The sequence below is a fragment of the Gymnoscopelus braueri genome (genome assembly GCF_963280865.1).
Source record: "Gymnoscopelus braueri genome assembly, chromosome: 23".
NCBI lineage: Eukaryota > Metazoa > Chordata > Actinopteri > Myctophiformes > Myctophidae > Gymnoscopelus > Gymnoscopelus braueri.
The window spans coordinates 38,184,339-38,256,427 of NC_137625.1; positions in this window are offsets into that span (position 1 = coordinate 38,184,339).

Sequence of the window (72,089 nt, forward strand, 5' to 3'; positions counted from 1 at the left end):
CACCTCACAGACACACAAACAGGGGTGGAAGAAATACGAATCTGTTTTAACTTTAAGTAAAAGTCTAAGTAAAATTATCGGCAGCAAAATGTTCTTAAAGCATCAGAAGATCTGATATTTTCGAATAGCTGAGGTATATAACATGGGTTTCTGTATTAATAATAAAAATATGCAAGGTAACTCAGACAATATTAGACACAAAGGACAATATTCGCCTCTGAGATGTTGTGAGTATAAGTATGAAGTATCGAGTAATTGAAATACTTAGGTAAAGTAAAAGGATGTCAAAGTTGTACTCAAGTACAATACTTGAGTAAATGTACTTACAGTAATCACTTTCCGCCAGTGAAAACAATACCGGCCACGCCGCTGTGTTCCGGAAATGAAGGTGCAAACAACACCATCCAAGCTGTCGCAGCTGGTAATTGATGAAATGGTGAAGGTGTTATGTGTTATCTCTAACTGAAATATTTAGACTGCACCACATTACTACAATGTGGAATAGAGACAACAACTTGTGGGCTCCCTAGATTATAGACAACACAGGCCGCTTGATCTGTAGATTCAGATTTAGATTTTTAGAAAATAAAAGAGGGGGCATTTTTTAAAACCATGCACTTAAGCTTTAACTTATCAAAAAATACCTCAATGTGACACCGACCCGTGACAGCATGCGGTAACATTGAATCACCCATAGAATGGCTGATAGCGGCCTACCAGAGCCTCCTGGTAGGCCAGTAGGGCAGTAGGGACCTACTGGGCCCATCGTTATTATGATGATAAGGATGATAACAGCCCCCATTCAATGGGATGATTTCTAGGTAGTTCTAGGTATCGGGTGCGGCGCGGCTACTGTGGTTAAAGGAAGGTGTGGGATGAGCTTTTCTAGCACGATGTCCTGTCCTGTCCGATGTCCTGATATACAATATTTCACAAAAGCCAGCAGACAACAGATCGGAGAAAGTCACCAGATCAGGGAAAGTCCCTGAGCCATTCCCCTTTTTTCCTGACAAATTGTCCTCCCTGGCTGTCGCTCCTCCTGACCTTCCAGGAACACCCCCGGCATATGTCACCTGAATTCATATATCATGCTGTCTGGTGGAAACCTTGTATGGCAAAAAAAAAAAATCTGAAAGGAAATTTTTGATTTAGTGTTAGTCATAGTCTTTTGAATAACATTCCATTTAGTTTTAGTCATGTTTTAGTCATCTGAAATGTTTTAGTTTTTGTCTAGTTTTAGGTCGTAATGACACTTGGTTGAATGCTGAAAATAGCCGATCTTCATGTGAGCTTGTAGATCGGTTATTTTCAGAGTGCAACCCGAGCGCAAACAAACATAAAATGACTTGTCTTTCAGTTCTACTGGATCTCTATCTCCACTATAGGCCCTCCCTAACATTTAACGTTTTTATTTGTTGACGAAATTGTCAAAAAATGTCGTCATAGTTGTAGTCGACAAAAACAACACTGCTTTAGATCGGCTACTTTCACTACGTTTGTGCAACACTCTTGTATGATGAAGTAGGAAAAATGGAGATATGAGGTTTCTGCCAGACGACGACACTTCTCATCCCTCCACAAGGGGACAAGGTGCAGGACAGCGTCGGCCTGAGAAGACGTGTCACCCCAGACATACGACCCTGTCATACGGAAGTGGTCATGTTCAATCATGCTATACTGCCACGAGGTTCTCGTTGACGGGGGCCCTTGATTTACTGAGGGCCTCTCCCAGGATGAAGGTGACCAGAGTCGGCGAGCAAGTCCTCCTCTTTGATGTCAAATGAACCTGATCAATAAGGTGACGCAATGGCTCTCGCTTTTGACTTCAAATGCAATACTCAATGCTCAATCAGCTACTGTACATAGATGCATATTGACCTGTACGGGGGGGGGATTGGAGTAATGGATCTTGCCAGTTAGTGGCAAATGCCATCTCTTTCTGCATCAGGAAAGGTCTGGCAAGCCATTGATTGTATGTATGTAAAAAATCACACCCTGTGTGAAGTGGGCGGTGTCTTCCTAGCTAACCACAATATTGAATGGAGTCAACCAATGATGTACAAAAAATATAAATTGTCACAATTCCATCTTTAACATCTTTAACCTTTTCTGATATATGCTTTGATCTTAAAGAGCCACTTCTAGGAAGACTTTCTATTTTCTTCTCAATATCGGTTTTCCCTTTTCTCATTTCAGCCATAGTGATCTTTGACTTCTACTTTACTGTTCTCAACGAAATGGACAGTATCTAAGTAATATACTAGTGTTACATCACAGTGGTTTTAGATTAGTTTCGTCATATGTATCACTAGCCAATCACAGCATGTGTCTTGCTAGCTAATCACAATACTGAATGGAGTCGATCAATCATGTACAAAAGATAAATACATTTATTGAAACACTCTTTATGATGGACAAAACCATAACTTAAAAAAAAAACAATTTATCGTTTTTTTTAAGTTATGGTTGCTTATATAGGGCTATGCACATGTGTCATGTGACACTGGCCAATCACAGTCCTGAATATATTGTGATTGGCCAATCACAGCGCAGGATAATTGTACAAATTACCAAACCTCACTTTTAGGGGCGGTTTCACTGCCCAAGATATTTGTACATTTTTCCAAATCTCACTTATAGGGGCGGTTTCACCGCCCAAAAAGATGAACTATTTATAAAATACAATATTTATGGTGTTTTTAATTAAAACATTTTTTTATAGTTATAGATATATATATAACGATATTCCTTTTCAGGAAATGAAATAACCTGTGTTTCAATGGATCCATTAGTCACAAGCTCTTGTTTGCTTTTCTTTGGTTTAACATACAGTATAGTCTTATTTTGGGCACGTCATTATAGATGAATTGTTTTAATTCGTTTTTAAACAAAATAAAAGCTTATACGGTAGATTGGTTAATTTAGCCAAAAAACAAGTATAGTGTAATACTGGAAATTATGATTGTTTCCCTTTAACAGTTTATGTGTACAAATCCTGATGAAAGTGTCTGGTTTGGGTATACAGGGCGCCGTGCCACATTATTAGCAAGTTGTGTGATGAACCAAATGTCTTTCCAAACTGAGGTTACATAACCAGGCATTTACAGTATTGCTGCTGTCGGACAGAAATGTCTTCATACTTTGTTTTTTCTTTTCATGTTTTTTTTGTCCTGCTTCGTCAATTGTCATACAAGAGCATCACGCAAAACTAGCGAAAAAAGATTGTAAGCAAGCACTACAAGGTACAAGCACTACACGGCACGCTCACAACCAAATGTCTGACTCTCCAAACTGAGATTACATAACAGGCACAGTACAGTAGTATCGTATCTCTGGTGGAGCTTGTTTTTGGAGATGGGCTTTTGTGTTTGGACAGTTGCCGAGTTTAATTGGACAACTTTTGCGAAACACATACTGAGAGAGCTTTGTTGCCGCCGTGCCAAAGTCGGGCCTCAACACGTATTGAGAAAGAACAAAAAAAAAGAGAGAGGAAAATAAAATAAAATAAAACAAGACTGAGGTCTATCAACAGACACTTCATCAAACTTGTTTTGGAGTCGCTTCCCTTTGCCAGTGAAACAGACATATTTCCTGGCCACTGCCTTTGCACGCCTCCCCGCTTTGGCACATTTATATGCCACTAACTAAAGCCCTTTGCACTGGTCCCTGCGAGGGACATCAAAGGCGAGTATTTCAGCACCGCAGAGCCACACAGTGGCTCTAATCTGCCGCTTTACAACTCTAATACATCACAGTGAGGACGCCATTCCTCCATTGTGCCACCAACTGCCAACTGTCGGCGCAAAGCGCAAGCGTTTCTCTGAGACTAAACGATTGTGTCTTATATTCGTCTCTGCCCTATATCCTTATACCCTGGTCTGTATCAGCAATGAATAAAAGATTATCGTCCACCAATTCAAACTTCCCCATGCCACGGTTCGGCTCATGTGTGGCTTGTCGTGATTCGAACCCTTGCTCCAGCCCATTATGGCCTATATGTGATCTAACGTCACAACAGAACAGTCGTAGCGTTATCACTCTAACCCTTGCACTCTTCACTTAGTGCTTGCTTGTAGGCTAAAGATTATTGTATGGATGCAGATCATTATAAAGCAGGGGTTCCCATGCCAAGGATTCACAAATAGCCATAGCCTCTGGCTGCGGCCCTCTTATTGTGAATGAATGAATGAATGAATGAATGAATGAATGAATGAATGAATGAATGAATGAATGTTTTTATTACAATTACTTGACCCATCCCACATGGAATTATCAGACACATCAATTTAAAAAAAATTTAAAAAAATAAACAAACATTCCAGTGTATACCCAACCAGCAACTCACATAGTACATACATTCATATATATACCTGCACATAGAATATATAAAGTCAATATAAAAGAAAATTCATCTATTCTAAGTCACCCTTCTACTCCTATCCCATGCTTTACAAAGATATTCTGATGTGTGGGAAAATGGCTCTAATTAAAAAAGAGAAGGAAAAGAAGGAGAAAATACCGGCCCCCACTTTCAAAGCCTGTGTTGTGAAATATCAAAAATAAAGTCAGTCCTGAACTTAGACTTAGTCCAGCGGTTTGAATCAAAGGCTGATGTGTGAAGCCACATGTTCACTCCGAATTAGCCGTGAACAGCATGGCATTCTTTCACAGAGGCTTGCGATGACTCACTTCCACATTACTGGCCAGTGCAAGCGTTCTGCTGAGTGGGTCCCGCGTGCGTGCGTGCGTGCGTGCACACACACACACACACACACACACACACACACACACACACACACACACACACACACACACACACACACACACACACACACACACACACACACACACACACACACACACACACACACACACACACACACACACACACACACACACAGAGAGAGCCAGCTGTGTCCCACCTGCCAGGGGCTGGCTCATGGCTCAGACCCACCACCACATCTATAGGGCTTAAAACACAACCATTCCCTGCTACTAGAGGATGGGGGGGTCAAACCCCTCAATGACTCACAAGGCTGCAGTAAATTACTTGTGTGTTTTGGGAGAGCTATAGAGCGGTGCAGGGGGGGGGATTATGTGTCATGGCATCATTTCAGCCATGATGTGTCTCCTCGTCCACTGGCTGAAGAATAAGGGGCCCATTGTGTTGTGTTATTTTTTGTGTGCTGGATTCATAGAGCCTGATAGAGTTTGATTCCGGGGTGACCCCATAGCCAAGTGGGTGGTCACCCCACTTGGCTTTTGGGGTAACGTGTGTGTGTGTGTGTGTGCGTGTGCGTGTGCGTGCGTGCGTGCGTGTAGTGGTGGAAAAAGTACTCAAATGTTTTAGAAATACTCAGTTACAAGTAAAAGTCCAGAATAAAAAATTTAAAAATAAGTTAAAAGTACAAAAGTACTAAAATATTTGAAAATAGCAGATCTACAAGCGATTTTCAAATAGCCTATGTATAAAATAGGGCTAAATTGGTTAATGTATGTTTTATAATATCACAATTTATATCTGAAAAGTAACTAGTTACTAAAGTTTTTTTAATAATTGTAGTGGAGTAAAAGTACAATAAATTATAATAAATTTCTAGTGGAGTAGAAGTAAAAGTATTGGAAATTGAAAATACTCAAGTAAAGTACAAATTCCTCAAAAATGTACTTAAGTACATGTACTTAGTTGCTTTCCACCACTATGTGTGTGTGTGTGTATGCAGTATAAACAATCCCATTGAACTTTAAACTGAATTTAAATCATGTTAAGGCTAATTGAAAACACACATTCCTGGCCTGGCACGTAACATGACGGTCCAGGCACCCTATAGGCTGCAATGCCAGCCTGACAGCGTGTCGCGGGTTCGACACCCGTTCCTGACTACCTTTGCTGTGTGTCACCCGCCCCCCCCCCCCCATCTCTCTCCCCATTTCCTGTCAGCCTACTTTCCCTATCCCTCTAAATAATAAAGGCATAAAAAAAGTAAAAGTATTGGTATCAAAATGTAATCATTTATATCTGCAAAAGTATATACTAACTAAAGTTTTCAAATAATTAAAGTACTATAATAAAAGTACAATATTTGCCTCTGAGATGTAGTAGAGTAGAAGTAAAAGTATAGACAATTGGAAATACTCCAGTAGTAAGTAAAAGTTCCTCAAAATTTTACTTAAGTACAGTACTTGAGTAAATGTACTTAGTTACTTTACACCACTGTACAAGTACCAAAAGCAGGGACGTGTTAACGTCTTAATATTGACTCAAGCAACTTGCACACAAAAGCTAGAGTAGACATTAAAATGATCCCAGAAGGGTTTTTTAATTGAACTACCCCTTTACCATTACTATGCTTGTTGATACCGTACGTACAATTACTACGGAAATTACTCGGAGCAGCGGAGAAATGTTAATAGCGAACTGTCTCTCAGAAGTACACCTCTGCATCATAAATACAGGCACGCGCCTAAAATGAGGGAAATAGTTCAAAACGTCCTAGAAGAATGGATAAAGCTAGTGGTGATTGTGTGTCTTGTGGCCTTGGCTTTTAACCCATTACGACCGGGAATGGTCTGTGTGTCATTTTAAGATTTATTTGGGCTATTCAAAAATAGCAGATATACAAGCTCATAGCGCGGCACCGAGTGCCGCGGTATGAGCTTGTAGATCTGTTATTTTTGAAAAATCTTGAAAATGTGTGCAAATCTTTGAATATATATATATTTTTAGTCGTTTTTATAACTCAAATCTTTGCTTCTGGGGGATTCTACAAATGTCTTCTAAATTCTAACAGTTGTTTTTTTAAACTGTTGCTTTAATCAGGGGTTCTCAAACTTTTTCATGTCAAGGACCCCCAAAATGATATGTATTTGGCCGCGGACCCCCATCTCAAAATATGTTGTTCCAAGGACCCCCAGAAGCAATTTTTTTAGTTTAAAATGTTTGCTTTAAACAATATATATATTCAAAGATTTGCACACAATGTTCACAATTAAAAAAAAATAGCAGATCTACATGAGCTTGTAGATCTGCTATTTTTGAATAGCTAAAGAAATCTAAAAATGACACACAGATGCCTGCGTTCCCGGTCTTAATGGCTTAATCCAGAGCCTGAGTCTCATTTCATCTTCAGAATAGAACTCTCTCTCCCCACCCAGTGTCAGACAATACCGTGGCAAAAAGAAAATCCCTTCGGCACTGAAGTGTGTGGGTTTAACAAAGTGAAGTTCTATTGTCCAAGAAAAAGAACAATAGATACTGCTCACTACAGAGGCAGTCAGGGGGAGAGAGAGAGAGAGAGAGAGAGAGAGAGAGAGAGAGAGAGCTGCCTGTCAGTAACTGACAGGCATGGAATGGAAGAAGTAAAAGTAGCAAAGTGAAAAAGGCCTGTATTAAAAAATGTTACTTGAGAAAAAGTGTATTGGCATGAAAATATACTGTATACAGTACCAATGTAAGGTACTCAATTCCTTCCAAATGTGTCCCACTTACACAAAAATAGCAGATCCACAAGCCCACAACATAGTGAGATTGTAGATTGGCTATTTTCAAATAGACGCAGCATTAAACTAGAAAAAGTGCTCCACGGAGCACAGGTCTCCGCCAGGTTAGGTAGGTTATTGTGGCCTCCTGGTGGCGCTATAATAGGCCAATGTGAAAAGGGTGCCATTTCTTCTTAGGCCTTTCACGGCAATCGGACCTTGCATTCATGATTTGAGGCATTTTGTTCCAGAAATGTGTGTTGCTAAATTAGACCTGCTGGTGGCGCTATAACAGGCCAATGTGAAAAGGGTGCCATTTCTTCCTCTGCCTAGTGGGAATGTGTGTCACTGCAATTATTTTCTTTTTGTCACTCATTTCTTATATTGTCCTCTTATGTCTTTGTTGTTAGACTGTTGCTTTATTATATTATTGGAACATAAGGAACATATCTAATAAACAGAATTCAAGGAAATCGCATGCTGTGTTCATGATTTGAGGCATTTTGTTTAAAACAAACCAATCCTGCAAACTTTGGAAGGCAATCTTAACCAATTAGGATGGAATATGGAAAATCAGACAGATCCGTGTTGATCACATGACTATAGAGATACTGTGTACCGATTTGCGTGATGTTTGGATCAAATCTGAAGGAGTACTGTCAAAAAATATGTTTTGCACAAATCGGCCTCCTGGTGGCGCTATAACAGGCCCATGTGAAACATTTGGGGCAGAGGTTCTGAATTGGCAGTGTGTGTGCAAAGCTTCGCTGCGATCATGCCAACGGTGCGGGAGATTAGCTGTTCACAGACGGACTCACGGACACACGGACGGACACACACACACACACACAGACGGACAGGGGGTAAAACATACTCTCTCGCCATGCCTTCGGCCTGGCGGAGACAATAAGTCTTACATGGTGAATGTATGTTTTGTCATAAATCTGTAAGTAACTAATTCTCAAATAATTGGAGTAAAAAGTACAATATTTGCCTCTGAAATGCAAGCGTAAATAGGTTCAGTGCGTGCCCCCCTATCCAGTTATTACATTGGCCCGGGAGTACCTCAGAATTATACTTAAGTACAGTACTTGAGTAATTGTGCTTAGTTCCTTTCCTCCACTGCTGCTGTAGGTGTAGCAGGAACAGAACTTGGAGAGAGAGAGAACCATATCGTTGCTCTTCATATTTAAAGAACCTGTTTTTCACAGATTAACGGCTTATACTTCGTCGTCCAAGAGTGTCACACAAATAGAAAACGTGTAGATCTGCTGTTTTCACTGTTACTAAAATGATTTTAAAATATTATTATTTTTTCCAAAAAGGAACGTTTTTGGTCATACAAGGTTTCCGCCCAGACAGCAACGATATCCCGCCCCCACGGGGCCAATCTGTCCCTTTCACCTCAGATTAGCGGTCGTTGAGCCTGATTTATGCTTTGTTGTGCAATCGTGTCGCACGGCCGAGAACAGCAGACCTACAAGCTCACAATGCGTCGCGGAGGCGACGCATTGTGAGCTTGTAGGTGTGCTGTTCTCGGCCGCGAGACACCGTCCGCGCGACGAAGTATGAAATTGGCTTTAGAAATGCATCAAGCTTTCCACCAAGGGCAAGGAGACGGATTTTAGCAACGCATACGAAACCCAGTGTTCGCCTCGCAGTGCGAGGCGTTGTGAGCTTGTAGGTTGGCTATTTTCAACATTTTTGCCTCATTCTTATATATTTAGAAAATTTGGCCAATGTTTGACCAGTTTTTATGGTATAGTTTGTTGATTACTTTTTATGCAGTAATGGTCTTTTTTATTTTATTTCTTCCTTTTCATTTGAGGTCTTTAAAAAGGTCTTGAATTGGGGGGCACAGTGGCGCAGTCGGTAGCGCTATGTTGCCTCACAGCTAGAAGGTCCTGGGTTCGATTCCCGCCGGGAATGTGGGCCCTGGGGCCGTGTCCTCTCCTCTGCGTCATCAGTGCCCATACCCTAGGTGAGGTTGGCGAAAGGGCCCTTCTGTGTGGAGTTTGCATGTTGTCCACGTGTCCCCTAGGGTATGTACCCTCACAAAAACATGCAGTAATCCTGGTCTCTATACTACCTCCCCCTGGTCAGCCGGGGCGCCTGATGGAGGGGAAAGGAACTGGTTGGAATGACGTGTTCCTTCCACACGCTACGTCCAACCAGGGAAACTACCCCCATCAGGTGATGAGAAGCGGCCGGCTCACTCCTCATGCATTGAAGGAAGCATGAGCTCAGTTCTGGGCTCTCCCTTGGCTGGCAGAGGGAGAGTAGCGCCCAGGATTACATAGGCAATTGGCACTGGGTGATGGGTTACAAAAGTCCTTAAATTGTCACTTCACTGTCATCTGGGGACCACCCCAAAATTGGTCCCGACCCACAGGTTGAGAACCACCGATTTACACTTTCAACTATTGTGCGACACTGTAGTATATAACAAAGTAGGGTTCATTTCCTGAAAAAAAATACATACAAATTAAACGTTGAAACATGGAGATACAAGGTTTCTGCCCGACAACACAACGACATATGAGTCATTCTGCATGCCAATAAGAGCTGTGTGGTGATTCAATGTTTGTCTCATAATCCTCCTAGCCAGGAACTCTTGATTTAGGGGAAAACGGTGTTAAATAATGACCTGCCGTTCCATGGAGCTTCATGAAAATCTCCCGCTGTGAATGTTTGTTTTGGTTATTAAACTCAGCGAGCTTTCGGTAATTTGTGAAACTGAAGCAAATCCGAGCGACAAACAACACATTTCTGACTGAGAGCACAATCAGTGGTGGAAAGTAACTAGGTACATTTACTCAAGTAGGCTAACAGTATTTGAGTAAAGTTTTGAGGTGCTTTTACTTTACTTGAGTGTTTCCATTTTTAAATACTTTTGTACTCTACTCCACTACATCTCAGAGGCAAATGTTGTACTTTTGACGCCACTACTATTATTGGAAAACTTTAGTTACAAGTGACTTTGCATATTTAGATTATCATTACAAAATGTACATTAACCGCCCTATTTCATACTTCAGCTATTTGAAAATATTCATATTTTATCAAACTCAACTCAATATGTATAAAAACCTTCACTGTGCGCGGCAGACTTTGGCTGTTTGCGAGAAAACAATTTTCATGTTTAATGACCTCAGTAAAGCGAAGTGAATGGAGCATCCAGCTCATTTTCTAGGTCCTGTGGTCTTTGGAAAAAGATGGGTGAATATGAGATTAAACTTCATTGATCCCTGTGGGGGAATTCTGTTTATTAGATATGTTCCTTATGTTCCAATAATATAATAAAGCAACAGTCTAACAACAAAGACAGCAAGAGGACAATATAAGAAATGAGTGACAAAAAGAAAATAATTGCAGTGACACATATTATACGTAGCCTGCGAGTTAGTTCTGGCAGCATACACTCGAGAGGTTACATGCATTGCTCATTCTATATGGCTGTTTACAGCGTCATGCAAGATCCTTACGTCATACACAGACGTGGCGATCAGCTGTCCAATTGGGCGGGTATTTAAGTTCTCTTGAATCGGGCATTCCATCCGGTTGTGTCTTCTAGCTTGTTGTCATGCAGCGTTGCTGTTCCTGGCTGGTTGTTTGCTGGAGCTACTGCTACTTGCTATCATGCTTCCCAGAAGCTGCTATTGTTTGCTGGTGTTACTGCTTCATGCTACTTGAATCATGCTTCTGTTCATAAGCTGCTGTCTATTATAGGCTACTGTGAAGGCCAGGTGGTATGGCGTCGCGTTTGTTTATCTACTAAGGCTGCTGTGTTCTTCTCTATGCTGCTGAAAAAAGCTAATATGCTGTTGATGCTAATGTCATTGTTGAGGTTTCAGTGGTGGTCTGGTGCCGCTGGTTGTTATATGATACTTGTTCTATTACTAAAAGCAAAGCATCTTAAATTGTAGTGAAACTGCTCCTTGCTAATGTTTTCAAAGTTAAGCTGAAAAACAGCGGTGTTTTAGCTCAGCCAGCAGAGCTTTCTGTTGTGTCCCTCCGGGCTATGGGGCCTCATCTCATTATTAGCAACATTGGCTGGTTTTCTGTCAAATCGCTTATTGGTGGTTTGGCTTATTTCTGGGGAAAAGTTATTTTGGGATCGCTTTCTTATGTGGTTCTGTCATGGTCCCCAGATTAATGTGTAGTTAAAAATATACATATTCCAAATATTCCACTTTTATCACAAGATTTCGAAATAGCAGATCATCTACAAGCTCACTTTAGGCTATTTCAATGGCAATGCATACATTAGCATAATACAGGTTAAATACAAGTATTTTCGTGGTCTGGGTTGGCTGATTTCTCTCTCAAACCGGCATCACTGCACGTATCAGTGATCAGCTGTTCAGAGCAGAGAGGGAGAGAGAGGTCCAATAGTTAGTGTCACTTATGCAGTGCATTGCTCAAATCTTATGTTTCATATAATGTACTGGTTAAAAACGATTAATGCACAGTCTGGCCGTCATCTTGAGTGGGATAAGAAAGTACACTTGTGGATGAAGAAGAGCTAGTGTGTGTTCTTGCGCTTCCAAACATGTTGTGGTTCACTCACTGATCAACGTCGAGTGCGTTCCCTCCGGGCTATGGGACTGCAAGCATAGACGCAACACAGTGCTGGGTTGCCATGTCCGCTTATTATAAGCACAAGTTATAACTAATAGTCATTTTTCTTGATCTCGTTTTAGTGTTGCAGACAGTAGTCTGCGGATTTACTTGAGTAAAGCAGCATAGCACCAGGTATCTCAGTGTAGGAATTAATAATGTTTCAAGTTAATCTACAGTTGGTTAAAATATATATATATATAGGCTATTTATATTAGTGATGCATTCTTTCAGCAGTTTTTCAAATCTAGGAGACTGCATTCAAATATGCTGTAAAGAGAACTTATGGTTCATGGTGCATAATTTTATACTATAGTAGACTATAGTGTGCAGTATGGCCATTATATTGTGGTAATATATGTTATGTTGCAGCTAGTATGTGCTAATTGGTGGCTATAGCTATTTCCATCTGATGTAGCCTACATTTTCTGGTAATAATTTGCCTCTAAGATATAGTGGAGGCTGGTATATATAATAATGAAGTAAATTGTGCAAATCAAGTAAGTTATGGGCTATTATACTGTGTTGGCTGCAGTGCTTGGTTAGATGTAAGCTTTTGGTTACATTCTAAAGTACCCCCTGTGCTATTGTATTGCAAAGCTAATTAAGCTATTCTTGCTGTCAAGGTGATATACATTTTGCTGCTTACACCTTGGATAAGAGACTGGTAGGTTACAGGGATTTTCTTAAGTAAATCTTGAAACACTTGAAGGAAAACAACTGCTTTTCTTTATTTTAGCAATAGCAGACCATCTAAATGGTCTTTGTTATATTAAAGATGGTTTAACACTGCTAATTGCGAAATGCAGTCAGTCCAGCAGAGGGCATTCATGCTCTCAGGGCATAAAGGAGGGGAGCAATTTATGAGGGCACTCATGTCTTATCTTGGGATCAACATATGTTCAGATCACCGGATGTAATGCATTCTTATAAAAGCGGTTGACAATTGATGTCATGTTGTGTGACAAGCTACAGGAGTAAAGTTATTGCTACCAGATAAATGGTGGGGCTCTTCAGTAGAGTCATGGTTGATGGGCATTTCAAAGGTTCTTGGAATCCAAACTTAGTTCCGTTATTATTGTTATGAAGTTATTGGATAATGAATGTTATGGTCATTAATTAAAATCTGCTCAGGAGGCAAATATTTAATGTTATGTTCTTTAAATGGTGGCTTATCATTCTTGGTATTATGTTGGCGTGGTTCTTCTTGCAGTCTTGTAAGCAAGGTTGCAATTTTACAAGCATGTAATGTAAAGGGAGTACTGGATTCAGATTAAATATTGTTGGTACTACTAACTACTATAAGTCGATAACCATTGCTTTCATCTACGTGGAGTCTAATCTAAGTGTATATCAAGAGTTAGTCATGCATCCATGATTTCTGATGTTTCATTTCTATGGAGGGACATTTTATGAATATATCTTAAATCTCTCATTGGAAGCTGCTTCAGTATTCTTTGTTAATTAGAAGTCAATCTATGGTTAGATGGGGCAGTCATAGATCTTAGCTGTTAAAACACAGATCTTAGTCTGTTCTCACACAAGCAGCATTATGTTTTATCTGTGGCTCATTTGTTCAAACAGGTCATGTCCCATCTTCAATTTAAGCTTTAATTCAACAGAACAAATCTTAACCATCTGCATATTTTCAGTTGGTGCACAGATCAACCGTTCTGAATAAAATGGTCCTTAGTGCCATGTTCGTCATGTGCGCTAAAATGGGGAGTTCTTTGTTGGCTCAGGATGTAATGAATACAAGTGTTGTAATAGCTAAATGTAAATGGTAGTTCTGTTATTACCATGCATATCTGGTGGTCGCTGGGTAGCGTGACTTCAAAGTCATGTTAAGTTTTAAATGTTTCTTTAGTTGGCACTAAAGAGTTCAGCTGGTTGCTCAAACTCAAACTCAAACTCAAAAAAAAAAAAAAAAAAAAAAAAAGGCATCATGGTTGATGCGGTTGGTTTGCATCATGGCTGATGCGGTTGGGTATAGCATCACGGTGATGCAGTTGGCTTGCATAAGAGTTGATGCGGTTGGGGGCATCAACTCTTAACACTTAGGCATGTTAAGTTTATGTAGTATATTCCTCTATGTGGCTATTAGAGGAATGGTTAAGTGCTGCCTGTGCATGGCAGCTAAGGCCTTTTAGTTCACATAAAGTTAGTATGTCCTCGCTGATCCCAGACGCTGGTCTGTGGTGGATGGGATATCAGCTTGGTCAATTGGTATGGGTTTGAGAATTCACCCCACACATAGTTTTCCTATCATATAGAATAAGGCTTACGGCAAGCGTAGCCATGGCTTCACATTCAAGTTCACATAGATAAGGCTTACAGCAAGCGTAGCCATGGCTTCACATTCAAGTTCACATAATGTTAGAATATCCTAGCATGATCCAGAATTGCTAGCTGCATATTCGTCACTGTCTCCTGAAGGAGTCTAGTGGGATATCTGCTAGGATGAATCGGTGAGCGTTCACCGTAGGGCGTTCTTGGTTCCGCGTGTTGGGGGTTATGTTAGAATATCCTAGCATGATCCAGAATTGCTAGCTGCATATTCGTCACTGTCTCCTGAAGGAGTTTAGTGAGATATCTGTTTGGATGAATCGGTGAGCGTTCACCGTAGGTCACGCGTGTTGGGGGATGTTATGTTATGTTATGGTATATCTATCTCCCTGCTCTTAATGGTTAATGATGGCCGTATGATTGTGCTGAGCAGGGAGAAAAAATATAGCAGAGCCTGAACGCCAAGATAAAATATTTCTTCCACACTTGTATTCTCATTCTATTATATTGCTTAAATATATTCGGTCTATAATATTGGTTCAATCTATTCGTGAGTTATCTGACAGAAATTATACGTAGCCTGCGAGTTAGTTCTGGCAGCATACACTCGAGAGGTTACATGCATTGCTCATTCTATATGGCTGTTTACAGCGTCATGCAAGATCCTTACGTCATACACAGACGTGGCAATCAGCTGTCCAATTGGGCGGGTATTTAAGTTCTCTTGAATCGGGCATTCCATCCGGTTGTGTCTTCTAGCTTGTTGTCATGCAGCGTTTGCTCCCACCACCACCCCAGCACCACCAGTGGGCTCTGCTATTGGTCTGTTCCCCATGGGGGGTTGTTATGTTATGTTATGGTATATCTATCTCCCTGCTCTTAATGATTAATGATGGCCGTATGATTGTGCTGAGCAGGGAGAAAAAATATAGCAGAGCCTGAACGCCAAGATAAAATATTTCTTCCACACTTGTATTCTCATTCTATTATATTGCTTAAATATATTCGGTCTATAATATTGGTTCAATCTATTCGTGAGTTATCTGACAGAACTAAAGGTTACGAAAGGAAGAATATTACTCATCAAGCAAGCTGACAAATGCTGACCATGAGACGTCCCACTCACTTTAATCATAACGTTTTTTTGAATTAAAAGAAAAACTATGTTGCTACATCAGTGGTTCTCAAACCTTTTCATGTCAAGGACCCCCAAAATTATATGTATTTGGCCGCAGACCCCCATCTCAAAATATTTTGTTCCAGGGACCCCCCAGAAGCAAAGATCTGAGTTACAAATGTTCAAAAATATATATATTCAAAGATTTGCAAATAATTTCATGATTTTTCAAAAAATAGCAGATCTCATAAGAAGCTCATAGCGCGGCACTCAGTGCCGTGCCATGAGCTTGTATATCTGCTATTTTTGAATAGCCAAGAAATCTAAAATGACACAGATTCAAATTGAATTGGCTCTGTACTTTGACCGATTCTTTTTCCCTCTACACCAAATCTCTTTGGGAAAATAGCCAATCTACAAGTTCACAACGCGTCACATGTATTGTATAAGCTACATTGTAGCTATTTTTAGCTAATGTTCCCCCCAGAATATGGACGCTGGGGGTTCCCAATTTGCATCATTCTCGACTTGCACCGTCTAGTGTTAAAACAAAAAAAAATTATGAATATTTTATGGGGGTCACATTAGTGTGAATGTTGACCCACCAGCAGATTATAATATATCTAGAGAAGGGACGGCCCCGCCCCCCACCCATCCATTCAATGAAGTTCAGCTCACCCAGCCCATGAAGAACCCGGAAGCGTTTTACATAGATTGTGTATTACATCCACCCATTCACACACCGATGGCGGAGGAAACCATGCAAGGCACCAACCTGCTCATCGGGAGCAATTAGGGGTTCAGCGTCTTATTAGGGGTTCAGCGTCTTAGGAGTACCCTCTTCTTCCGCATTTGAGCCAAGGAAGCTTTAATTAAGGAAAGGACACCAACGCAATTTTCTCTATCCAATTCCGGCCGGCAGATTCGTCGCACTGGGTGGCAAACCGCAGCCGGGAGTTCGATGGAATACATTGGAGTCAATGAGGGCCAGGTGGACCAACTTATAAATAATGACTATTTCTGAACGATTGAGACCTTTATAAAATACTCGGTCCTTAATTTACAGGAATAGTGATTATTTAAGCTGGTCCACCTGGCCCTCATCCACTCCAATGTATCTATTGGGGGCTCGTTTGGAGCGTGCACTGCATTTGGAACGACGTCATATCGGAGCAGAGTATGAGAGTATGCCAACTGGCATCGACTTTTTATTTATAATTTTTGTCAAAAATGATCATGAATATTCAGAACAGAACAGTGCACAATTAGCCCGGACATCTGCTACTGCTCTCCACTGCCTTTCTATCTGTCTTGTCACTTTAACTACTTAAGACCTGAGTCCGATTCTACTAAATGTATTCTAAATCCTAACAGTTTTTTGAAAAAAACCTTTGTTGCTACAGTACATCAGTGGTTCTCAAACTTTTTCTTGTCAAGGACCCCCAAAATTATTATGTATTTGGCCGCAGACCCCATCTCAAAATATTTTGAGAAGCAAAGATCTGAGTTACAAATGTTAATTTTAAATATATATATAGCCGCTACAAGCTTGTAGATCTGCTATTTTTGAATAGCCAAAGAGCTGCTCTCCACTGCCTTTCTGTCTGTCTGTCTCGTCAAACACACGCACACGCACACACACACACAATACAGAGAGAGTCGAGAGGAGCACAGAACAAGCTTACGAACAATGGCCAGGACACATTGATCAGAGTAACGAGAATAGCCGATCTACAAGCTCACGACGTGTCGCACAGAGGCGCGTCGTGAGCAACTATATGAACCAGTGTTTATTTCGTCGACTAAAACTATGGCGAAAAAAGTTTGTCGACTACCTTTTTTCACTGACGAAAACTAAATGAAAACTAAATAAAAACTAAGCTACGATGACAAAATGAACGAAATGAAAATTTTAAGACTTAATATATTAACAATTTCGTCAACAAATAAAAACTAGACTAAAATGTTAGAGAGGGACGAGTGGAGAAGAGATCCAGTAGAACTAAAAGACAAGTCATTTTGTGTTTGGTTGCGCTCTGAAAATAGCAGATCTACAAGCTCACAACGCGTCGCAGCGCGTTGTGAGCTTGTAGATCTGCTATTTTCAGAGCGCAACCAAGTGTAAAATCAGCCATTACGACTCCATCAAGGCACCGACAAAATACCTTTTAGTCTACTAAATCAACTGTAGATTTAGGCGACTATAATCTTATGATATTTAGTCGCCTAAAACAAGACTGAAGGTGGTTACACACCGGCGAATATGCGAATATACGCAAAATTCGGACTCGTTCCGAATAATTAAAAGACGCTTTTTTCGCTCCGCGAAACTGGTGTGGAAGCTTGCATTGACTTTATAAGGTTTAAAAAAAAAACGTAATATTCGCATGAAAAAAATCGCCCGGTGTGTAAGGACCTTAACAGTAAAACATTTCAGATGACTAAAATATGACTAAAACTGAATGGAATTTATTCAAAAGACTATGACTAAAGCTAAATCAAAATGTGCTGTCAAAATCAACACTCCTATGAACCCTGATCTCGCTCTTCTGGTCATAATAGGCGAACATTCGCTGAAAATAGCTACCGCATGAATGCTGCTTGCCCTTTTAACGTCTGAACTATGCGAGCGCGCGTGTGTGTGTGTGTGTGTGTGTGTGTGTGTGTGTGTGTGTGTGTGTGTGTGTGTGTGTGTGTGTGTGTGTGTGTGTGTGTGTGTGTGTGTGTGTGTGTGTGTGTGTGTGTGTGTGTGTGTGTGTGTGTGTGTGTGTGTGTGTGTGTGTGTGGGGGTGCGTGTGCGTGTGCCTGTGTGAGAGACACACAAAAAAACATTTGTAAATCAAATTAAACAGGCATAGAGTCAACCGCTCTGGGGAAAGAGAGACTGGTGTTGTTTACAGTGTTAAAAAGAAAAAGAATGGCATGCTGGAAGTTTACTGGGATGTACACTAGCATCACAATAAGGCAAATCGATTCATTGCAAATGTTTCATTGTCAATAGATTGCATATTGCTCATTATATTCAATGTATGTAAGTAGTAGATCTATCCATCTATCCACCCATCCATCGTTTTGCTTAAAACAGTTGTATGCCATTATGGTCCAATGTCTAATATAAATCTTTAATAATACAATTATAATATAACATATCGTTGTTATCAGGCAGAAAACGTTTATCTCCATATTTCAACGTTTTTTGTGTTTTTTTTTGTAAATTTATGCCACACTTTGTGGTACTAGACTAGAGTGAAAATAGCCAATCTACAAGTAGGCTACAAGTCAAAAAACTATCTACAATCTCACCACGTGACGTGTTGTGAGATTGTAGATTTTTTTTCACATGTACTGTATAGCAATTTTTTTTGCTATTTTGGAATATGTTTTAGTTTGTTTTAAAGTGAAAGTAGTTCAGTGTGTCTGTGGGTTTCATGAATATTGAACCAATAACAAGAGCTTGTGACAAAATAATACTGGAAAGTGACGGTTTTGGAAATACGAAGTTTCCACCCGATGATGACGATGGTGACGATATACAGTATAAATTTAAAGTATTGTGAATTGTGTTGGCTTCCTGTACTGTATGCCAAGTGCTGCAGAAGCTATTTTCTATCTGTCTCATTCTCATGCAGCAGCGGCTCTGTCTTAGAGCTAGCTGTTACCTGGACATTTGAGGTTAGACAACTTAAAGCAACAGCAGACTCAACTGTCAGATATTAGATCAATAAGTGCCAAAATGTTCCTTTGCTAAACATTTTCCGTCTGGCATTTACAAAAATCTATATTTCTCAGAAAAAACAACAGTAAAGTTATTCTATCTTGCCGAGATGCTGTTGTAGTTTGTTTGTTTGTTTTTTGTTTGGCCTGTTCCATTGTGGCCTTGTCTTATGAATAAGCAAAATATGCCTTACGTATTAAAACAAATGTAATGTGAGTACGAGAAAATGTATCTATACACATTAAAACATTCAAAACATTCTATAAGCAGTACACGGTACCTGCATACAGCGTTCCACACTGCTATCTATTATATCTTTTATAAGTCTTCTACCCACCTTGCTGACTGAGTGTACACCGTTGCAAAAGTGTTGGTACTGTAAACACACTGTTTTCATTTTTCACAAGATGCAAATTTACCAAATAAAGCCTTCATTCTTCTCAGTGAAACGGACCAGAGTTGCAACTGTATTTGGTGAGCTCTCGTTTCCCTACACCGAATCTCTTCGCCAGAAATGTGCAGACGCTAGTAGATCAGCCTGTAGATCGGCCTAGATCGGCTCGTAGATCGGCTATATTATGTGTAGCTTGTAGTTTCGACTATTTCTGGCGAATGTTCCCCCCAGAAGGGTGTTGGGTTCTAGGGATTAACCCATTGTCGTCGTTGTCATCCCCCCATTTGTCCCACTGTTAGTGATGGCAATTGATCCTGTGTTACTTGTAAGTTGTAACCAAATGTAATTATACCTAACAGGGCCCCACAATCAGACATCCAACACACGGGAATATAATATAATATGCGACCCCCATCTCAAAATATTTTGTTCCAGGGACCCCCAAAAGCAAAGATTTTAGTTAAAAATATTCCCTTTAAAAATATATAATTGATATAAAAATGTAATATTTGCACGGTCACGGCACGGTGGCGCAGTCGGTAGCGCTGTCGCCTCACAGCTAGAAGGTCCTGGGTTCGATTGCCGCAGGGGACGCTGTGGGCGCTGGGGGAGTGTTCTCTCCTCCGCGTCATCAGTGCCCATACCCTAGGTGGGGTTGGTGAAAGGGCCTAGCTTTCTGTGTGGAGTTTGCATGTTCTCCCCGTGTCTCCTAGGGTAGGTACCCTCACAAAAACATGCAGTAATCCTGGTCACTATACTGCCTCCCCCTGGCCAGCCGGGGCGCCTGATGGAGGGGAAAGGAACTGGTTGGAATAACGTGTTCCTTCCACGCGCTACGTCCAACCAGGGAACCTCTCCCCTGTCAGGTGACAAGAAGGTCAGTTGGCTCTCATGCATTGAAGGAAGCATGAGCTCGGCCCTGGCCTCCCTAGGTTGGCAGAGGGAGTGTAGTGCCCAGGATTACATAGAAAATTGGCACTGGGTGTAAAAAATGGGGTTACAAAATCGTGGGATAAAAATTTAAGGAAAAAAAAAAAAGTAATATTTGCACAAAATAAAGATCACAATTTTTTTTAAATAGCAGATGTACAAGCTCATAGCGCGGCACTCAGTGCCGCGCTATGAGCTTGTATATCTGCTATTTTGTTATTTGAGAGTGGCTTTCCGGTAGGAAGGGACCAAACACCCGAACAAGGGTGCTTTTTTTCCCCCTATTATATCTAATTACCTGTCTTTGCTGTAAATCCTATGTGACAACCTATTGCTGTAACTTTCTGTGACAATTCCCTGCAGTCATCTGTTAACATTCCCCCCGCAGGCAAACGCAGATATATATATACAGCCCTGTCCCTACTGCACCACCAAATGGATTGATTACAAATAAAGCAATTTAATGCTGCATTGTTCTTTTACGTGAGATTTTAATCGTGCCAATAAAACAAAAGGCATGCCAATTTATTTTGCAATGTCTTGAAATGGGGACCCACGATCACGATCCATGGAAGCCGAGAAAGCACAAAAACTCCAGGGAAAAAAAGGTTAGTGAGATGCATTGATGATGGAGAGAGAGGGAGAGGAGAAGAGGATCTCAGTTGGTAGTTACATCATGGGAAGTTCCCCCAGTAGCCTAAACCAGTGGTTATCAAACTTTTTCATGCAAAGGACCCCAAAAATGATATGTATTTTGGCCACAGACCCCCATCGCAAAATATTTTGTTCCAGGGACCCCCAGAAGTGAAGATTTGATTAACAAATGTTCGGGAGAAGTTTCCACGGGAGAAGAGCCTGATAGTTGAAGGCTCTGCCTCCAATTCTACTTTTGGACCATTGAATGAAGGAATGAATGAATTTTATTTGTATAGCGCTTTTCCAAACATCAGCAAGAGAAAGAATAAAATAAGAAAACATAAGAAAACATAAACAAAAACATAAAAACATAAAATAAAATAAAATAAACGTCATTTAAAAACAGTCCATAAAACAATCCTTAGGAAAAACACTTTATATACAAATGTGTTTTCAAAAGCGATTTAAAAGTGGACACTGACTCTGCTAACCTAAGGTCCGAGGGTAGGGCATTCCAGAGCAACGGTGCCCGAACTAAGCTGGCGAGGTTTTAGCATGTCCACAATGTAACTGGGGGCCAGTCCATGTAGGGCTTTAAAAGTGATCAATAAAATCTTAAAATCTATTCTGTAGCTCACGGGCAGCCAATGTAGGGCAGCCAGGATGGGTGTGATATGCTCTCTTTTCTTTGTGTTGGTGAGTAACCTAGCAGCAGAATTTTGCACCATCTGGAGACGGGATATTGTTTTTTTATTGATACCTGAGTAGAGGGAGTTACAGTAATCTAAGCGGGATGAAATAAAGGCATGTATGACGGTTTCCAGGTTTCCATTTTATCTTGGCAATGTTCCTAATCTGGTAGTAGCAGGACTGGACTACTCTTGTGACTTGAGTGTGAAATGAAATGGCTGGGTCAAAAATTACACCTAGGTTACGGGCAGTGAGGGTGATATTTGGAGCTAAAGTGCCAAGTTCAGAGTGGAAGGAGTGGGGGGAATTTGGGGGGCCGAATATGATGATTTCAGATTTTGTTTCGTTGAGTTGTAAAAAATTCTGGGACATCCATTTTTTGATGTCCGAGAGACATTCAAGCAGGCGGGGTATATTTCCTGTGACACCAGTTTTTAAGGGTATGTACAGCTGTGTATCATCTGCGTAGCTATGAAAATGGATGCCATGGTGACGAATGATGTTGCCAATTGGCAACATGTAGATTGTGAACAGGAGGGGGCCCAAAATCGAGCCTTGTGGAACACCGCATTTAAAAGGAGCTCGTGATGAGGAGGCCTCCCCAATCACGACTGAAAAACTCCTGTCCGTTAGGTACGAGCGAAACCACTCCAAGGCTACATCATTTATGCCGACCAGGTCTTTCAGGCGTTCGATTAAAATAGAGTGATCGACAGTATCAAAAGCAGAGCTAAGGTCTAAAAGGAATAAAATTGTACAGTCACCAGAGTCTGCATTAATTAAAAGATCATTAGTCACTTTTAAAAGTGCCGTCTCTGTGCTGTGCAGTGCCCTGAAACCCGACTGAAATTTCTCAAAGACAGAATTAAAATTCATAAAAGTAATCAGTTGCGAGGACACGATTTTTAATATAAGATTTTCGATAAAAACGGCAATTTGGAAATGGGTCTAAAATTATTTAAAACAAGGGGGTCAAGTGATGTTTTTTTTAAAAGCGGTTGGACCAGGGCATTTTTAAAATTTGAGGGAAATATGCCAGTGGACAATGAACAGTTCATAATGGATACTATATGGGGGGCAACAGTCTGTATATTCTCCTTCAAAAATTTGGTGGGAATGATATCAAGGGGGCATGATGAGGATTTCATGTGTGTGATGATTTCCAAGAGTGTTGCTGTTGTGATTGGGTTGAATGAGGTGAATTTGGAGGGTGGCACCGGACAGTCACCAGGCACTGTTGTTTCAGCAGACAACTGCTGTCTAATTCCCTCTATTTTGTTGGTGAAATGTTGGAGGAACTCATCGCATTTATCTGGGGAAGCTTCTTGGGGCTGACTGGGTGGTGGGCTAATGACAGATTGGATTGCTTGGAACATTATCCTGGAGTTATGGGCGTGGGAGGCAATTAACTTGGAAAAATAGTCTTTTCTGGCATCCTTAACAGCTGACTGATATTTGTGCATCAGATCTCTGAGGTAGTTGTGTGAGGACATGAGTTGATCTTTTTTTCCATTTTCGTTCTGCCTTTTTGCATTGTTTTTTAATTTCCCTAGTCTGTTCATTTTGCCAAAGAATTGTCTTAGGCTTAGCATAATTGATTTTGAATGGGGCAATGGCATCGAGGATATGAGTACATGTGCTGTTAAAATCATTGACTAGGTCATTAACTGAAAGTTGGGCTGGGGCAGTTGGAGGGGAAAGGCAGAGATGAGCTGTAAAAGCCTGTTGGAAGCGCTGGTTGGAATTTGGCTTAAAGGACCGTGAGCGGGAGGACATAGGTGGCTGAGGAGGAATAGAAGGGAGTAAGGTCTGGAAGAGCACAGCTTTATGATCTGAGGGGGGGAAGTCTACAACATCAAAATTGTTCAAGGAGACACCATGGGAAAGAACTAAATCTAAGTTCAAGTTTATTATGTCCCAAATTGGGCAATTTATGTTACAGCAGATAGTAAGAAAGTAAGAAACTCCAACACACAGTAAACATACATACACAAGACACACATAGACATAGACATAATCACAAGATCCAGATAATAATAGCTACTCATAGCTACCTCCTCCTGCTGCTATTATTGATGGCACTAATGGAAGTAGGTACAAATGAGAATTTGTACCTATTGTTTTTAGCTGCAGGCCGGAAGGCAAGAATTCATATTCATGATTTAGGGGGTGAGAGCTGTCTGCCATAATAGAAGATGCTTTCTTAAGCACCTGCTGGTCATATATATGACTCAGACAGCTAAATTGTACCCCCACAATCTTGCTAGCCCCCCTCACAACCCTGTTAAGGGCATTTTTCTGTTTAATGCCAAGGTTTCCATACCAACAAATGGCAGCAAATGAAATAACAGACTCTATGAAAGCTCTGTAGAATAAAATCATCAATGACTTGTCCACCTGAAATTTGGCTAGCTTCCTTAAACAGAAGAGGCGCTGTTGACCTTTCTTACACACCATTTCAGTATTGAAGTCAAATTTCAGACGATGGTCAATAATGGAGCCGAGATATTTATAAGTGGTTACCAAATCCACTGTCTGGCCATTTATGACACTATACTCTGAGGAGCTGGTGGAGATCGTCTAAAATCAATACACATGTCTTTAGTCTTTGTGACATTCAGTTGTAGGAATGCATCTTCACACCAAGAAATGGGCCATGACTGGCTTCACTATCACTCAAAAGACTAACAATCACAGAATCATCTGCAAATTTAAGAATGTGTCTGTTGTCATGTTGACTCCTACAATCATTAGTATACAGGATATACAAGAGTGGGGAAAGAACACAACCTTGGGGTGAGCCGGTGGATGATGTTAGTTCTCCAGACAATTTACCATTCACCCGTACCCTCTGGGTTCTATTTGTGAGAAAATCAAGAACCCAACCAATAATTCCTGAATCTAAGCCAAAGTTGTTAACTAATTTTTCAACTAGTATGTGTGGCTGAATAGTGTTAAAGGCTGATGAGAAGTCAACAAAAAGCAGCCTAGCATGTGTCTTGCTAACTTCCAGGTGTGAAAATAGAAGGTTCAATAAGGTGATGGTAGCATCAGACACTCCTCTCTTAGCCCTGTATGCAAATTGCAAGGGGTCCAGGCAACACTCAGTTATTGCCAAGAGCTCATCCTTAACAAGCCTCTCAAATGACTTCATAACCAAAGAGGTTAAGGCCACAGGCCTGAAGTCATTGAGAGCTTTGGGACGAGGACCCTTGGCAACCGGCACCACAATGGATCGCTTCCATAAAGATGGCACCTTCTGCTGAGTAAGAGAATAGGGCCTAGCTGTTCTGCACAGACAGTAAGCAGACGGCCAACTATATTGTCTGGGCCTGGACTTTTCTTAGGTTTACACCTTTTAAAACACGTGGTCACACTATGTTCATCAAAGGAGAGGTCATGAACCCTAGATTTCACCAACCCCTTCCTAAGCTCAGAATGTTGCCCTTTGAAATCATGCACATCAAATCTGGTATAGAACTCATTAAATTCCTCTGCTAGCTGCAGATCTGAATTATAGCCACTAAGCTGTATGTTAGTCCTACCCTCTTCTTTAAGTCCTACAATAGTTTTCATACTACTCCAGGCAGAACCCAGATTATTCATCCTGAGCTGATTTTCTATTTTGTCTTTATACCTCATTTTTCCAGCCCTGATTTCTCGTTTTATCTCTTTCTCTATATTGTGCATTTCTATAAGGTTCCCTTCTTTAAATGCCTTTTCCTTTTTTTGCAATAGCACTTTAAGTGACTTAGATACCCATGGCTTGCTGTTAGGATAAATCTTGACAGTTTTGACAGGGATCACTGTGTTCTCACAATAAGATATCCAGCTACAAATAACATCAGTGAGTTCATTAATGTCATTACACGACTCTTTAAACATGTCCCAATCAGTGCAGTCCAGACAACCCTGTAGAGACAGACAGGCGTCGTCATTCCTCCAGTCCTTTACCCGAATAGTCCGTACCTTCTCCCTTTTCAGCACGGTGCGATAAACAGGGATGAGATGCACGACGATCCCAAGGGGTGGAGCGAGATGGACTTATAAGCGTTCTTAATGTTGCCATAACACAAGTCCAGTATGTTTTCATACCTGGTCGGGCACGTAACATACTGATAAAAGTCTCGCAGAGTATCTGACAATGTACAGTGATTCATGTCTCCAAGAACAATATTAGGGGCATCGGGAGATATAGATTGAAGCCTCTGGGTTACTTGGTGAATCCGTTCACATGCATTACTCCGGTTTGCTTTCGGGTGGATATACACGACAGTGACAAACAACTGGGGGAATTCGTGTGGCAGATACTGAGGGCGTAGTGAGACGGAGAGCAGCTCCAGATCAGCTGTACAGATCCTCTCTCTTACAATCACGTTTTTACACCACCGCTCGTTTATATATAGGCACACACCCCCGCCCGTCGACTTGTCCGTGATCACAGCGTCTCGATCCAGACGGATTGGCTCGCCGAATCCGTCGATCTTAAGTTCCATATCTGTGTCTCTTTCTTCCAGAAAAGTTTCAGTTAACGCTAGGATACACGCATCTCTGAATTCATGGCACAATTTGACCCGTGCCTGCAGTATCCCAGTTTTGTTACGCAGGGATTGGACGTTAGAAAGGATAATAGAGGGAAGAGGTATACGTGACAGGGGCTGGTTCTTTACCTTTAACCGTGCGCCACCTCTCCTCCCCCTCTTCCTAATCCCTGGAATGCGCCGTGATCCACCGGCAGAATCCCTCAATCGCGGGTCCATATCCATACTTCGGAAATCATCCAAATTGGGTGGATTAAAGTCCAACGGAGGATCATAATCTTTCTCCAGATGGAGAAGAAGCTCTCGGCTGTACTGGATCCGTGTAGGGAGATCTGAGGACGGAAGAAAGTCCTCGATACCCCGAGCCAGGTGGCATACTAGCCACAACAGTAGCATAGTGACAAGATCCATGTTTAGCAATCGCTTCATAGAGTAACGTTGCTGTTTTAATCAGCCTCGTAGCGAGGAGGCCAATTCACTGGACACCTAACGTAGCTAAACTTAACGTGATCTTGTGACAACATAAAACGTAAGCCCACAAACATAAAACAAACACGGAGCCCCCACCACCTGCTGCTGGTCGCTGCAAGAGCTGCGCCCCCACAGCTTTTGACTTCTTCTTGCCAACTAACGGTAAACACAAGGAACATGAATCTAATGGCTTGCATGTGCATATTGCTTCAATGTTGAACATCAGTTGAAGCCAACAAACAAGCTCTACCTTTGATTGTCTGCGGACATTAAATGAAAGTGATAGTGCCCCAGATTACAGCACCAATTTCCCAACAACTACCAATAATGGAAAAGGATCAATAGCGGGATCGATAAGGAATCGTATTGATGAACGATCTCCATCACTAGTTTGTTACGTTGGCCTGGTTGTCAGCACAACATACTCAGCAGACCGCTCTCCTCTGGACGTATTCCCTCATAGTGAGGGGGACCCGTCCAGGCAAGCATGTTAAAAAGTATGACATGAGCTGAAAAGCGTGTTAACATGCTCGCAAGAACAGCGAGGCGAGCCAAGAAGAAGCGTTTAGAGCCTTCAGTCAACGGCGGAGCGGAGAGAATACGTGGAGCGGAGGAGAAGATAGGGGAGTATAGCAGAGAGGATGGTGGGTAGAAACCAAGAGTCTATGATGGGCATGCTGTACGCTGGGCTGTCAGTCAGTCAAGGACGGAGCAGTCAGGGGAATCCTTCCATTCACCGTTCAGTTTTTTTTCTTTTTTTCCTCACACTATCAGTGGTGTAAAGTAATTAAGTACATTTGTTCAAGTACTGTAGGCCTACTTATAAGTACAATTTTGAGTACAAGTTTTGCTTTACTGGAGTATTTCCAAATTTCAGTACTTTTACTCCACTACATCTCAGAGGCATGTTTTGCCTCTTTATTCCACTACAATTATTTGAAAACTTTAGTTACTACAGTAGTTACTTTGTAGATTATATTATTATTACACAACATACATTAACCGCTTCAGCTCTGCATACATTTCGGCCATTTGAAAATAGCCGATCTACAAACATGTGATACTTTATAGCCATAAGAGTCTGTCTGTCTGTCTGTCTGTGTGTGATTGTCCAGAGCTAATCCCGCAAACCTCTGGACCGACGAGAGCCAAATGCATATTATTTTTGAATATTTGTAACATTTGTAATATTGACTTAAGGCAATGAATGGGGCTCGGATCAGGCTAAAATATTCCTCATATTTGGAGTCATACATAGATCAGTGGCTGTCAAGCTGACTCCGTCAGATGGAAGAAGCTTCACACACTTGTTTCACAACCTGCTTCCATCTGGGACCTCGGTAGCAAAACCGCTGCAAGACGGCGGTCCGTTTTTTCAAGCTACTTGGCAGGTGATTGGATGGGACCGTCTGTCTATCACCATCTTGGCGTGCTAACTCTAACCAATCATATTGACGTGTCTACATGACGTATAGTAACTGCACCAGCAGTAGTTCTTTTGTATATGTAACCCACAGTGTACTGGCCTCTCTACACACCCTTGGACTCTGCGTTGTGTTTTTGATGTTTTAGGAGATGGGGTGTTGTGCGGAGAGAAGGGACACTGGACACACTGGTTCTGGATTGTGGTTGAGACCTTTTGCATTTATTGGCTGACATTCAGAGGTTCTGCTGCTGTTTATGGCTGTAGGCTTTCCAATAGAAAACAAACATTCTCTGTAAATAACATGTCCTAATATGCTAAATAACAATTAATAATCAACCACATAAAATACTAGTGGACACAATGACCAGAATAAAATACAAAACATGTAAAACCATCCTTCACAGTTCCCATGCAATGAGGGCTTTTCTCAACGTTCATCAATCTGGCCAACTTAAATTACATATTTAAGTACAAAAACATAAGTGCATATTATTCAGAATGACATCAAAATGTAGTTATGCTTCTTAGCTAACACTGTATGGCAACAAAATCACTGGATGGGCGTTTGTAACTCAAATATCTAAAGATTGTTCAGACAGTCATAAAACAGTGCTCATCTTTCCAATAGAAAACAAACATTAACAAACATTGCCCCTCAGCTGCATAGTCAACTCAACTACGGTGTCCAGTGAGGGACAAAAAGGTGATCACAGGTGAGGGAGCTTGGCAACAGCGACACCTGCTGACATAAAAAAAACCTTACATATACTATTCGACCATGAGGAATCGTGAAAGAACTACAACGCAATAAGCACTTCTCGATGGCGTCACATCCGGTCTCGCCAAGATCCCGCCCCTAGCAGCCGCTGATTGGTCCGAACCAGGAGTGGTTCGGTGTAAGCTCCAATCTCTGTGCGATCCCAGATGGAGGCTGTATTGTGAACCTGTGAACTCAATAACGCCCCAAAACCTTTTCAGATGCGATCAAATACACAACAATTTTGGGGGTCCTTCGCATGAAAGTTTGAGAAAAGTCATAGAATGTCAAATCACATTTTTGAAAAATGTGAAATAATTCGGAACGTTTTAAACGGAACAAATATTCTCTCTTCCCCCTGGCAGTACACCTTTTTTCAAATACATTACAACTACAAAATGCAACAACTAATGTACAAACATACTGTAGCTAGTGTTTTCTTCTTTACATTTTTTTTTTTTTTACACGTCATACAATAAATAAACTGAGACGAGCAAAACAAACAAAAAACGAAATCGAATCATGGAGCGCATTCCTCCCATTAGCCGCAAGGTAGATAAAGCGACGGCTGCCATTTCCATAGTACAGTGCTCACTCAGTGCATGACTACACGCCCCAGAGTAGACACACGAGGTTAAATATAGCCTCTCTGTGTTAAATCCATCAGTGCTCTGAAAACAATCAAATGCAATTTGAGAAGCAAAACGCAGATGCTTGTGTTTGGAGAAGGCAGCTGGATTCCCAATTAACCCACTAAAACCGGGAAAGCGTCCATGTCGTTTTTATACTTTTGGCTACTGAAAAATTGCAGATCTACAAGCTCATAGCGAGGCACCGAGTGCCGGGCTATGAGCTTGTAGATCTGCCGCGCTATGAGCTTGTAGATCTGCTATTTTTTGAAAAATCGGTGGGAAATGTGTGCAAATCTTTGAATATTTAAATGTTTTAAAGCGTAAACATTTTTAACTCAAATCTTTGCTTCTGCGGGTCCCTGGAACAAAATATTTTGAGATGGGGGTCCGCGGCTTAAATAGCAACATTTTGGGGGTCCTTGACATGATAAAGTGTGAGCACCACTGTTATAGCAACATAAGTTTTTTCAGAAAACCGTTTAGAAGACATTTTGTAGAATCGGCCTCAGGTCTTTCAATCCGGGGAACGCATCTCGTGTCATTTTAGATTTCTTTGGCTATTATAAAATAGCAGATATACAAGCTATCTCTGCTATTTTTGGAAAAATTATTGTAAAATATGTTGTTCCAGGGACCCCCCCAGAAGCAAAGATTTGAGTTACAAATGTTCGCTTTAACAAATATATATATTCAAAGATTTGCAAAAAAAAAAAATTATTTAAAAAAAAAAGCAGATCAACAAGCTCATAGCGCGGCACTCTCTAAAATGACAGAGACGCGTCCCCGGACTAAATTGGTTAAATCAGCACCATAAAGAAAGAGCTCCATCACATTTCCATTGAGCTTGCTTTATGGGCTGCATGATAAGCAAGAAATCATTGTGATTATGGCTATAATTAAGGATATAATGGATTGGGAAAACAAGCGGGGATGAGATGGCGGTGGCAAATAACCGTCCTCCAATTATGCATCAGTCGGTGTGCTGTTTGCCATCACCATGCCATCTAATTTGCCTGGCCGGGATCTCAGCAGGGGACTCTAATTTTGAGTTACTTTTTACTTTACTAGAGACTCCAATTTGCAATGCTTTCACTTCTACTCCATTACATCAAAATATTGTACTTTTTATTATTTGAAAACTTTGTTTACTGTTACTTTTCAGATATAAATGATTATATTATAAAACATACTTTAACCACTTCAGCCCTATTTTATACCGTGGCTATTTGAAAATAGCCGATCTACAAGCTGACAACGCGTCGCATCGCGACACGTTGTGAGCTTGTAGATCTGCTACTTTCAAATATTGTTTTACTTTTACTTTTGGTACGTTAAGTACATTTTGATGCCAATACATTTGTACTTTTACTCAAGTAAATTTTGAATTCTGGACTTTTACTTGTAACAGAGTATTTCTATATTGCAGTATTGGTACTTTTACTTAAGTAAATCATTTGAGTACTTTTTCCACCACTGCACATATCGGCACTGTTGGGCAGAAACCTTGTAGCTCCGTATTTCAGTGTTTTCGTAAATTGAATGCCCTTTCGACATTCAAGTGTGTCGCAGAAATCATCGTTGTGAGCTTGTAGATCTGCCAGGAAAAAAATGAAGGAACTGTTTTGTTTCCACCCAACAGTGACGATGGGGACTCTGTCGGGTGTAAACTGTTACTTTTCAGGATTCAAATGAAAAAATAGCAAAAAATTACAATGCCTTTTAAGCTTGTAGATCTGCTACACTTCTGTGTGACACTGTAGTACAATCAATTACGGCATTCATTTATGACAAAACATAAAAAGTTAAAATATGGAGATTTTTTATCCCACGATTTTGTAACCCATTTTTCACCCAGTGCCAATGCCTAAGCTTGTAATCCTGGCCGCTACTCTCCCTCTGCCAGCCTGGGGAGAGCCCCGAACTGAGCTCATGCCTCCTTCAATGCATGAGGAGTGAGCAGGCCACTTCTTATCACCTGACAGGGGGGAGCTTCCCCGGTAGGACGTAGCGTGTGGAAGGAAGTAAGAACACATTATTCCATCCAGTTCCTTTCCCCTAGATAGAGATAAGAGGGTTTTTGCCTGCCAGCGTCGATATGGTCCCTATCGGGTGTATAAACATTGCTTATTAAAAATGCTGCCTTTCAGGAAATGGACAAAAAGAACCTGTCTTCCAATGGACCCAATGTGGTTAATACTTTCACCCACAGACACACTAAACCAGTGTTTCTCAAACCTTTTCATGCCCACATTGATATGTATGTGGCCGCGGACCCTTACCTGAAAATAGGTTGTGCCAGGGACCCCCAGAAGCAAAGATTTGTGTTAAAAATGTTTTAACATTTAAAAAAAGATTAAAAGATTTGCACACATTTTCAAGATTTTTTAAAAATAGCCAAAGTATAAAATATGGATAAAGGGGTTAAAACGATTGTGATACTTCATTAACTAATTTAGCTGGGGACCCTGGTAACCCCCCGAGCACCCCTGGGGGTCCCCGGACCCCACTTGGAGAACCAATGCACTAAACCGCTTCAACTTGGCCCTCCCGATTTTGAAGAATGTCAATTTCCAGAGGCAGCACAGCAGTTATACGGCACAGATACGAAGTAATAGAAGTGCTGTAGATACAGCAAGGGTAGCGACACAAAAACGGGATAGCGAGGGTGACACCCTTTGCGGTTTAAATTGGATATCATCGTAAGCAGTAAGCTCCCGTCCACAGCGACAGAGGCTTCTATAAACAAGGCCCCAGGGCTGGGTGTTATCTGTGCTCAGCAGGGAGTGGTGTAAAGTAACTAAGTACATTTACTCTGTAGTACTGTACCTTTTGAGGTATTTTTTTTACTTTACAGGAGTATTTCCAATTTTCAGTGCTTTTACTTTTACTCCACTACATACATTTTTTGTGAGCTGGTAGATCTGCTATTTTTCCAAAAGATTTTTATTTGAAAACTTGTGAAATGGGATATTCTGCACACATTTCCACCACTGTCTGTGCTCAATGCTCAGGCGGGCACACGCTGCGGTTTGCCCCAGAAAGGTTACATGGGGTGATGGGGGGCGGATGTTACCCAGAGAGCAGTGCATGGGGGCCAAGCCAGGCTCTGGGGGCCCCTCCTTGTCTGTAAGTTCCCCCCCCTTGGCCCCAGGCCCCTGGGCACTGCACCCTCCTCCCTCCCCCAGAGTGACAGATGGCTGGCGCACAAACAACAGTGGGCACTGCGGCGACAAAATGCCAGCTCTCTCTCCTACCCGGTCCGCTCTCTCCAGCTCTTCATATAGGCTGAGCAGACAGAGTCCCACAGCACTAATCTGTTCTGAGGTTGGCTCACGAGACGGGAGCATAAACCATAATCTGAAGCAAACACCAGCCTATGAACAGACAATGAGCTCTATGACCCATATCTCGTTGCTGTCCGGCAGAAACCACCTAACTCCATTTTGACGCTTTTGCATTTTTTTCCATAAATCAGGGCCATTCAACAGCCTTTACGTCTGTGTGTTGGTAAAACAAATATTGAACCATTGAAAAGCATTAAAAGGCGCTTCTGACAAAACCAGCTAACTCCATTGGATCCTCAAACTTTCTGCTAAACCAGCTAACTCCACACGAGTTAGCTGCTTTTGCTGACTCCAGGCTCCACCCCCTTTTGACCTCCAACCTCATTGTGAGCTTGGAGGTCCATTCAGCTGTTCTTATCAATGATGAACAAAACCTCCTAACTGCCCTTTTTTCATTTCCTGAAAAATGAACATTTTGGAGTTAGCTGGTTTCTTCTGGACAGCAGATATATCGTCGCTGTCGGGCGGAAGCCTTGAATGTCCAAAGCTGTTACTGCTCCGACGGATCCAATTATTCAGTCACAAAACTTTTGTTCATAATTTTAACATGTCTCATCGATCTGCAATTTGTGCTATACTTTTGTATGAAGTATCATTTAGTATGACAAATTAGGCCATTCATTCACGAGAGAACACAAAAAGTTGAAATATGGAGAAACAAGGTTTCTGCCCTACAGCATCTGTTTGGCCGATATATCAGCCATTATCTGACCTCTTTGAGGACATCAGTATGGGCAATTATGCAGCCGACGATTTTTAACCCCTTTCCCTGGTGTGCCTTTTCTGGGCATGCATTAAAGGTGACATTTAAAAAAGAATTCTCCAAAAATATAGTAGATCTAAAAGCTCATGTGTCGAGATTGTACCGGTAGATCCTTACAAGAAGAAGTCATTTTCACTTTTTGACAAAAAAATCTGTCAACAGGGTTATCGGTGGTGTAGCACTCTCCAAAATCGAGATCAGCATCGGACTCAAAAATCTGGCATTGTTCAGGCTCTAATGAAGTGCTTATGCCCTGGCTTATATAATGATTATTAGCCTACAGACACAGTTACAGGCATTGGAAAGGGATACATGAATCTTTGTCTCCTCTCCTCATTTCAACAACATCTATTTTGTAACAAGCCCGCCAGTGCTCTTCATCTCCAGTCCAAAACTACGCTGCCAAGGAAATTAATTATTTTTTTTCCCCCCATCGATAGAGAGATGATCACCATCTATCTAACTGGATATTAATTTCCTGGCTTTGCCAGTATCAAAATTCACCCTGGCAGCAGTAGGATTGCAGATCTATTTTTTCTCCCTTTTTTTTGTTGTAGAAGAATGCAATATGTTTGCGCTGCATAGCCAGCATAGCCCTTGGGCCATTTTGAACATTTGGACTCATGGACAGCAATTTAGAAAAGTAGACAGAAAAAGTATTTTGATTCAATGTGGCGGCGTTCAGCTGGGACCTCATCTTTGTCTTTGTTTTGCTGTTTTGCAATATAAAAGGCCTGGGGTAATTCCCAAGCACACATTGGACTTAACGCTAACCACCGCAGGCCATGAATTTAACGCTTAACCATTTACTTTAGACTAATAGCCCACAATTTTAACCTATACTTCGCAGTCTAACCTGTAACCCATGAAAAGTGAAGACCTGCGAAATGTTCTCACTTGATCTTTCTCCTCGTGAGGACGTTGGCTCCTTATACCAGAACTGATGTAGGCTATCAGAGCGAGCGAGCACACACACTGTGACAGCAGGCAGAGATTATACTGTAGGTAAAGTCTCCTCTGGGAACTGGAATATGTTGCTGAGCTGTGCTTTTTCCGACAAGGACCCGAAACGAGTACAGAAATTTCCCCCCAGGTGGCAACGCTCCCCTGCTATTGTTCCTCACAAGACACTAAACAACAGACGCTACTCACAGACACACACATGCAGCGACAGAAGGAGACATGGTATATAGCGCTGGCTCTCAAAGTGGGGTCCTTGAAGGGGGTCCTCAGCAAAATTGTGTTAATATGGCATCTTTGAAAATAGCAGAGCTTGCAGATCTGCTATTTTTAAATAATCTTATCAGACAACGTCACACTGATAAGAACCAGTATGCGCGCGCATCAATCAGCTGCAGGGAAGAGAGAGCGGCCGTCGGCAGTAGTGATGCCATAGGACGTTCGGGTGAACGTGTTGCGCTGACTGACTGATTCAGTCACTCAGTGCAGTGATGACGCAACACCAAGCGTTCGGAGTATGGGAAGACATTGCAGACTCCCCATTAGCTTGAAGGACAGCCAATGAGGAAAAAGTAAGAAAGTAAGAAAGTGACGACTAGTTGCAGCCAGCGGATATAGACCAGCTTTGCAAACTGGTAAAAAATGTCAAAAATTGTAAAATAGCATTCATAAAAATCGCCGCCTTAGAATGCTGACGACCTCACAAGTATAGTAATAAAAACGACGTGTGTGTGTGTGCGCACGCTTGAATACATTAGTGTCTGGAGTGCATCTCGCCAGCTGTAATGACCCAATTATTCAGCCTGTCAGGGCCGTCCAAAGCGGGCATGCTGCTAAACAAGCTGTGGATGTGCTAATAAGAGAGAGCGCCCAGGCTTCACACAGCCCACTTAGCAGCAAGACACTGCATTCACACTAATTACAATCAGCTTTATTGTTCGTCACATCACAGTCTACAGGTGTAGAAGAAGCTGAGGGAATTCTTTTTTTGCGAGCTCCATTGTCTTTCGTTACTTTCAGAAAGATGGAAAGAAAAAGCAGTAGTGTAACTAAGTACATTTACTCAAGTTTACTCTACTACAATTATTTGAAAACTTTAGTTACTATTACTTTGCAGATATAAATTGTTACATTATAAAACACACATTAACCACTTTAGCCGTATTTTGTATATAGGCTATTTGAAAATAGCCTATCTACAAGCTCACAACCCATCGCGTTGTGAGCTTATAGATCTGCTATTTTCAAATGTTGCAGTACTTTTACTTTTGGTACTTTAATTATATTTTGATACCAATACTTTTGTACTTTTACTCAAGTAACATTTTGAACACAGGCCTTTTACTTGTAACAGCAGGGACATGCAAAGGGATTTGGAGAGGCAGGGGCTGGAATTTCAAAAGGGCACCTATTGCCGGCCGGCCCGATTACCATACTTTCAGGCCCGAAAACCCCCCAAAAACTAAAAGGTGTCATTGTGTACTTAATGTCCTCAAAGTCACGCATCCAACAAGATTTGAACTGAGCAGATTGGACCTTATGTTCCAGAGATTATGGCCAAAACGTCTTGAAAATGGCCAGTTTTGCGAATTTTCGATTGCCGATTTTCAATCGGCAACAAACTAGATACCTTAGTAAAGTTCACTTTGAGCTGCATCCAACACATCCACTGCCATTTCCGTCGGCCTTACCGTTAGGCCGCTAGTGGCAGTTGAAGTTTCTTTTTTGGGGGTAGTAGATTTTTTTAGAGTTTTTAAAATGTCAACGATGACCTTGTTGACATTTGTGAAACCACACAGTGAAACCTAGCCTGGTAAACACCCCCTCCCTCCGGAAATCTCATGCATTGCATTGCATTTGGTTTCAGGAAGGAGGGTCTGGGATTGCTCACAGAGTAAAGCTGCCCGAACCGCTGCGCATACGAACCAATCAGCGGCTGCTAGGGGCGGGATCATCCAATCACCTGCCTAGTAGCTTGAAAAAATGAAACTCCGTCTGTCATCGATTCTGCGCCCGAAGTCTCAGATGCAAGTACGCTGTGAAACAAAATGTGTGTCGCAAGCTTCTTCCATTTGACGGAGTGAGGTTAAGTGAAACCCTCCCTGATTAGCAACCATCAGGGGATCGATCATACTGGAGATACATATTCTGACACTACTTGAAAAGGTTATAAAACACAGAAATCACTGTCATTGGGTGAGTTAATTCATGTATATACTCTGGCAGTTAAAGAGTTAAGTACAGTACTCAAGTAAATCTACTTTGTTACTGTCTAGTGTCTATGTCACAGTACGTTTGGAGAACCAGTACGATTGAAGACAGAGCGCTCGTTTTTAGGCACGGGGCTCCTTCGGGGCGAGGCGGGGCTTTTCGAGACAGGGTTTATTAGCGAGGCTCGCGAGGAGGAGGAGGAGGACGGCGCTGCGAGGCGGGGGGTTATTACGCGAGGCTCGCGAGGAAGAGGAGCCTCCTCCTCCTCCTCGCGTTTTAAACCGTCCCGTCCTCTCCTTCTCTCCTTCTCCTCCTCCGAGGAGGAGGAGAAGGAGAGCGCGGAGAGGCGGGGCTTTGATGCGCCGACGGAGACCTGTCTTTTGTTGTTCCCCCCCACATAGCAACCAGGAAGCTACGCTAGGGGAACCATAATATCTATGAGGGGAACGCTGAACACGCGTTCACACGCACGGCGCGCCGACTTAGTGGAGCTTGAGGCCGAGGAGGCGCGCCCTCGCGCCTCCAGGCGCGAGTGCCCGCGGCGACCGGCCGACGCTCCACTAGTCGACTCAGCGCCGTTTGATTTGTAAACCGATAGGGACAGAATAGTTCTTTTCATGGATCACTGTGTGTGTGTGTGTGTGTGTGTGTGTGTGTGTGTGTGTGTGTCAGGGAGAAAGTAAAACAAAAGCCAGAACACAATAAAAGTATCTAAACAGTCCTGCTTTCAATAAACCAAAAAAAGCATGAGCGCGTGCGCGTGTGTGTGCGCGTGTGTGTTTGTGTGTGTGTGACTGTGTGTGTGTGTGTGTGTGTGTGGCCATATATGTTTGTGCACAAGCCTGGCTTGTGGCTCCCTCTAGTGCTGGGTGGGTGGTAAAAACGAGCGCGCATTCTTCAATCGTACTGGTTCTCCAATCATACTGTAACATCTATACCACTGCAAAACAGCCAGCCAGCAAGAAATCATGCTATTGGGTCAAATAAAAAATAATTAAATACAATTTAAAGCCTTAGCAATGTAAGCTCGGGGGTTGGGGAGAGAGAGAGGGAGAGACAGACAAGAGAAGAGCGAGAGGATGAAAAATGTCAAAACTGTGTAGGGGAAACATCAAAAGAAATGCATGCCGTACTTCAAAGAGATACGCCATTTGCATATATTCATGTGCGCTAGGGCTCATTTTTACACGTTCAACCTGGTGTCCCTATTTTTGGGGGGGCATGTCAATAACGACAAAAATGTCAGAATAAGTTTTAAAAACAGTTGAAAACATTAAAAAAACCATGTAATTAAAAACTATATAAGTGGTTAATGGCTGGTGTGACGCAGTGACATCTGATGCCTCTAGGCCTGTCACAATTATTACATTATCGCCTCATATTCACAATTATTTCGCCTAATCGTCACGACTGTCACAAGCGTTTCCATGTTGAAGTTTATCTTCAAACATCTTCAAAAAAGATTGGAAATAGCACATCTTACAAGCTCGCAATGCATCGCCATGTGACACGTTGAGAGCTTGTAGATCTATTTTCATTGAAACGCCGGTAATTTTTTTTCTCCATTTCCTCCAAAGTAACAGTTTTGGACATACAAGGTTTCCACCCGACAGAGATGATAAAAGTATCTGTAGTGGTCCTCTGTGTGCTTTTGGATCAGTGAGAATATGTCCTGGAAGCTGTTATGATGAGTGCTATAGCTCAGCGCAGCAGTGCTAGTTTTTTAGAATTTGGCATTTCATCACCGTGGTAACACCAGTGATATGGGAGGCGATCAGTGGTGGAAAGTAACATTCACTTACGTACCGTACTGTACAATTTTGAGATATTTGTACTTTACTTGAGTATTTCCAATTTCCAACACGGTTACTTCTACTCCACTACATCTCAGAGGCAAATATTGTACTTTTACTCCACTACAATCATTTGAAAACTTTATTTACTAGTTACTTTGCAGATATAAATTATTAAAAAACATACATTAACCACTTCAGCCCTATTTTATACCCATAGGCTATTTGAAAATAGCCGATCTACAAGCTCATAACGCGTCGCATCGTGACGCATTGTGAGCTTGTAGATCTGCTATTTTCAAAGCCGTTACAATTGATGCGCTGACTTGTCGCATGGCTTCATGGCTTCACCCCTTCTCCCCTGTGACAAGTCAGCGCATCAAAACCATGTGACTTCCATAGGGAATGAATTGCAACGGCTTCACCCCCCCCATGAAGCATGCGTAAAGCATGCGTCGAGTGTTTTAACTGTGTGTACGAGGCCTAAGACACGTTAAGTAAAACATGAGAGCATTTATTCCATCACTGCACAATTACGATGTGATGACTTTGAGGTGCGACAGCGCTTAGCGGGGCCACCACACAAAATCATAAATAACACTTGATAAACATTTAGCCGTTTGAACACATGAAGGGATGTGATTAGGGATTTAAATGTGCTTAAATGACAATTAAGTGTGTGTGATTGCTCGGATCCGAGTCATTTCACTGACACTGCTCGGCTCGCCCTGTGGCTCATGAATGAATTCAACGGGGGAGGAAAGGAGCATGGATGTTTGTCTGATGATCGCAAGAGATGGTCCTTTCCATTCCATAGGAATGATGGGGTAGTTCTTCTTGGGGTCATCATACATATATATACAGTCATCTTACCTGCGTATATGTCACAGTATGATTGGAAAACCAGTCAGATTGAAAAAGGTGCACTCGTTTTCACAGACGGATGCGCGCCGTCTGAAGGTGACTTTAGCCACGAGAGGCTTAGGCGAGCGAGTCGCCGTGCCGAGCGTTTGTGAAGTCACCTTCAGCCGACTCAGCGCCGTCCAAGTTAGGTCCAAATGAGGTCCAAGTTAGGTTCCGATAGGGACAGTATCGTAAATCATCGTCCCCCCCTAGTCTCGGTACCTCCGAGACGTCTTTTTTTTTTTTGACGGCGCCGCGGGAGAGCGCGGGAGGTGAACTCGAAGAAGACAATCACTCCTTTTTCAATCTGACAGTTTTTTCAACCTGACTAATATATACTGTACACGCTCCCAAATATATGATTTAGTTTCAAAGCCGGGTGTCTGTTGCACTGTGTGGTCACCTCAAATGTATTAATAAGCACAAGTAGCTTATGAGAGTGGCTCTCAATGGGGTCGTTGAGGGGGTTCCAGGGGGTCCCTATGAAAATAGCATCCAAATCTGTTTAACCACTTTAACCCTACTTCAGCTATTTGAAAATAGATGATCTGCAAGCAAGCATAACGTGTGAACACATTCCCAAATTATAAGAATTTGGGAATAATTAGTACAATCTTTAACCCCACAAATCTTTTCAGACGAGGCTCCGTGGCCAAATATATCAATTTGGGGATGTTTGACATGAAACTGTTTGAGAACCACTGTCTTATAACACTGAACCTGTGATACATTGATTATTTGATTCTCCTGCGCCGTATAATCTGTTCTTTCCTTGAACAGGTGGTTGAAACACAGGCAGTAGCTTCATCCTCTGCAGCCCTCTGTGTGTTGTTATCCACTTGAACTCCAGCATCCATATTCTAGGCGGGGGCATTAGCCCAAACATATAGCAGATCAACAAGCTCACAGTGTGTCACAGCGTAGACCGGCTATTTTTGGTGAACAGATTTGGTATAGATGTCATCAATGTTGCGTAAATGAAAAAAAAATATTCTGGTTTGTTTGTTTACACATCTTTTCTCTTAATATGTCGATTCATGTTAATGGATATTTTTGGGACATTTAACTACTTAAACCCTCAGTACCTTTGGCCCTGTACTTGGCTTGCTCTTTTTCCTCCTTCCACCAAATGTCTTCTCCGAGAATAGCATGATCTACGAGCTTGGACGTTAGGTTGGTTCTGAGCATATAAAGGCTTCTGAGCATAAAGTCTCTCTCAGATTGTCTGGTCTCTCGGGAGTTGCACGCATCACTTCCTGTTAGAAGGTGCTTGGGTTCAGGAGGTGACAGTAGTCTGACAGAGTCATCTCTTCCCCTTTACTCCCCTCTACTCCCCTCGGCTGCACACTGAATACAAAGTGTCTGGATTCCCTCCGATTCACAGCCGGTATATTAGCAGCAGTGTATTAGCCCATTAAGACCGGGAACGCATCTGTGTCATTTTTAAGATTTCTTTGGCTAAAAATAGCAGATGCACAAGCTCATAGCGTGGCACCGAGTACTATGAGCTTGTAGATCTGCTTCTTTTTTTTTTATCGTGAAAGTTTTTGCAAATCTTTGAAGATATATCTTCTAATTCCTAACAGTTTTTTTGAAAAAAACCTACGTTGCTATATATCAGTGGTGCTCAAACTTTTTCATGTCAAGGACGCCCAAACGTGTATGTATTTAGCCGCGGACCCCCATCTGAAAATGTTTTGTTCCAGGGACCCCCCTCCAGAAGCAAAGATTTAAGTTAAAGATATATTTTAAAAATATATATATATATTCAAGTATTTGCACGATAAAAATAAATAAATAGCAGATCTACAAGCTCATAGCACCGAGTGCCGCGCGCTATGAGCTTGTAGATCTGCTATTTTTTAATAGCCAAAGAAATAAAAAGAAATGACACAGACCGGTCTTAATGGGTTAGACTTCACAAAGCATTGAACCCGAGGCACATGTCTTCACCGTCCAGTGCCTATAAAGTCCAATCCGGTGGAAAGCATCCCTCCTCACACAGCAAGACTGAGGAGACCAACACAATACGTAGTTATGCCCTTCATGCCGGGAACATGTATGTCATTTTAGATGTTGCTATACGGTATATTAAAAAATATATATATTTCTCAGCCTCTGTAGCAGGTAGACACATGAAAAAATAAATAAATAAAAAAGCTTTGAGCACTTACATCTTTGGCTATTACTGCAAATTAATTTCCTCTACTGTTCATGAAAAACACATTTCAAATCAACAACCAAAGACACATAAAATCAATACCAATCCATAAATATCTGTATGTCTGTCTTTCTTTCTTTTTTAAATTAGGCCTAGGTTTCCATCTGCTGCAAAGTCTGAGAAATATATATTTGAACCCATTATGCCGATTCTACAAATGCCTTCTAAATCAGAGGTTCTCAAACGTTTTCGTGCCAAGGACCCCCAAAATGATATGTATTTGGCCACGGACCCCCGTCTGAAAACGTTTTGTGCCAGGGACCCCCAGAAGAGAAGATTTGTGATTCAAAATAGTTTCAAGCACTCAAAAATAGCTGATGTAGGCTACAAGCTCGAGCTTGTAGATCTGCTATTTTTGTAAACTGTTAAATCCTAAGAGTTTTCTGACTTATGTTGCTATATAGCTAAAATCTAAAGTGGCACGGATGCTTTCCCGGTTTTAATGGGTTAAAGGGATATCACTTAAAAAAATACTTTTATTCTATCGATTAGTCGCCCCATGGAGACTTGAATTAATGTTTGTTTTTTTGTCGCATTCCTAAGCCAATAATTTGATGACCAATGGACCGGTAGGCAGCGGTTCCGGTAGGAGACACAAAGGAGACTCTTTGTGCTTAGGAATGCGGAAAAAAAACAAAAAATATCCATGAATTCAAGTCTTTTCATTTTTGGGGTGAACTATCCCTTTAAATGAACGTTGACAATTCTGTACAGTTTTCCAGAAAACTCTTAGGAATTAGAAGGCGCTTTTAGAATCGGGTCTAAAACGGGTTTAAAAAAGCAAAAGCAATGCACCTTTTCCTTTCCAAGGGTGACCCGCCGAGGAACACGAAAGCACTTCATCAATCAAATGGGAGCCGCGCCCCGGCAGCCCGGCCGCACAAACAGCGTTTATGACCAGGCGCGTATCGTCATTGGGGCCAACGAGGCCATGGCCCGGTCTGTAAACCCAGCTTGTCCCTGTGTAGGGGCAAGATCCAGGGGGAAAACATTAACAGCCCCTCACCCTATTCTGTTGTAGCCGACCACAGAAAGTCGCCTTTGTTTTCAAATGGGGCTCATTTGCATTCGGCCGAATTGTTAATGAGTGGCCATTAAAAACCAGTTTAGCCGTCAAACCGGTTCTGGCCCGGTCAACGTTAGAATCCACCAAACGCCACTGTTTATGACAGCGGAGATCTTGACCCCGTGTCTGTAAGCAAGTCCGACCTGTGAGTCAACCTCGCTACAGGAGAGTGATACAAGGTTATTGGGCGTGGCTGGCTGATGGATGGCCATCCTTCATCCATCCAGGCTCATCCCGCGGCCTCAGAGCGGTGAGCAGCGTGTCAGGCTGACCGTCAGGCTGACCGCCAGGCGTGTGATGGTCATCGATCGGGCCTGACAGTTTTAGACTGGGACTTGTCAGCGGTGGTGGAAAAAGTATACTCAAATATTTCACTTAAGTAAAAGTATCGATTCTGCGATTTAGAAATACTCTAAGTTTGGTATTCAAAAATGTACTTGAGTGAAAGTAAGTTTGATATTAAAAAAATTACTTGAGTGAAAGTACTAAAGTATTGACATCAAAGTATACTACTAAAAGTAAATGTACTCATTATGCACAATGTCCCATTTCACAAGTCTTCAAGTGTAAAAAATGTATAGAAATCCTTTGAAAATAGCCAAAGTTTATCAAAAGGATATCAAAAGCAGAGGCATGGACCCTTACCCACCAGCAAATCCAGCCCTGTGTAGCTGTATACGTAGATGACATCCTCTGTTTGGCTGGACTCCACTTACAGACGATTGACAGTTTTTTGTCTGCCTGGCAACAGGAGATTAGAGACGGTGTCCCTACAGTATCACACAGAAACAATGTAATGATCTTCTAATGTGATCCATGCAAGTGCTAGTTCCACAGTGCTAATGGGAATCCCAATGCCTCGTTTATACCCAGCTGCGCATCGGTGTCGTGCGGATCGGTGCGACACAGGCGCCAGTGGTGGAATACTAACATTTTGTAGTTAAGTAGAAGTATCAATACTGCAATGTAGAAATACACCATTACAAGTAAAAGTCCGGAATTCAAAATTGACTTGAGTAAAAGTACAAAAGTATTGGCATAAAGATGTATTTCAGAGTACCAAAAGTAAAAGTACTCATGATGCAGAATGTCCCACTTCACAAGTTTAAAATAAAAAATGTGACGCATTGTGAGCTTGTAGATCTGCTATTTTCAAATGGCCAAAATATATATAGGGCTGAAGTGGTTAGTGTATGTTTGTAATAATAATCCAAATTAATTCAATAGTAATTCATGTTTTCAAATAATTGTAGTGAAGTAAAAGTACAATATTTGCCTCTGAGATGTAGTGAAGTAGAAGTACAAGTACTGAAAATTGGATATACTCAAATAGAGTAAAAACACCTCAAAACTGTTAACTCTTAAGTACAGTACTTGAGTAAATGTACTTAGTTACTTTAAACCAATGACTGGCGCACAACCTGCTATAAATCAAGCATAACAGTCTTGCAGAGAGAGAGAGAGCGAGAGAGAGAGAGAGAGAGAGAGCGAGAGAGAGAGAGAGAGAGAGAGAGAGAGAGAGAGAGACCAAAATACCATGCAGTTTTGTCACCGTGCTCAAACAGTAGCACAATACTTGGCCTCTAAGGTGACATACAAGGAGGGATTGACCGCCACCCCCCCTCACCCGCTCCCAGAGGCAGATTTAGTCATGTTTGAAACCATTTCAAGTGAGCCCAGTCACCCGAGGGGACCTCTGCTGGCAGGTTTCTTCAGTAAAAGCAGATTCTGTGCAGGGGCCACTGGGGTGGCACATTGGAGTTTTGCACATTGGAGAGCCGTGCTCTGATTCTAGTGAAATCAAGAGCCATAAAATACGTCTCAAAAGACTGCTTCCAGTGAGTCCACAGCCCTGGTGATTCACCCGGCAAAGCAGAGCGAAATCTGAGCCATCCTATAGTCGATAAAACTGCTGTAAAAATGCTCTATTGCAAACAACACGCAAGACAGTGAGTTTGTTTATCTCTGTAACTGTAATTTATATGCAAAACCTTACTAACCAAATCTCATGTACAAACTGCATGGAACAGCACTGTTGTAGGCCTAAACTCATGAGAATGCACAACGCCAAGTGCACATGCACATAAGCTCACAGGGAAAATGCGTGACATGCCAACACAGCAATTATCTCTATCTATTAATTCACAAAACGTGTGTCTGTCTGTCTGTCATGATGAAATACATAACTCGGGCGCCGTCAACGCGAACAGCCTCAAACTGTGTGTACTGTATCTCCAGGGCCGATTAACCCTTCGTGGTGCCTGGTGCTACGACCCGTTTCAGTGGCCCGGGACCGTTTTGTCAGCGGGGGGGGGGGGGGGGGGGATTTACGCTTCACCACTGCTTCTACATTTCGGCGATAGTTCAGTCTTCTTTCACTTTCCCCCCAAGGTTGGTGCCCTGTGCTTCAGAACCTACAGCCCTTCCGTTAATCCTGCACTTTCTATCCCATATGACCAGGGGCTGTGCAGCGCCATGTGGCAATTCGTTCTCACCAGTGATTTCAGAGAACCCATGTGCTATGCATATCAAACATATGAGAACATTTTTAAATAAACGGTTTCACATCAAAGTTTCACTTCAATTTGATCCCGAGTTGATAGGCGTCATGGCCTCTAGTAGCACTACAAACAGACCCTATCATTTTAGGAGGCCCCTCTCTGCTAAGTGCTATATAAGATGGAAGGTTAGTAAGCATTGGTTCTTCTTTTGAACCTGTGTCATGTAGGATTATAGATCTAATCTGAGGCTGTCAGCAATGTTTAGATATTTGTACTTTACTGGAGTATTTCCAGTTTTCAATACTTTTACTTCTACTCCACTACATCTCAGAGGCAGATATTGTACTTTAAAAAAAACTTTTACTTCACTACAATTATTTGAAAACTTTAGCTAATAGTTACTTTGTAGATTTTGATTATGTATAAAAATATATACATTTTGAAAACTATAAGTGAAATGGGACATACCGCGTAATAGGCTACTTTTACTTTTTGAACTTTAAGTACATTTTGAATACCGGATGTTTACTTGTAATAGAGTATTTCTACATTGTGGTATTGATACTTTTACTTAAGTAAATACAAAATGTGAGTACTTCTTCCCCCACTGAGGAAGTCCCACACTTATAACACTGCTTGACTCCATCAATCACACTCTATATGACCTGCTGGGTGTGAGCCTAGCTTTCCAAAGGAATCCATGAGCTCATGCATGCATTTTGGATGACAGAATGAACTACAAGCCACTGTGAACAATGCCCCCATTCTGTAGTGCACTGGTTCTCACACGTTTTCATGCCAAGGACGTCCAAATTGATATGTATGTGGCCCGCAGACCCCATCTGAAAATATTTTGTGCCAGGGACGCACAGAAAGGGAGGATTTGTGTTAAAAAAAATATTGTAAAAATCTTTCAAGAATAGCCAAAGTATAACATTATGGATAAAGTGGTAAAAATGACTGTGATGCTATCCTACATACTACATATTCACTGCCAGACTTATTTCTGGCTGCGTTTGCCCACTGCCAGCAATTAGCTTTTTTTTTTTACCTTTGATCTGGTCACAGAAAATGTATAATCATTATGATCGTTTGTCCGATCGTTTGTAAACACACACAGTATCCGTGTACGTCACCCAGAGGAAAAATATTCCAACAGCGAAGGCTCCTTCTTTTGTAGCGGCATGTGAATATACCATCTCTCGCCAAAGATGCACGCTTTTCTTACCTTTTCAACTGGCCACAGAAAATGTATATCCTTTATGATCGCTTGTCCGACTGTTTGTAAACACACACAGTTATGTGTGTGCGTCGCCCAGAGAAAAATATTCCAACCGGGATAGCCCCTTCTCTTGCAGCAGCATGTTGAAGATGTCTCGCGAAATGCAGGGGAAAAAAGTCAACTCAAGATAGAGTCGTTTTAATTAAAAAGTTAAACAGGATGTGGACGGAGGCGGATATCTTCAGATGATGTTATCTCCGGATCCGGGTGAGTGGAAAGTGAAACTGATCACTACTGGGGTAATCTCTCAAGAACAGATTCTGCTCTCCGCTTGAATCTGTCGGGGGGGTTCGTCATAACGTGTACGCACTGGCCCAGGGACGCCGTCTTTTGTGCGCGACCGTAAGGTCTTGACCTAGACCAGCCCCGCATCATTTACCGTTATTGTCACATTAGGTTTACACATCAAACTGTACAGAGCAGGTTTACAAGGGCTTGATGGCTGGGTGGGGTTGTTAGATTCCTAAATTCCTGCACTATTGTTCTACAGTATATGTGTTAACGGCCGGCGCGCTGAATGCGTCTCTCTCGCGGCCGTTGCGGGCACCATTTGAACCTTCAGAGAGCTGCTTTGCGATATAGTCATGGAAATTAAATTGGGCCCCGATGTGAGGGGGCTCATCAGTTCAGCAAGGGGGCTGTGGACCCGAGGCCCCCACCCTTCCGGCGCCCCTGCACTGGCCTACAAGTGGGCGTGCCTTCAGATCAGGAAGCAGGCCGCGCTTTAACCAATCAAATGTAGTGGGCGGGATTTACTGTCTGTGCTCTCGCTTCCCACTGAAAACAAACCGAAACTCATTTAACAATAGCGTCCTCGGAGCAGACAAAACCACGGAAAGATATTCAAATTTTAACTTGCTCTTTCATCATAGAAACAAGTGGGCTTATAACCAAAACGATCCATGTTATCTGGGAGAAGTGGTATTAGTGTTCCGTGTAGAAATATTGTTAGTGGGAATGAAAACATAAGCGCACCACCGGAAGTGGAGCGCTGAGGGCAGACCAAAAAACCCGGTTTCCTTGCGCACGGGTGCTCCGTTCAGCTCCCCCCAGAGCCAAGTGAAAGAGTAAAAAACAGCAGAGGGCGCTGTTCTTCCTTTTTATTTGGCTTGGGGTTCCCAGATTGCTACTCGGGTTAGCTCTTAGCTCTTTCACTGCCAGAGTATACATATATAAATAAACTGCCCCACTGCCATTAATGTTCGTGTTTTTTAACCCTTTCAACTGGTCACAGAAAATGTTGATCCATTATGATCTATCATCGGACCGTTGTAAACAAACAGTATCAGTGGCCGTCACCCAGAGGAAAATAGATTCACACGCGATGGTGCCTTAACTTTTTGCAGCACACCGAAAACATCTTCCGTCAAAAATGCACGTCTTTCCCACCTCCCCAACTGGCCACAGAACATTTATATTCATTATGATTGCTTGTCAGACCGTTTGTAAACACAAAGGGGATCACTGTTCATCATCCAGAAAAAATAAATATATAACCGGGACTGTCCCTTCCTTTGATAGAGCACGTTGAAAACACCATGTCTCAAGGTGGCACGGTGGCGCAGTCGGTATTGTCGCCTCACAGCTAGAAGGTCCTGGTTTCGATTCCCGCCAGGGACGCTGTGGGTGCTGGGGGCGTGTCTTCTCCTCCGCGTCATCAGCGCCCATAGCCTAGGTGGGGTTGGCGAAAGGGCCTACTCTGTGTGGAGTTTGCATGTTCTCCCCGTGTCTCCTAGGGTAGTTTATGCCCTCACAAAAACATGTAGTAATCCTGGTCGCTATACCGCCTCCCCCATGACAGCCGGGGCGCCTGATGGAGGGGAAGGGAACTGGTTGGAATAACGTGTTCCTTCCACACGCTACGTCCTACCAGGGAAGCTCCCCCCTGTCAGGTGACAAGAAGGTCAGTTGGCTCTCATGCTTTGAAGGAAGCATGAGCTCGGCCCTGGCCTCCCTAGGCTGCGGGGGACTGTTGTAGTGCTGGTGTAGGGCTGGTGTAGCGCCCAGGATCACTTAAAAAATTGGCACCGGGTGAAAAAATGTGTTACAAAAATATATAATTAAAATAATTAAAAAAATAAAACACCATGTCTCACCTAATGCAGGGAAAAACAAGTCAACCCATGATATAGCTGTTTCCAGGAAACCGCTAGACTCACACCATCCCATGGTCCCAGTTTGGGCTGTGGTAAACTGAGCCCATTTTGGAAGACGGAAGCAGACATGTTTCTCTGGGCGGTAATAAATCACAATCCTTTAAAGTCCGAGGCAGTCATTTCCAACAATTCCATTTTATTGTCAGAGTTCTCAGCATCCCATACATACAAGTCAATTCGACGTACAGTGCATAGTCCATAGATCCATTTCATCCTGTTGGACGCGACATCTGTGTGTAGCCCAAAAACACAGAGTCCTGTTTGCTTCCATTACAAGTCATTATATACAAAACATGTATTATAAATAAACTACCTGCTGTCTGTGACCGTCAATCACAAATAGGCTCCTGTCGAAACAATAGGCTTGGCCCGCCTTCTCCTCACAGGACACTGAATTAGCGTCTGCCTCCTTTTATTCTAACACATGAAATCTTTCTTTATCCCTATCTATAAAACCGTACTTTCCCATATGCTCACATTATGACATTATTATACAACATTTTATTAGCTTCGAAATAAGTCTAAACAGTAATATATTCGACGTTGTATGAATGACCTTTATAGTTAAAGTTATTTAAAAGAAAGGCGCTCTGCTCCAACTGTCGGAGCTCTCTGGAAAGAGCGTCAAAATCCCTTTAACCATGATGCCGTCATTAACCTCGGATTTAGACACAAAATGATCATATTATCCCACTAAAGGGTTTTCCCTCTGCCCTATTTTACTAAAACTTAGTCCTATCTAACTGTGAATTTAGAAAAGATTAGTGAAAAGGGCAACTGTTCTAGTGTCAAACAGGCACTCTTGCCTAATATTAGAATGCGCTTTGAGAGAACCAAGAGTTCAGCCGGATCCTATGTTTAGATTCACAGCTAGGACAATAGACAGGATTGCTAGAAGTGTCATCTTGATCAATTCACTGCAGCTGGCAGTCACCACTAGAGTCTTCCCAAATAGCCTAGTGACGTTTTGGTCTCCTCTTGTTATTAGACACTTTAACGGTTTGTGTTTATAATATATTAATATCCTAATAATTTCATATTCATCAGTCTTGAATACTGATACACCACATATTCCCCTCATGGAGATATATTAATACATCTCCACACAAGGATATTCAAGGACTGATGTCACTTGTGTAGGTATCAACTAGAATCTGTTTTAACCAAAAAGACAACTTATTCTATTAAAATGGTCAATCCGTAACCCCTCTAGACTATTGACTTATAAAGTGAATCATCAACAAAACATTGTACACCAAACACACAGAAATAATATCGCTGTACTCTCAGCTGGACTTCTTTTCACAAAACCTAAGAAAAAGTCAAGTTAATACAAACATCATTATTACAAGTTGGCAGTTACATTGTGTGAACGACGCGCAAATACAGAGACACAGCTCTGCTCTTATTTATTTTTTCTTCTATTCTAACGAACGCAATTCATTCTTTTGACCGTCCATTTTGCACAATTTGACATGAGGCATAAGTACGAATTCTCTGGACATGATGGAATATGCAATCTGCAGATTTGCACACCACCATAGCCCAAAAAACCCGCCCATATCCTTTCTGTCCGAATTTGGGAATCACACAAGAATTGTCATCCTAAGGGTGTTGCTTCTGAACCGAATCACAGCTATTTCAGTACTTGACTTGATATTGACAATCAGGATTCTCTTATCCATACCTGATCCGTACGGGTGCCCCTCTTTTCATATGATCGAAAGAAAGTGTCATGTCTTTCAATTTGCAGATGCAACTTGATGTGTCACGGGTAACTCCTATAGGTACCTGGAACTTCCAACCGCTGCTGGTTTGTCAGAAACTATTGTAGATCTGTGACGACAGAGGTGTTGCACCCTGGCCTTGGCAAGGTGTTTTTGTAGGGCCGATGATGATGAGTTGACAGATAGCTGGTGGTCGCCACTTCCTGCTAGATCTATGACGCGGAGATGAAACGGCTGTCAGGTCTGGAACTCTCTCCTCCGGTGTGGCCGGCTGAATCTCATGCAGGCTGTACCCCCACGACTCCCCTCTCGACCATGGTCTGTGATGGTCACTGGTAGGTGGAGATATGTGAAGATAGGGTAGCTGTGTTTCCCTGGAGGTAGAAGTCCAGGTGACCTCTGTTTGTTCCGGGTCAGCTATTCCCTTCTGCATTGTCATCCTGGTCCAGATGGATGGCTCCAATCTCAGCACCTGCTTTAATTCTCCTAGTACAAAAACAAAAGTCCACCTATACCTGCTCCACAGAAGCTAAACAGATACCTAACTGCTTTATTACTCATACATTCAGGGATTAGTCACTCATAGACGCACAGTTTAACTCATGCTGTTAAAATTAGAGAACCTATCATCAAATTGTTGACTGCTATCTGATTCTTTCAGACAGTATATTCTCCTGCTGGTCCATTCGCTCCTTCATACATTGTACTAACTAAATTCCAATATTAAAGTGATCTTTGCCACCTTATCCCTATTTTACTCTTCTAATTCCTGTTGTACTTTGTCAATCAATCGTTCCATTTCGTTTATTCATTTACCACAGCTTTCTCCTTTTTCCATATATGACTCTTGTATTTTCCTAATAATAAATCTCCTATTTTAAATCTTTTACTGCACACTGCAATTGCATCTTATTTTGCTCCAAATTTTCCTGACAATAATTTCCAAAGTTTGTAATTCATTTAAGGACAAATCTCTTAATTTACTGTGATTCTCTTAGAGTCCTGGTTAACTTACTATTTGTTTTCGTTTTTTAAGCATGTTCCAAAATGTGTTTTGCCATGATTTGATAATTATGAGAATATTCCAAAACTGTGAAGTCTAAAGGACAACCACGGAACTATATTTTCTTTAAATGAGCATTTTTCCAAAATAAACTGACAATATCTGCAACCTGCATACTCTATAATTTTGTTACAATTTAGTAGACTCTTGAAAGCATATTTTGCTAAATCTAACATTAGTTTTAGGGAAAGAGTTTTGTTATCAAGTTTCAAAATAGGCATGGAAGCAAATTATTTAGCTCTTTTTTTTTTTTAAACTCCCACACCAAACTATAATCTGTGCTGTGTCAAGTCCTTGTGTCAAGTTCAAAAGATGACTACTGTTTTTCTTTCCTTGTACGGTGATGCTTCTTCTGGTATTTTCCAGTATTTCCAATATTCACCAACACCTAAAGTAATGTCTCTGTACATTTCAAGTGTCCTTCAAATGTCTTTTTCTGTAATAACTTTGAATTCTTGCAATCGATGTCTTCAGGCTTACCTCATGCCCACTGGACTCCTCCCCTCTCCGGTGAACCATTACAATGGATCACCGGTTCCTTCGCGAAATCGCTGGGCCCCCTCAGGGACACCATGATATGAGACGTTGAGCCGAAGGTTTGTTGAGAGGCCGTGGACAGGATTATGCAAGATGATGTGACTTTCATGCATGAAACAATCCTGATGATCAACCACGTCCGTCGAGCTGCACCTGTGTGTTGGCAAAACCTGTTGTCCTGCTTGTGTCCGTCAGTTGGAGTTTTGACGAAACCTTTGGTGTACCACATACAGCAGGCATGTATCAGCATACCGTCATCGAAACGGTCGCACCTTCCTTCTGCTGTGACTGCGGTCTCCTGTATTACTGGATCAAACTTGTTGGGACACATGGAATTCTTGCAAGACATCACTGGACCACCATACGGTTGTCAGTTTTAGTGTGGGATTTTTTGTGTGAGCTTTTTGGTTACCTCGTTCCCTTTTTTGAAAAATAATACGACCGCTTTCCTTCTTTTCCCAATTACTTTGGATCAAATATGCTCCCCTCAGGCCACATTAATTAGTATTTGTTCAAATCGTTTCAGTCACAAACATTTGTCATTCTATTTCATTTTCTAGGCATACAGCTGTTTTCACAAAAATGTTAAATTCTCCTCTTATTATTCTGACTACTGAAAGTATGTTTTACACTGTACTTCCCTTCCTTGAAAATAAAACACAAACGATGGGTACCATTATGTTGGTTACGTCAGAGCAGTTTGTTCAAAAGGAAACTAATACTAATGTAATATTGTATGAAAAATGTGTCATTCTACACAACACACAATATTCTACAACCAGTATTACATATAAACTTTTAAGCACTGTCAATACAATATAGAAAATGGGTGTGAATTTGGTCAACACATGTACATCTATGTACATGCACTAATACATGTATTATCGTGATTTCTGTTTAGAAGCTGTAGCAAATGTAAACAAAAGGTATTAGGCTATATCGCCAAGGATAGGAATTTTTGAAGCTCAATTTAAAAATACTCTGTTTTAGAAAACAATAATAAAAGGTCATTTTTCTAGAATTAAGACACTCTGGGACTACACTAAGCCCCTCTAGTTACTTCTAAAACTGAATCAAATACAAATCAAACATTCTGAGCGTCTAATAATTTTAAAAGTCTGGTCGATACATTACTTCTTCCAGACAGGAGCTGTCTTTATTAAGCTGGCACAAGACACTCAAGCCATACTGACAATCATTAAGCCTCACTTGTATAGGCCATCTATGAAATAAAGGATTAATCGTTAACACAACAGAGTAGACAAACAATGTTAATTCAAGCATTCTTAACACACTAGACCTAATAAATACTACTGAGGTAACCTTGTTAAAACTAAGAACTGTTAAAAGGAAGCAACTCTGTCATCATGAAAATAATGTCAAAAAGAACTAAAATCAACTGTCATTAATGGACAGGCTTCATATTTTGACCGCCAGGGGGAGCCAATCTGACAATGTCAGCTCAGCCCCCTCAGAGGTAAAATACACTATCAAATAGATCACTCCTACAGGCAACACGTCATCACGTAATGATCACGTGACGGTCCGTGCTTCCAGTGGGGTGAACTTTTAATTTCTCTTTACAATACTTTAACCAAAAAACGTATTTCAACTTATTCTTCACTTAAGTCCTTCGGATCTCCCTTCACAGGGCGCAATCCCAGGCTGGACCCCTTTCCATCTGAGGTCTCTACCCAGGCTCCCCTGGACAAACATCTCAGTCTCCTGCTTCCCGGTGTCTTCTTTTCAAAAACACCGATCACAGGAGCACCACTCGCCTACTTAGCTGTCCTTTCGCTTTCAGCTTATGATGGCCTGACTGTACATTGAGCCAGGCGCGGCGACCAATCATGGATTTAATGCCCATTTGCGACCCGACCGGCCGGTGACCCAGTCGATAGCGATCCCTTACTCAAAGTGTGATTGGCACTCTGAGCAGGAAACCGACGGTCTGATCCCTATCCCACTTTCGCTATGGGTATAGAAACTTTAACCGTTTTCACCAGCCTTGCCTGTAACCGGTGAGCCCTCGCGCTCCCTGCCGGTTAGGTGTGGACTGTCATCCACGCACCATGTGCTGCCTTATACAACTAGCGGCAGTCGGCACATCGACTAGACGAAACCACGGTAGAATGTAAACTCATTCTTCATTAGACACGGGGGCCTTCAGTCATCTCCCCAGCACTATACACTGTTGCTTTAACGTGCCCTCGGAACCTTGCGGTCCCACCGTCGCCTGTTGTGGCCAAGGGATTGGAGAGCCTACCTCCTAACCTCAGCCACCAGTGGTACGTCACAAAAATCGAGTATAATTACACGTTTGCAGCTTCAAATCCTACACATTCGTGTCATTAAAAATAGTAACATAGACTTCAAATTCGGGTTTAATCTATTTAAGAATCACTACTTTCCTTTAACATATCGATCTAAATAGGTTACTAAATGGTGTGATAATTCCTCACATCTACCAGTAGGCAATGTCCATCAGTTTAAAAGGACAGAAATAGTCTCGAATGGTTGTGCCCCATCAAATAATCACGCATAATAAACAATTTTAATTTATACCTCTAGTAGGGTTTTAAAGCCACTTATAGCACCACTCTTAAACACCTTTCAGATATTATGGGAAAAATATCTCATTGTGGGTATTTAAGCAGGCACTCGTTTTTATCAAATTTATCCTAGCATTTACTATTTAGTTATAATCAAACGATTCGTTTTAAATTCGACGCATAATCACTTCTTCCCACAGCCCAGTGAGCCAAAATGCAATACATCAGTGAATTGAACCACACAGATGTAAAACACCTTAGCCCAACCTACAAAGTAACCATGACCAAGTTTAAACATATTACTACAGAGGATATGGCCGACATAATCAAACCCTGGTGCCTCCAAAGACACACAACAGAATCCTTTCCTCTGGAACCAGCCAGAATGAGGGACCCTGGGGACGCGTACCCCAAGGTTACTGTGTGTGCACTAAAAAAGACCATATTTTAACATAAAGACAATGTTCTCCATAGCACATAGGTTAACGACCAGACCATTAATGAATACGGGCGTGGATAAAGCACGCAGAACAGGCCAATAACAAACCATTAAACATACTTAGACACAATACCTTAACTACCCTAATTTGAACATCAACAGCTACTTTCGCCAATTCAATTCATTCCTCACAATAAGCAATACACCCATCATCCCAACCTCACTCCACCTTCAAGAACCGAGAAACAATCATTCAATAAGAACTCCTACCATATAGTTCACATGAAACAAACACCAATAGTGAGAGTCTAGATTTACAAGGCTCTATTTTATCACAAGAGCCCTCTTAAACCAGATGTGTTTTTTACACTTTCTGATCAGATCCTACGTGTAATTAATGTCTAGCTTGAACCCCTAGAAAGAAATTAGACGCTTTATGTACCACGACAAATCAAAAGTCCATCTATACTATCCGAAATGCAGTTTAACCCAGACACGGCTTGAACCCCCGTGAAGAGATCGAACACTTTCTTGTGGTACACGGAAACGGTGAAACACACACCTCTACGCTCCCTGTGTCAGTGTCTCACCAATGCGTGCATGAAAACATACACTCCACAGGCTCCAAGCGGCCCCAAGCACGCAACTTAAAACCACTCAGAGAATACCCATTTCCGCCGGAGCCAAAATGGCCCATGTAAGGTCATTTTTTTTCTCCAACCGCCATAAACACGGACAAAGTTTTAACATTAAAGGTACAATTCACACATACCTTCAACGAAAACTTTGTAGAAATGTCCCGTGTTCCAGCAGCAAGGGGCCTAGCTGTCTCGCCAATAATTGTGGTGGTAAACTGAGCCCATTTTGGAAGACGGAAGCAGACATGTTTCTCTGGGCGGTAATAAATCACAATCCTTTAAAGTCCGAGGCAGTCATTTCCAACAATTCCATTTTATTGTCAGAGTTCTCAGCATCCCATACATACAAGTCAATTCGACGTACAGTGCATAGTCCATAGATCCATTTCATCCTGTTGGACGCGACATCTGTGTGTAGCCCAAAAACACAGAGTCCTGTTTGCTTCCATTACAAGTCATTATATACAAAACATGTATTATAAATAAACTACCTGCTGTCTGTGACCGTCAATCACAAATAGGCTCCTGTCGAAACAATAGGCTTGGCCCGCCTTCTCCTCACAGGACACTGAATTAGCGTCTGCCTCCTTTTATTCTAACACATGAAATCTTTCTTTATCCCTATCTATAAAACCGTACTTTCCCATATGCTCACATTATGACATTATTATACAACATTTTATTAGCTTCGAAATAAGTCTAAACAGTAATATATTCGACGTTGTATGAATGACCTTTATAGTTAAAGTTATTTAAAAGAAAGGCGCTCTGCTCCAACTGTCGGAGCTCTCTGGAAAGAGCGTCAAAATCCCTTTAACCATGATGCCGTCATTAACCTCGGATTTAGACACAAAATGATCATATTATCCCACTAAAGGGTTTTCCCTCGGCCCTATTTTACTAAAACTTAGTCCTATCTAACTGTGAATTTAGAAAAGATTAGTGAAAAGGGCAACTGTTCTAGTGTCAAACAGGCACTCTTGCCTAATATTAGAATGCGCTTTGAGAGAACCAAGAGTTCAGCCGGATCCTATGTTTAGATTCACAGCTAGGACAATAGACAGGATTGCTAGAAGTGTCATCTTGATCAATTCACTGCAGCTGTCACCACTAGAGTCTTCCCAAATAGCCTAGTGACGTTTTGGTCTCCTCTTGTTATTAGACACTTTAACGGTTTGTGTTTATAATATATTAATATCCTAATAATTTCATATTCATCAGTCTTGAATACTGATACACCACAGGGCCCTGACCCTCAGTTTGTTTAAGAAACACGGGTGTTAAGTCGTAAGATTGACAGCCATAACCCTCCTCTCTGAAAGCAATCTCATGTCAGTCGTTGACACCCCGCACCTACTTGAGCCGGACAGCAAATAAATATGTCACATGGTTTTAGTCAAGACGTGACCTGTGGTGGAAAAAGTGTTCATTTCTTAAAGGAGAGATCCGCCCATTTTAAGTGGATGCAAAGTTAGTTTTTTCTCTACTACTCTACTCTTCCACAGACGCCAGGTTCTGTGGAAGAAACAAGCAACCAACATCATCTCGTTCTGCACGAACGATAGCTCGTTCGCGACATTCAGTGCACGTTTGAGTATCATGAGACTCCACGATGAGCAGTAGTAGAGAAAATACTAACTTTGCATCGGTTATAATAGACGATTTTCACTCTTACACGGGCTCCCATTATGCCAACGGAGGGGGTCGACAGACTGGACGACAGGGGACTCTCTGGAATAACTCAACGTCCCTTTCAATGTTGGTGAGTGATTAGCGACACATCAAAGATAACACTTAAAATGTCCAGATCTCTCCTTTAAGTAAAAGTATCAATACTGCGATGTAGAGTATTGGTATCAAAATATACTTAAAGTATAAAGTACTCATTATGCAGAATGTCCCATTTCACAAGTTTTCAAATGCATAAATGTATAAAAACCTCTTGAAAATAGCAGATCTACAAGCTCACAATGTGTTGCATCGCGACGCATTGTGAGCTTTTAGATATATGCTATTTTCAAATGGCCGAAATGTATATAGGGCTGAAGTGGTGCAATAATAATCATAATCTACACTCCCACCGCACTTTTATTTTACCTCTGGGGCAGAATCTGCCAATGCATTGTCAATGTAAATGCGTGGATTCACGCAAGAGCGGATTTTTCCGCTTGTCGCGCAGACCTTGCGTTTATCTTCTCTACACGACTTGTCCATTTGAAGCAGAAAACTGCTGGAGGCAGGAGCTGATTTTCCTTCTCTGTCCAATCGGGTGAGTCTAAGGCGGACCGTCCCAAGACTCAGGAAGCACAAGGCATGCGGTGCGGGCTACGGGGACGGTCCTGAAAGTGAGTGACAGGTGCGTCACAGCGTTTTTTTAGAATCCGCTGGCTGCAAAAACATTTGGCCGCGCACAACCTGCGTTTAACAGCGGCCAGCCAACTTTTGGTGAGAGCGCGCCCTAACTATAGTTTTCAAATAATTGTAGTGGAGTAAAAGTACAATATTTGCCTCTGAGACGTAGTAGAGTAGAAGTAAAAGTACTGAAAATTGGAAATACTCCAGTAAAGTAAAGAATACCTCAAAATTGTACTTAAGTACAGTACTTGAGTAAATGTAGTTAGTTACTTTACACCACTGGATGTGACACACAAGACAAAGTAGACAAGAGCGAATGAAGGAACGGAGAAGTGTTTCTCAACCATCTGTCTGTTTTGGAGGTAGTCCAACATTTTTTAACATGTTGCACAAAATAATCATGACTTGGCATGTTTGGTCATTATATAGTCAAAAATAGCTAAAATAGTGAATAGCAAAATGTGCCGATCATCGCGTTACAGATGTGACGTGGTGTGATCTTGTAGATCGGCTATTTTCAAACCATCACACCATGAAAAACAAACCATCAAACATATTAATAACAAATCTCCTTACTTTTCTTTTTTCAGTCTCTACTATGCTACATCTTTACTGAACTTACATGTTGTCGCTTGCTAAACTAATGGCCTATATCATTTTTTTTTGTTTTTCAGGAAAAATAAAAAACTGATCCAAAACAAAACTGTATATTTCTTAATCATTTCACCCAATTTTTTTTAACACATTATGACTATTTAAATAGAAATAGCACTGTCTGTCAGTTATGTAACATACAGTAAGAGATTTAAATAGGTTTAAATAGGATTAAATCACTAAATAATTTGGCCTAAGTCACAAAACCATGTGACTTCGGCCAAAAAAATTGCCTATTTTGGCCTAAGTCACACTATGGAGTTAGGCCATTATACTAAAAGGGGAGTGAACCACATGATCCTTTTCAATTAGGAGATGGGCGATTTTACCAGAGGTGGCCAGTGTCATGAGGAGATGACTTAGGCAAAAATATAATTTTCCTCAAAAAATTACTTAGGCCATTAGTTTAGCAAGGTGACGATCTGTAGTCAAGTGAACCCAAAATATACAAATACTCAAGTAAAGTACAGCTGCTCAAGCTGGTACTGAAGTACCAGTACCTTACTCAGTATGTACTTATTTACTGTTCATCACTGTTCTCTACCCAGTTGTGTAAAGTAACTACAGTACATGTAATAAAGTACTACAATTTTGAGGTATTTTTTACTTCACTTCAATATTTCCAATTTTCAGTACTTTTACTTCAACTCCATTACATCTCAGAAGCAAATATTGTAGTTTTACTCCACTAAAATCATTTGAAAATGTTAGTTAACTGCCACAATTATTGCTGGCCGCGTTTGCCCACTGCCAGAGATTTTTCATCGAAAAAAAAAAGTACTCAGGAGCCGAGATACAGAATTTTTAAGTTTTAAGTTAACAAGGAAGTGGATGGGAGTCTAGATCTTTAAAGAATCATATCGTCTTGGTCTTTGGGTCAAATTTGAAACAAAAACTAAAAAATAAATAAAATAAAATTACGTTTTTTACGTCAGTGGCAGGATTGGTAAACGGGAAAAATTACGTTTTTTACGTCAGTGGCAGTGAATGAGTTAATAGTTACTTTGACGATTTAGATTATTATATTGCAAAAAACTACATTAACCACTTAAGCCCTATTTTATACTTAGGCTATTCGAAAATTGCTGATCTTCAAGCTCACAACGCGTAGCGATGCAGCGTGTTGTGAGTTTGTAGATCTGGATTTTGAAAGTACTTTTACTTTGGTATATTTTGATGTCAATACTTTTGTACTTTTACTCAAGTCAAATTTGGAATACAGGACTTTTACTAGAATTTTTCAATATTCTGGTATTACTACTTTTACTCACGCAAAAAATTATAATCAGAGTACTTCTTCAACCACTCTCTACCTGCAGTAGGCTACATCTCCACTGAACTGACGTGTAAGCTACCTGAGACCTTCACAACCTCTGAAAAAACCCCATTATGTAACACCTTTCATCTAGACACAACATCATTCAAACTCATCTAACCATGTGGAAATTAGAATAAAAAAGACATTATCATATCAAAGAACCAAATGTTCATGTGATCAGTAAAGCCAATTAACACATCAAACCCCTACCACATAGCAAGATGTATCATTAGTTTGCTATCTGAAATTCTGGGGCAAAATCTTGATTAAAAATGCTAATAAAAAATAATAGATAATTTCCATCATTCATGACACCTCTTTCTTTATCTGTGAAAAAACGTTTATAACACAACACGACATCTCCTGAAGATAGGTAGTAGTAGCCTACTGACAGTGGGAACAGGTCAGGAATGTGGGCGATACAAGTGTGTGTTCCGCCCGACGTTTTTCTTACCTTTTATATGATATTATGATATCCTAGGAGATACATGGGCAACTGGCGGCCCGAGGGCCACATGTGGCCCCCACCTTCACCACTAGATTAATATCAGAATACTGATATATTATTGATTTCAGCTGTTACAATTCCAAACATGCAAACATGACCCGCTTTAATTACTTCAGTCTATATTAGTAGCTTAATGACTAGTATTCAAATTCTATTGTCTTTTTTATGTCCAATATATTTGTATTCAAGTTCATAAAGTTAACATAAGTATAACTAAATGCATTTGAAATTAAATTAAAATGTTACTTTTCAGGATTCCAATTCAATAATAGCAAAAATAGCCGATCTACAAGCTCAAAACGCGCCGCACTGCGACGCATTTTGAGCAAGTAGATCTGCTATTTTTGTGTGACATAGAATGGCGCTAGATCGCGTGAGATCTAACGTTCTTATGGACAGAAAACACTCCACAGTGTTTATGTTGGATGCGCTTCTCCGGAAGTCTCACAAGACGAGATTTCCCCCGTGACGTCATCCACGTCACTTTGTCAACACTATGGCGGCCCATTGGGGACAAACATTGTGGAGGGCTTTCTGTCCATAACAACGTTAGATCTCTCTCTCTCAAAAAAAAAGCTATTAAAATACAGTACACGATCTAGCGCAAGTCCCATAGGCTTGGGTTATTAGCTGCGGTCGACTCGGGATGGAGTTAAGATTTTTTTCTACTGTAACACTCGTCCTAGGATATCATATCATATAAAAGGTAGGAAAAAAGGTTGGCCAGAATTCTCCTTTAACTACTTTTGCTGCCCCCCCCCCCCCCGAGGAAACGAAAAAAGAAAAAAAGAAGGGATATTTACTCGCAAGTGTACCATAAAAATGGGTCTGTGCGACCCACAAATGAGTCCCAACCCACTGTTTGGGAACCACCACGAGTGTGTACAACCCCACAATGCAACGTAACGTGCTTTCTCATCCGATCAGCATTCAAGTCATCTGGTGTGGTTTAAATCCAGCGTCAGTGTTTTAATAGAGCGGCTGTCTATTCACAGACTGGCATTCAAACACAGTCTGTTTTCAGACTCCATATGCATGCTGCGCGCTGCCTCTTTGTCCTTTCACACATTTACTCATCACACAAAGACACATTAGTTTGATCCAGAACGTACATCACTGCCAGATTATCTATCCTTGCCTTGTCGGGTGGAAACCTCTGCTATTTTCACGACTTTTGTGCGACACTCTCATATGGCAAAGTAGGGCATTATTTATGCAAAATACACGAAACGTTGGAAATATGGAGATACGAGGTTTCGGCTATGGGACGGTGCATGAATTACTTTCTTCTCAGATGAAAAAAAATAAGCTCTTAGAATTGAATTTTTCTGTTTGCGCTAAACTAGACCCCCTCCAAAAAAAACATGACTCCGACTCATATGACTGTTTTGGACAATCTACAGAGACTGTGTGATTGGAGTTACATAACACCTGCCTGCTGGTCAGAGTGCATACACTTGTGTGCCGGCCAACACGCGTGGGCACACACACATACACACACACACACACACGCATGCACGCACGCACGCATACTTTGTATACTGGAGGACAACAAAAGTTTAGCCATTTCATGAATTACATTTTTACAACTTGTAACACCTGTGTCGAAAAGGTAATGTAAGACAGTTACCTAATTACAATGGAGGGTTAGAAGTTGGACTAGTTACTATAGGTTCGTCTACTGGAGCCAGAGGGGTAAATGATGAGACCAGATGCAATCACTTTGAGTTGGCCGGCTCAATTTTATATTGAATGAAATAGGTAATATGAAGACAAACAAAACACTGTGCACAAACATACAGTAGGACAATAGGCAATGAATGAGGGAGGTATACCTTGGTATCAATGGATCTCTAAATCTGTAGGGTGCACCCAACTAATCTGACTGAATAACTGTATGCAACTTAGTTGCAGTATTAAACCAGTTCAGGTTCCAATATTTCACAATCAAATATACAATTAGGATTTGAATCCAAAATAATGCACTTCACATAAACAATAAACCAGGACAATAAATCAAAACACACATTCACTGACAATGACCCATACACCACTAAGTGGCTATAGAATAGTCCCAAAGACACAGGGTGTCTGACCCTTAGTGTGTGTGTGTGTGTGTGTGTGTATAAGTGTCCACTGTCAAGATCTGCACTGCTCCTTGCAGGGCAGAGAGTTGTGTGTGTGTGTGTGTTGGAGCTAATTGTCCAGTCCTGCACTGTTCCTCACAGGGCAGAGGGTGTGGTGAGTATGCGTGTGTCAATGTCCAGTTCTGCACTACTGGCAGGGCAGAAGAGTGTGTGTGGTTCTGTATGTGTGTATCACCGCTCAATACTGCACTGCTCCTTGCAGGGCAGTGTGTGTGTGACAATTTCCCTACCACACTGAGGTCAAGGCTACGGCTCTGGGTCTGTCCAAGGAGATATCTATCACGTTCTGGGTTCTTCCAATCTTCATGGGTTAGGTTAGCTCGCCATCCTTGGTGGACCAGAGTCGGGCTGAATCAGAACAAATGTATCCAAACAAAAAACCTGACCTGCATAAAGCAAGGCCAGAGGCATCTCTGTGTTAATGTACCATAAACACAATACTGCATAAGGTTTCACTTCAAAATACTTATTGAAAATAAATACATTAAACCTTTCAAATTCACATTCATATAACAATTACAATTCAACAATAGTTCAAACAAAACAAAATAAATCTTCCTCTCACCGATGGTGGTGTATTCCTTACACTCAAATTAGTAACAGCAGGGTCCAGCAAAATACCATGTGAGTGACACACTATAAATCAAAAATGAGTGACATTGAGTACACATTCTTTTGATTGAATGAAATTATAATACACTTGGTGCAAAACGTTTTTTAGCTGAACACAAAATAAACTTTAAATTGACTGTTCATTAAACAAACAGCCTAGTCACCAGCAGTGCTGGGACTTCACTCTTAACACATGTTAGCCACCTAGCAGCTAATGCATCCAAACACTGTTTGTCACTCACCAAGGTTTGCAAATGAAATCAGCATCAGCACATCAGTGCTGTCTGGATGACTCAATGTTGCTTCTCACAACAGGCTAAAGTCATTAATGTTGTGTTCTGGTGTACACAACTGAGATTATTCTATATTTTCTTAAACTTAATCTTTTTCTGGTGCAAGAGACAAGGAGACTGTTCCCAAGCAAATGTTTGCTGAAGTGGCTCCTCTCTGCTCTCACTCTGATTAGCTGGAATTCGTTCCACCTGCTGTTCCTGCACACACAGGCAACAGGCCCTTGTTCAGACAGGGCGTTGTCTCTCATCTAATTGGACCACAGCTTAATGTCAATCAAGCTGATATAATGAACTGATCTGAGGGGTTTTCAGTACATCTTTTATGGTAGTGAGGGAATATTACTGAATGAATTGTCACTTGATGACTTTTTAACAGCTATTTATTTATTCATTGTAAAGGGCGATTCTGTCTATTTTAACCCATTTCTGGACCTGGGTTACACCCTCCCCTCTTGAAGGTAGGCCCGTCCCGGGACACTTGACATGGGTTGAATAGTCACTGGGGTAGAGAGAGCACAGGGCACCTGATTGGTAGGTCCCCGAGGATCAATTCCATTTAAGGAAATTGCGAAGGCAGAGGAAAGGCCTTGAAACAAGGACTGGATCACAGTGACTAGTGGGTTTCCCATTTCAGTATAGTGAAGCCTGTCTGGTTGCTCTCGATGCCTGAGAGACCGGCGGACTGGTTCCTCACTCTCTGCGTTTGGTTCAGCCAAAGTCACTGTCTCTGGTGAGTTCGTCACCGTTTCTGTTGGGTTGGTCACGGTTTCATTTGTGACTAGATCTGTATGGTCTGGCATATCAGCCAATACAGTGTTCTGCTCATCCATATTGCAGGGAACCTCTTCCGAGGGTTCGTCTTCAATTGGGTCTCCACTGAATGACAAGTTCACTTCTGGTGAATCGTCAGGTTCAGGTGGACTAGGTTCAGGTAAGTCTTTATCTTCAAATTGTATGTCATCTTCAGGTACTTGCTCTTCATTTTCAGGAGAGTATTCGCCATTTTCAGGTAGGTTTGTGTCATTTTCAGGTAGATTATCCGTACTTTCCAGTTCCTCTTCAACATCCATTGGAGCACTTCCTGGTACAGCAACAACTGATTCTTCAGACAGATGAACAGTAGGCAATGAAGGGACATCATGCCTTGGGTCATGGTGAATTTCAGCAGAGGTTATACCAGGAGGCTGGCTTGACTGGCGTGTTTCACATACTTGAGTGAATTCAGCAGGTTCAAACAACAAGGACATTGTTGGCAATAGGTCATCATCACTTTGAGAGAATACCTCATCTCCATCATCATCTTTAACACAAGGATTCTGGCGTGTGCGCGGTCTTCTGACAGTCTTGGCTGGTACTGGTTGTTCAGGCTCAGTCACTGGCAGAAACCCACAGGCCAACAGGAGATCCCGATGCAGTGTACGAATTGGGCCATCTTTTGCTTCAGGCTTTACTGTATACACCGGGAGTTCCCCTGCTCGCTTCAGCACTATGTAGATGTCTGTTTCCCACTTGTCGGCTAGTTTATGTTTTCCTCGAAGGCGAACATTTTTCACTAGGACACGATCTCCGACATCCAAAGTAGACTCAGTGACCCTTTTGTCAAATCTACGTTTATTTCGTTCTGCTGACTTGGAAGCACTCTGGGTTGCAAGCTTATAGCTCTCCTCCAAGTGGCTTTTCAGATCCTGCACATACTTTGAATGTGATACAGGGGGTTTGTTGAGTGGTAAGTCGAATGCTAAATCTATAGGTAGCCTTGGTTGTCGGCCAAACATGAGCTCATATGGCGTGAACCCAGTGACCTCATTCTTCGTACAATTATAGGCATGTACAAGTGGCTTGACGAAGTCACGCCAGTGCACTTTGTCTTCAACTTCAAGGGTACCTAACATTTGTAAAAGAGTTCTGTTGAAGCGTTCAACTGGATTACCCCTTGGGTGGTAGGGAGTAGTTCTACCCTTGCGGATACCAGCAACTGCACAAAGCTCTTTGATAGTTGTCGATTCAAAATCTCTTCCCTGGTCGCTATGGAGACGTTCCGGAAAACCATAGTGACTTATGAAATTGTCCCACAGACATTTGGCTACTGTACGCGCTGTTTGATTTGGGGTGGGGATTGCCACAGCATATTTAGTAAAATGATCTGTGATGACAAGTATGTCTTTTGTGTTGCTTCTGTCAGGCTCCAAAGAAAGGAAGTCCATGCAGACTAGTTCTAAGGGCCTGCTAGTCTTTATGGACACAAGAGGGGCAGCTTTCTCTGGAAGCGACTTTCTTCGCACACAGCGGTTGCATGTTTTGATCTTTTCTTCAACGGATACAGACATCTTAGGCCAATAAAACCTGGACCTTGCCAAGTCAAGGGTACGTTCGACACCCATGTGGCCCATATCGTCATGCAGACTTCTCAGTACAGCAACTCTCAACTCCTCTGGGAGCACTAGTTGATAAGTGATGTTTCCTTGGTCTTGCCTTCTCCTATACAGGATTCCATTCTTCAGCTCCAACTTATTCCATTCTCTTAGCAACAGGGCTACTTCAGGAAGTTCTTTCCTAAGAGTAGGAGGTGGTTTCTCTCCTGACACCATCTGGTTGAGAACATGTTTGATGATGGGATCTGCTTCCTGTTTGTCCTGCAGTTCTTGCTCTGAGAAGTGTGGAATGACAGGAAGACCTTGGTCATCTTCCAGCTGGAACGTGTCAGGTATGGAATCTGAATGAATGGCTAGAGACTCGACCAACGTAATCACAGGCTGAGAGGTGTCATGGTCATAATCAGAGAAGTGTACTGTATGTCTTTGACAGATGGCTTGAATTACATCTTCACTAATTCCTTCTGAACTGTCGAACTCTGCCAAGTGATGGACTGCAAACTGACTTATTCTCTCGCGCTCTTTCTGTGAGGTGAGGTCATCGTTGAGAGCACCATGTGAGCGTCTTGACAGGGCATCAGCGTCAATGTTCTGCTTACCAGCTCGATACTGCAGCTTGAAGTTGTATGTGGACAGAGCTGACAGCCATCGGTAGCTGGTGGCATCAAGTTTGGCAGTCGTTAAGATATAGGTCAATGGGTTACTGTCTGTGACTGCGGTGAATTCTGCTCCATAAAGGTAGTCGCTAAATTTCTCAGTGACAGCCCATTTTAGGGCTAGAAATTCAATTTTATGAGCAGGATATCTTGCTTCACTTTGTGATAACCCTCTGCTTGCATAAGCGATTACTCTCTTACTTCCCTCCTGCTCTTGGTAAAGTGCAGCCCCCAAACCTGTGGTGCTCGCATCCGTGTGGAGGATGTAAGGTAGTTTAGGGTTAGCAAAACCCAAGACTGGGGCAGAAGTAAGCTTCTCAATGATTGTGTCAAAGGCTTTCTGACAGGAGAGTGACCAACGACTCCCAAAAGGCTCCTTGGGGTTGTGATATGACTCACAGGTGTTCTTTTTCTTGATGCCCTTACGGAGCGGGGGATAACCAGCTGTGAGGTTATTCAGTGGCTTGACTATTTGGGAGTAACCTTCGATGAATCTCCTATAATATCCCGAGAAGCCTAAGAATGAACGGAGATCTTTCAGGGTCTTTGGGATTGGCCAGGTGTTCAACGCTTGGAGCTTCTCAGGATCTGTCTCAACACCGTGCTCAGACACAATGTGACCTAAGTACCGCACTGATTTCTGAAAGAATTTGCACTTAGCTGGCGATAACTTGAGCCCATATTCTTTGAGACGATCCAAGACTCGTAACAGTCGGTGCTCATGTTCTTCAATGGTGTCTGAGAAAATGATTAGATCATCTATGAAGACAAGGACCTCTTTGAGATTCAAATCTCCCATGCATCGTTCCATAAGGCGCTGGAACGTGCTCGGTGCATTAGTGACACCTTGGGGCATTCTGTTGAACTCCCAGAAACCTAAAGGGCACACGAAAGCCGTCTTCTGTTTATCCGCCTCCTCCATCTCAATTTGGTAGTAGCCTGATTTAAGGTCAAGGACCGAGAACCACTTGGAACCAGTTAAGACAGAGAAGCTTTCTTCCAGATTTGGGAGTGCATATGCATCCTTAATAGTTTGGGAGTTAAGCTTCCTGTAGTCGATGCAGAGACGTACAGAATTATCTCGTTTGCGAACGACCACTATAGGAGATGAGAAAGGGCTCTCAGACTCACGAATAATGCCAGATTCCAACAGCTCTTGTAGATGCTTGCGGACTGCGTCAATATCAAGAGGATGAATAGGCCTCGCCCGTTGCTTGAAGGTAGTTGCATCACTAAGATTGATGTGGTGTTTGACTTTACCGGTGTGACCGAAGTCAAGATCGTGGTGTGCAAACACTTCCTGCCTGGCGAGGAGGCTTTGTTTTATTCGCTCTTTCCATTCCGCCGATAGAGGAGAGTTGCCGAAGTCGAAGCTGAGCTTTGAGGATGGCGGTGACTCTTGTGAAGTAGAAGTGTCATCAGCAGAGGTAACACGGCACTCTTTCAGAATCACCTGCTGAACAGCATTGACCTCAGCCAACACCGTCTTCGGTGGTATGGTTATGTCATGGTGGGTCTCGTTTCTCAATACAATTGGCAACTTGCCAGATTGTTTGGAGGGTAATGATATTAAAGAACTGGCTACTAGCAAACCACCAGGTAAGGAAGTCGGTGAGGGCTCGATGACAGCCCATTTTTCAGTGAGTGGACCACTCACATAGGCCAGTCCTTCAAGGACTACTGCGTGGCCTGCTGGAATGACTTCGGGTGTTTTGCTTGCCAGTTTCACCCATCCAAGGTTACCATCAGTGGCTCTTCTCTGTCTGAGCTCCAGGGTTTTCAACACTGCCTGATAGCCATAGGGTATCGGCTGATACTTGTCGGGGCCCTCTTCAGCATATTCTGAGTAAAGGACATCCATTGTATTGGTGCCGATCAGGACTTGTTCCTGAGCGTTAGCGCGCAGATCTGGAACTATTAATGCTAATGTTGGCACTTCGATGTCAGTACCCAAGAACTCTTTGGGAAAGGATATGCTCATCTTGACGTACCCAAAGTAAGGAACTTCTTGGCCATTGGCCCCTTCAACTTGCAGTAAGTCTTCAATAGGATGAATGGTGAGACTGTTCAAGTGAGCATCATAAAATGAACGAGGGATGGTGGTGACCTGAGAACCAGTGTCTAGGAGGCAATTGACTTCCTCCCCTGCAATAGACACTAGAGCTGTACACTTGGCTCCAACCAAGCCTTTTGGCAGTTGCCCTTTTGATTGTTTGGCATTGGCTTGCTTACTTGAGACACGTTTGGTAATAGTGGGACATTGCTGTTCCTCAGTTCCAGTTCGCCCCGCAACAGGAACCTCTAATCGTTTAACTGTTCACCGTCAGTGGAAGGGTTTTGAGTTTCCCACTGGAGCTGTTTCTCTCTCAGTGTTCTTTTCTTTGTTGCAACCAGTGTGGGATTTGCTTCGTTAGTGCAGGAGGGCTTTATATGTCCGTCTTCACCACACTGGAAGCAGTACCATGGGCGAGGTTTTCCGACAGGCCTGTTGGCAGGGTTAGACTGCTTCACGCTGGTCTGTTTGACATGTTTCACTTCGGGTTCAGCAGCAACGTCTTTGGGGCGTGCTGCCTTGCTTTTTGGTTGGGTCTGTGTCTTCAGACTAGCAAGCTGGGTTTTGAGCTCAGCAATCTCTTTCTTGAGCTTGTCTGTTTCAGGTGTGGCCTTGGGTTCAGGGCATACACTCTGGAGATGAGACATAATACGTTGCTTGGCAACAGGGGGGTTCTGTTTGGTAGCACCAAAATGCTGCTTCATTCTTGAGACCTTGGCGGCCTGTTTTTCTTCCTCTGTCCTGAGAAGGAGCAGAAGTTCTGCGAAGGAAGGTGGATCCTTTTTGCGCTCAAGCTGAAGGTCAGTAATGAGGGTATTTTCCCAACAGCCACGGCAAAACTGCTTCAATAACTGTCTGTTAAACTCAGCTGGTGGTACTCCTCCTCTTCTCATAGCTGCACTTAACACCATTTGCAGTCTTTGAAGGTAGGAGGATGGTTTTTCACCAGCAGGATTATCTTGCATTGTAGCCATGAACTTTGCGAACAGCTCATCTCCGTCCTCCACTGTACCATAAGCTGAGTCAAGGAGTTCTACATAAACTGAGGGTGACGCTTGGAGGCTTAGGTGCTTGATGATATCAGCAGCGGGAGAAAGAAGACTGTCAAGAATTTTCCTTGTTCGGTTCAGATCTGAAATGGCTGGGTCTTTCAAGATGAGATCCACGTTGTTACGCCACGTGTCGTAGTCCACTTCATTGTTTGGACGTGGACATTTTCCGGAGAATATTCTCAGGCGTACTGGGGCATAAAAGTGTGAAGCCTCTTCGGTTTTCACAATGTGCTCCACCACCACTTTTTGCACAGCTGGTGGATTTAAGTCACTTTCTGTCAATGGGGGGTATCTGCTCATTGTGGGGGGGACAGGTGTGTAAACATCGGTCAGGTTTTTGAATTTAGTGGGAAGGTTAGTCAAATTGTCTGAGGGAAATTGCGATGACTGGGTCAGGGGACTGGGGGAGGGATTGTGGGTGTCAGCAGGGTTTGTCATAGTCACTTGAACACCAGATGTTTGAATTGGGTTTTGTATTTCTCCATTTGCATCTGCAGTATTGACTGCTGAAGTGGAGGGAGGTGACTGGAGCTTCAATAGCTCTCCCTGAAGCAAATCTTGTAAGGACATTCCACTCAACTTTGCAATGTTTTGCAATTCCACCAGATAGCACTGGGTGGCGCTGTTACTGGCAGTTGGGGTGTATACAATGTCAAGGGCTCTCACCTGAAATCAGCTTGGGAGGGGCTCTTGTAGTTGAGTGGCAACTCAGGTCTCAGTGACTCCAGTGCAGCACCATGAGTGAATTCAACGATTGTATTTTGGTGAAATTCAGAGTTGGGGCTGTCTATTTTTAGGATTCTATTTATTGACCCATAGGTCTGCAGGTGTTTCTCAACATCATTATCTACTTCTGTTTGTGTAAGGCCACTTATTATGACTGCATTGGGAATTTGATTGACTCGCTCATAACAATTTCCATTTTTGCGTTTCTTTTTTTTTCTTTTTCAGAAATTAATTTTTCAAAATGTGATTGGTGATCATTAAATACCCACTCAGCTCCTGGCTGGCTCGCCATGAAATAGCTTATGTAACACCTGTGTCGAAAAGGTAATGTAAGACAGTTACCTAATTACAATGGAGGGTTAGAAGTTGGACTAGTTACTATAGGTTCGTCTACTGGAGCCAGAGGGGTAAATGATGAGACCAGATGCAATCACTTTGAGTTGGCCGGCTCAATTTTATATTGAATGAAATAGGTAATATGAAGACAAACAAAACACTGTGCACAAACATACAGTAGGACAATAGGCAATGAATGAGGGAGGTATACCTTGGTATCAATGGATCTCTAAATCTGTAGGGTGCACCCAACTAATCTGACTGAATAACTGTATGCAACTTAGTTGCAGTATTAAACCAGTTCAGGTTCCAATATTTCACAATCAAATATACAATTAGGATTTGAATCCAAAATAATGCACTTCACATAAACAATAAACCAGGACAATAAATCAAAACACACATTCACTGACAATGACCCATACACCACTAAGTGGCTATAGAATAGTCCCAAAGACACAGGGTGTCTGACCCTTAGTGTGTGTGTGTGTGTGTGTGTGTGTGTGTATAAGTGTCCACTGTCAAGATCTGCACTGCTCCTTGCAGGGCAGAGAGTTGTGTGTGTGTGTGTGTGTTGGAGCTAATTGTCCAGTCCTGCACTGTTCCTCACAGGGCAGAGGGTGTGGTGAGTATGCATGTGTCAATGTCCAGTTCTGCACTACTGGCAGGGCAGAAGAGTGTGTGTGGTTCTGTATGTGTGTATCACCGCTCAATACTGCACTGCTCCTTGCAGGGCAGTGTGTGTGTGACAATTTCCCTACCACACTGAGGTCAAGGCTACGGCTCTGGGTCTGTCCAAGGAGATATCTATCACGTTCTGGGTTCTTCCAATCTTCATGGGTTAGGTTAGCTCGCCATCCTTGGTGGACCAGAGTCGGGCTGAATCAGAACAAATGTATCCAAACAAAAAACCTGACCTGCATAAAGCAAGGCCAGAGGCATCTCTGTGTTAATGTACCATAAACACAATACTGCATAAGGTTTCACTTCAAAATACTTATTGAAAATAAATACATTAAACCTTTCAAATTCACATTCATATAACAATTACAATTCAACAATAGTTCAAACAAAACAAAATAAATCTTCCTCTCACCGATGGTGGTGTATTCCTTACACTCAAATTAGTAACAGCAGGGTCCAGCAAAATACCATGT